This window comes from Sesamum indicum, linkage group LG1 (assembly GCF_026168435.1).
Source record: "Sesamum indicum cultivar Baizhima isolate 11 linkage group LG1, ASM2616843v1, whole genome shotgun sequence".
Classification (NCBI taxonomy): domain Eukaryota; kingdom Viridiplantae; phylum Streptophyta; class Magnoliopsida; order Lamiales; family Pedaliaceae; genus Sesamum; species Sesamum indicum.
Genome location: NC_142657.1, coordinates 14,050,827 through 14,122,657, shown reverse-complemented (window position 1 = coordinate 14,122,657; position 71,831 = coordinate 14,050,827). Strand labels below are relative to the sequence as shown.

Below are 71,831 nucleotides of genomic sequence, written 5' to 3'. Positions count from 1 at the left end.
AGAGAGAGAAAATATTACCATCTATAATTATGATGAGCGAAAATAAAGAATTTGAATGTATTAAATGCTACACATCTCTTATTTCTAATACTTATTACTTTTAAATGCAGCAATCGTTCAACGAAATTCTTTTCTTAAAGAAACACAACTCTCGTGACTGAAGCAGCACACATACACACAGTTGCATGTGTATATGCACACACTAAAAGCCTCCATATAAATTAAGGTCTTTGCCCCCCCCCCCCCCCCCTCTCTTTTAAATTATTTTCTTGTCCGTGTCAACTTCTTCCATGTGAAGATTAAGAATTCATGATGATATTTTCTGGAATATTTCTTGCCCAAAATACTTTAATTGATGGCACAAGTTGCTTAAATTAGAGCAACATGATACAATTTTGTATTAATTCTTAGTGGTAGGAATTTGACAATAATTTAACTGAAAATTATCAATTCAAATAGAGAAAAAAAAATTCTATAGAAATTTTTTTTAAAAAAAAAAAAAAAGAGAAAGAAAGAAGAGCATCGCAACCAACTTCACACGACAAAAACGTTATTGAGTGCATAAAAAGATATCTTGAACAAAGAGTCTTTTCCTTTCCGTTGCATTTTTTTAGGTTAATTACACTTAATTAAACCCATATAAAAAATATGAAATTATATTTTTTTTCAATTTTTTTTAAAATTATACTTATATAATTTCTTTGAAAAATTCATTGTTTACACCTAATTCTTTTTTGTTAGGGTTTGTACAAAAAATATTGATGTTAACAAAAACAATTACATAATTTTTTTTATTTTATCACTCATTTAATATCCCCATATAATATTTTTGTACTTATAAAGACTGTAATAATGTTAACCTTACTCCATATATATATATATTATATTTATCCCTTTAACTACAAAAATATATATTAAAATATTAAATGAGATACAAAATAAAAAATATATATTTTCTTTTAACATCAGCATTTTTTGTTCAAATTCTAATTGAAGGGGCTTAGGTCTAAACGGAGAATTTTTTTAGAGGGGGTGTAAGTGTACTTTTAAATTTTTTTTAAGAAAAAGTATAATTTTATATTTTTAAAAGGGTTTTAAATATAATTAATTTTTTTCCTGACTAACTCATTTACTAATAAAAGTAATCCTCGTAAAAAGAATAAAGTAAAAATATGCTGTAATTTATTTTTTCTTGCATATATCTTAAAGACAAAAGCAGGGTAATTTATTTTGTATTATTTGATATGAACTCATTTGAAAATGGTTCCAAAAAGTTAAAATAGCATCTTAACATTTTGAAAATAAAAAGCATTTAAACCCCCCACCCCAACCCACCCTGTCTTTTATTGTTTTTCATATTTTGATCTGTATATTATCTATTTTTTCTTTATTTATTAATTATATTGTTCAGCTACCATTTATACCAAGGAACGAAGTGTATTAAAGACGGAGAGAAAATAAAAATAAAAGAGTAGTTGAACATTTGAACTCTTATAAATGGTAAATACAGACAATAAAGACAATATTAGTAGCGAAAACATAAAAATTAGTAGGAAATTATTGGAGTGAAGGTGGTCCGAAACAAGGTGTTAAATGTCTTTTAAGTTTGATGAGAAAATTGTCTGACTGGTCAAACGCAAGTGGTAGTAGCCCGTCCGTACGCCATTATGTGGATTTTCTAGGCACCACCTTACGGAGTCTGCGCGTTATTGTAGGCAACACTGTTTAACGAGCAAAAAGCATACGTACAAAAGAGTGACCAACATAAAATTCGCTCTCCTTCTTGTTCCACCTTAAGGATCCATGTATATATCTCTTTCCATTGATTCTAATGTCCAAATTGAAATTACAGTTACTGTCCAATTTAGCATCCTTTTTCATATAAATGGCACCAAGATATACTAGTTCAACGGGAAAATTCTTGTATAAATCAAATTTGGTTGAATCAAACTAATTATAAAGCAAGTATAATATACTTTCATATGATTGGTCAATTTTTTTGAATTCTAAACCAATCACACAGAAAGTATATTGCATTTATCATATAATTTATTAAAATTCGACCAAACTCCAAATGCTTTTACTATTCATGAGGATATAAGAGACCAACTAGTCAATATACAGTTATTTATCGTAGTTGGTCGTCATTTGGATTGTTGTCCAAACATTTTTTCTCAACTTCTTGGCTCTTAGTAATATCTCACTTAGTTTTAATTTTTTATATAATTTTAATATTTTATCAGATTATTGCTCGTTTGTTTAATTATAAGTAGATCCCTTTTTATAATTTTTAAAAGTAGTTCAAAACAAGGTCTAATTAGAGTTAGTTTGATAAATTATATGATTAAAACATATACCCATTAAACTTTATTATTTTAATTAATTAAAGGGAGGATGAAGAGTATATATTATGGGGAACTTGGTAGAAAAGAGTGACGAGTCCTTACACGCCCCGTTTCCTGAATCAAATATAAATACGTTCACTTTTTCAATTCTCAAACACACAGAGACAGTATGAGGAGGGGCAAGGCAACAGGCAACTGGATGTATATATATAGGGGGTCCGGGGGGATGTAGATAGAAACGTGAGAGAAGGAATAATGTATGAATGCAAGCATAATCATAGTGTAGGAGTTTGGTCTCGTGAGAGAAAAACAAGAGTTGAAGCCAAGAATTAAAGCAGCTGAATAATGATATATGGAGAAAAGCAATGGTTTCAAGAATGAGCACCACCACCACCATCATACATATATCTATATTCATCACTCGCAACAGCTCCAGACAAAAGATCCATATCCCACACACACTCTATCATATATATATGTATATATATATATCTCTGCTAACATAACCGCACCAACTCTTCATCCACTCCTCATTCCGTTTTGATCAGCTGCCACAATAACCACGTACAGTACTATCATCACACCCCCCCACACACAAAACATCTCTCACTCTCTTTCTCTCTCTCTCTCTCGATCTCCACATTGTTTGTTTTCCTTATGAGAAGATTAGCAATCTTTACAAAAACCCATCACTTCCCTTACAAAAACAACTACACCTTCCTCTCCCTCTCCTCTTCAAATAAGCCCTCCTCCAGGTGGGCTCACATGTCCACCCCCTCCGTCGTCCGCCGCCACAGGAAAATCATTGTCATTATGGGCCCAACCGGCTGCGGAAAATCCAAACTCTCCGTCGACTTAGCCTCAAGATTCTTCCCTTCATCCGAAATCATTAACTCAGACAAAATCCAAGTCTACCGTGGCCTCGACATCACCACCAACAAAATCTCATTACCCGAACGCAAGAACGTCCGCCACCATCTCCTCGGCGATTTTGATTCATCCGATTCACACCCCGAGTTCACCCCCTCCGACTTCCGCTCTTCTGCTTCCTCCGTCATTTCTCAGATTCTTTCCCGCCGCAGGCTGCCCTTCATTGTCGGCGGCTCAAACTCCTTCATCTATGCTTTGTTGGCCAAGAAATTCAATCCAGAGCTGGACGTGTTCAGCGAGTCAAACGCGGGGGAAGATTCCGTCTTTTGCAAAGAGCTCCGCTACAGCTGCTGTTTTCTCTGGGTGGACGTCTCTCTACCAGTGTTAAACCAGTACTTAGTCAAGCGAGTTGATGACATGCTTGAATCGGGGATGTTGGAGGAGTTAGCCGAGTATTTCGAAAATGGGGGGTCGGATTCAGTGAGTAAATGCGGGTTGAAGAAGGCGATCGGGGTGCCAGAGTTGGAAAGATATTTTCAGACGTATAATAAGAACAACGGAAAGGAATGGAGGATGGATGATGATGATGATGAAGATGAAGAAAAGAGGGTGGCGTACGAGGAGGCAGTAAGGGCCATCAAGGACAACACGTGTCAGCTGGCGAAGAGGCAACTGGGCAAGATCCTACGGCTGAGGGACGGGGCGGGGTGGGACCTGAAGAGGGTTGATTCAACGGCGTCGTTGAGGGCGGCGATGGAGGGTGGGGGGAGGAGGATGGCGGATATTTGGGAAAGACAGGTGGTGGAACCAAGCGTGAAGATTGTGAAGCAGTTCTTGATGGAGTAGGTTTTCCAGCTATTTCCAGCTCCTCTCCTCAACAATCAACATTCCCCCTCCAACATCTCTCTCTCTCTCTCTCTCTTGCTTGTTAGAGTAATATTTTCCTCTTTTTTCGGGGGGTTAATTTAATTTTCTGTTTTCTTCGTGTAAAAGTTTACACAATTGTCTTTGAGGGTGGGTGCGGGGCTCGGCGGCCATTTTTGGGGAATTAGACAGCCTCCCACATCAAAATCCACGAACTAATTTCCCTTTTTCCATCCCGTTCTGCTAACTATAAATACAAGAACAAAGTCAAGAAAAATTTTCTTATTGCTTTTTTCGTTTTTTGAGCTTAACCTCTTTGTAATTTGGCGAGAGATCATAAAAATTTTGGAGCGTGGAAACGGGAGAATGCGGCAATTGTTCTATGTTCTTGTTTCCTTTGGTAAAAATTTGATTTTGCCCAGATGAATATTTGTACCAAAATAAATTATGAATCATTAGATTCACAAATGATGATAATACGTATAATGATATGAATAAAAATCTACATAAACAATATCAACAACTTATAATTGATATAAATACAAATTTATATGAACTACATCACCAAACCCCCGTATATTCTCCCCTTATCATTATTCGGACTCGGACAGTTTTGCTATTAAGGTACAAGGTTTGCCTTTTGATGTTTCGGCGACATAACCCGCAACCATTTTTAAGAAATAAACTAAACTAAACTCTTACACTCGACCCCATATGGCATGTTCATTTCATGCGTACCTCAGCCAAATTATTACGACATTAATAAATATTAAGTGGACTGATGGAATAACTAAAAGTTGAGCAACTTTTCGAAATTTTCTAATTTTCTAAACAAATTCCAAGTTCTCACTGTCACACAGCCAAATATAGCTACATATGCTCTATTTAGCATGATAACTTTTCCGAGTAAACTTGCAAAGGTTCATCAGTTTTCTTAATTAATTATGTTTACTAATTTGAATCAAACATTTTCAAACCCGAAAATTAAAGAAGGGAATTATGTTCTATATATATATATCAAAGAAGGGGAATTACTTGAACTAAGTTTGATCAAGACCTAAACCAATTATATGACAAGTATAATACATTTTTCGTGTGACTGGAGTACAATTAAAAAAAAGTAATTTGATTTGAGTAAGAATTTTTCATCCAAACTTATTGAAATTAAATGAAAAAATATAGAGAAACGTGGCACGGGGGTTCAGTGGTTTCATGCATGTCCTTAGCTGTTCACTTACTGCTTGAGGTAGAATACATAGCTGAGAGGAATGAATAGAGCAGCAAAATGTGGTCCTGAGATCATATGCTATGTAATAATCCTTTTCAAAGTTTCCTTGGCTCTGTTAAATCTGCAGTTTCGGAAGACCCCTTAAATTTTGCTTTCAAAGGCAAAGGCTTTTCTCCTCGTCACATCAAAAGTAACTGCTACAGACCTAGAGTGACAGCAGCTCAATGTGCCCAATTTCTCATTCATTACAATATGCCAGATTGTTGGAATTCTCAAATTTAAATGCGTATTCAAAAAACTAAATAAACGGTACCTTTCTCTTTTACCTTTTTGATAAATAAAAATCAAGAAAAAAGTGAGAGCCACAAAAACTCTCTTTGAGCCTCATCGTAGGATTCCTCGTCCCTGAGAAATACCTGATTTGAATTATAACTAATGCTCAATGGTTAAGCACACCAACTATACATTAATGTAACTAAGATACAAAATAGCCAAAATCAATGTTCGTAAGTGAATACTAATAAAAAAATCAGTATAATTAGAGTATTTATGATCAGTAAATAATTAGGACTTAATCATTAAAGGGTGATCAAATTAATGATACCAATGTGTACTCGAAAATCTTGTCTTTTGATGCACCAATTGCATGGAAGTGGTTTGAGGAAAATGAGTGAAGATTTTGTGGAGGAAAATCCATCACTTTTTCTTATAAATATTCAGACAATTAATCTTGGTTGCACACTTGGATGCACGTTTTGGATTAGTTATAAAATCATATATATATATATATATATATGTAACCCTAATTATTTCACTTTTTCCAGATTAGATTTTCAGAATCCAAAAGTAAGATAGCATTGCAAGATCATGATTTGGATTAACCAAATCTTGCAAAATAGATTATGTAATCAACTATAAACTTGTAACACATACATACTCTAACACGTATTATATATACATGACTTATGAGATCAGGAATTGATTAATAAAGGATCGATGTTCATAACCCCTTGTCGGGCCACCAGAATCTTTCATATATATACGATTTATTTGTATATGATACAGTACTACAACGTACATGCTTTACTTTAATGTAAAATCCTAGAATATCAGGTTAGATAAATTGATTAAATTTCTTACATGATCATGAATTATCAGAACACTTCAAACAGCCCAAAGACAATTTTTTTTTTTTTTTTTTTTTACTGAATGTCTATTCTGGGACGATTGATAGTGATTTTGATTGACACAGCAGGAAATTAAACCTATATGATTAATGGGGAGTGCGCAGAAAATGAGGAGTTATTTAGTCCCAATCATAGGGGTAGGACTTAAAATTGATGTGCATGAATGAGCTCTCCAGCTCATGTATATTAATTGCAGGAGGAATTTATTCTGCTTGTGCTCAAAATGGCCACTCTGCGCTGGCTTTGTTTACGATCAAGAAATGCCAGATGTGAGTTGGATGGCAAATATAGCAGTTTTTATTAACTTTAATAAAGATGTCTCTCTATTCACTTTGTTGAAGTTGTCATTTAACTTAATTACTTGATTTTTTTTTAGTTTACTATGGCCACCTAAAAGATCATCATATTCAGTTGGGGACAATGTTTTATGATCTGATGAAGATAAGTGATCATTTGACGAGTAGAGTTAGATGTCTGATATTTAATGTGATGGATTGTAATAGGTACACTGCAGAATCGTTAGGTTTGTTGTGGTAATTTTCAATTAAAACATTTCAAAATTTAAATCAATTAAATTATTTGCATCGAGTTTGCAGAATTAGCACTCACACTCATAAAGTGCATATATATATATATATATATATATATATGTCTTATGGAGCCCCCAATATTTATAAAAGTAAATATGTGAGAGAGTGTGGAGAGCAACTTGCTCAATAGTCTGGCTTAAGATAAGTTCAAGCTCAATGAATATTCTGTGGGGTTAATTGATCTGACACGTCTGGTCAAGCCTGATCAAACAAAAAGATGCGAACCATTGTTCTGTTTCACAATTTCGAGCATTATGGAAGGACAATTTGGTCCCTATAACTGCTTTTAACTTTTTAACCCCATCAGGTTGGCCCTAAGTTTAGCAAAATCAATTGGATCAAATCGAACAATTCCCCTACTCCGATTATGGACAAAGTGGCTACATTTATTTGGACAGATTTTAAGTGGATATGAATAAAGGCGAGCACTTTCTTTTCCTTTCCTGGATCTTCTTGTCTGAGTATATATGAGGCAAAGGGATGAGTCAGCTTCGTCCTATAAATCCTCACATGGTTAGCTGGCAATCAATTATGGGTTTGGTTTTGCCATATGTAATTATGTAAATATAAAATAAATAAAATAAAATATTGCTGTTATTAAAAATTGAAATATTGGTAACATGTACGGAAAAATTGTGAATAGTGAACCTAACAAAAGGCGCATGCCTCAACCACACATTTAATCTAGTTTGGCTCAACTACGAACATGCTTGTTTAACATATTTTAAACACCCACGAACCCACACCTATCTAAGTTTTATTACTAAACAAATCAAGAAATGATGAGGCACGAATTATAGATCCCAAGAACTCTTAAGACAAAAATATCGAAAACAGAGCATCATATGAGTGCATTCTAAGCATTTTCTCATCAACTAGGTACAATTTTATATACAATAAATGAATATTTCGTGTGGGAAAAATAAATAAATAAATTTGAGGCCAAGGTTGGTTTCGGGGCTTGCAATGAATATATTTCATAATTCTAGTACTGATCTGTTTGTTTAGTGATCGCAAGATTATAATAGTTTTTTTTTTTTTGAATAATATATTGATTCAACAAATACATAAATATAACTAAAAAATAGTAATAAATTATATCAATTTAATCAATATACCAATATGATTAAAAATAATAACAAAGTACAATAACTCAACAATTCAAATAAAGTTAGACAAATACCCACGCGTACGGTGGGACTTAAACCCATGACTTTGAACTTGTTCATAAAAACCCACTCACAATATTTTCTTTAACATTGTAACTAATCCTCTTTAGACATGATTGTAAGAGTTAAAATGTTCGATTTGAATTATAACTGGTATTTATTACAGCCTGATAAAAAAAACATATTACATGTAGATCATAAATCTTTTTTCATGGTTTATTAAAGCATGAAGAAATTAATATAAGCAAGTGTCGTAGAAGAGATGATTATTTTAGAGGGAGGAAGATGAAGATGATTGGGTATGCGGTCATCAAGAGTAGAAAGCACTGCCTCGAGTCTGACTCAGTGCGCGTGCGGGGGGTTGCCTTGTGCGCATGATCCTACAAACACAAAGCCCATGCCATCCTCAAACCCCAATGTATTATATCCATTTATGTATCACAATTTGTTAGGGCAATTGATCGCATTTATAGTTCCAACAACAGAATTATGGTACCATTGTCTTGTATAACATGCATGTTGTGCTTATTACAACATTTGCCGGCACAATGAGAGGGGAATGGACTTGGGATTTTTCAATTGTTCCCACATTTTGATAGTCTTATCATCCCATCAATTGCCTATTATCACCCCTAGGGTTGGTTTTGAATTTTACTAATGTTTTTAAGTTGGCAAAGCTAATAATACGTACCTACTTAATTTTGGATCGAGTGGATCTCTTGATTATTATTAATTTTGGAACAATGACACATCTATTTGTTATCGTGTAAAGATGAATCTGTAAGTAACATCGTTAACGTGCTGTTAATTTTTTCTAGAAAAAATTAAATAAGATATAACAAGTAGAAAATTTTCAAACTTAGCAATAATAAAATAAAATGAGATACAAATACATTTTAATTTATTGAAAGATTAAGCAATTTCAAATATAGCAACTGCGAAATAATTCTGGAGGGAACATTAAACAATTTCGAAGCAGCCGTCAAATGGTAATATTCCAAGAAAAGAAATGTGTGATTTGGGGATGCTTTTCGACACATCCAGCTAGCAACATTTTACTTATGTTTTGATATTAGCGTCTGAGATACATACTTTCCGACAAACACGAACCACGAATACTAAATAAAAGAAAACAGGCCGTGGTCAGTTCTGGAAAGGGTCAGTACAGATGGGCCTCAAAGAATAGAGATGAAAGCAAGAAACAAGTAGGATATGGCAAAGATTGTTCAACAGCCCACCAAAATATTCCAATCCACTTGGCAAGAATACTTCCATTTTGGTTTGCAAATGAATTATTTATGTTGTTACTTGCTTCAACTTTCTTTTCTCTTTTTTTCCCAGCTTTTTTTTTTTTATTTTATTTTAGTAAGTGGCAACTTAAGATGAGTAAAAATGGGGCTGAAACAATCACCTTCTGGAGAATTAATTTCTATAATATTAGCGTATTTGTTTTATTTTATTTGAATTTATTATATAAGCTATAGTCATAATGTTGAATTCTTGATATAAGTCGGTTGACATTTCATTTTCTTTCTTTTCAATATAATATGTAAAGTCTTCATTATCAATCTCTAATAAACCCCACTTTAAAAGTCAACAAATGGAGCTCCATCAAAAGTCATATATATATGTAGAGTTATTCAATTCCGTCGCGCAATAAGTCTAAAGGACGACTATAATATATAATATATCCAAACTGTAGAAACTTAAAAGAAAAATGTCAAAATTTTCGTGAAGAACAACGTCAGGAGTTTGACCCACCAACAAATAATTAATTTTTTAGTTTTTTTTTTGTTGAACCGAATCGTTTGAACACACACCTTAATTGATCACCAAAAGATTTAATCTTGCAGTGTGAAAGCGCTTTCTTAATTACTTACCCTAATTAATTATGTTAGAGAAATAATTACGTGTTAATTAGAGATGAATTGTCGAGTATTTGTTAAAAGAATAAATGATAAAATCCAGGAGTTTAGAGCTCCGCCAGCTGCGCCGTCGCCAACCACCCAAAAGAGCCGCTTAAACCAACAACTATTTTGCCTTCCCCTCGACTGCTTTCCGCTAAACCATAATCTTGCAACACCGCACTCATTCTTTCAACGGTCAGAAATCTTAGGCTATAGTCCCTATTATTATTAAATAAAATTATATTATATTATTTAATGTAATTTACAGCAAGCTTCCATAGAGTTTGATATAATTATAAATACTTCGTTGTTGTATGAAAAATTACAAATATTCCCTAATGTTTGATAAAATTATATAATTCTTGAATGAATGTTTGAAATTGTCAACTTTGTACTTACTGTAGTTTTTTTTACTAAAAAAATTATCCATGTAGTCCGTGCAAAAATTTTAAAATATTTTAAAAGATAAGTAACATTATAATTCATAGTCCACAAGGACATTTAATCAATTTATCACAAAAAATAGATCAAAAACCTAACGACAGAACTAGTTGTTAGGCAGTCGTTAAAATTATAGATATTAATAATTTTTCAAACAATGAGATATATATATAATAATGTAATCCTCAGGGACTTGTTGTAATTTTACTTATAATTTATTAACAAATATATCCATCCATATGTTTTTTGTCTTCTTTCTTGTTCTTCTAATTAATTCATCTTCTTCCCATTTCCAATCTCCATCTCCATCTATATATAAGCATAACACCCTCACTTTCACCCCAACTTTTTCCTTCCATTAACATCAGACTAAAACAAAGGAAAAAGCAACCCTTTTATCAAAACACACATACACACAAATTTGTTCCGAATTTCACTATCATACTTAATTGGAAAGAGAGCCATGAGCCCTTCAAAGTTTCAAGATAGTGAGGTGACGACAAAGGGGGTGATCAACGGTCCACGTCCGTCGCCGTTGAGAATCAACAAAGATTCTCATGCGATCCACAAACCTTCTTCTTCTCCTTCTTCACATCAACCAGTTAACGAGAATTCAGCCCATCTTGCTTCGGGTCCCAAGCAGCAGCAGCAACAGCAGCAGCAGAGTCTGTCAGCCAAACGACAGCCCGTCATCATATACACACACTCTCCAAAAGTCATCCATGCACAGGCACGCGATTTCATGTCCCTGGTGCAGAAACTCACCGGCCTCTCGCGCTCATCGGAGGATGAAAAGACGACGACGACCACCGTGAAATCCGAGTCGTCGGAGTCGACCAAGGACGACAGCGGCTCCTTATCCGAAGAAAAGGACTGTGGGGTTAACAAGAATGTCGTGTACGAGGATAATGAGTCGTCTTCTGTTTTGACGACGGACGACAAGTTTGTCGGGGAAGTTAAGGATTCATCCGCCATTTCTCCGATGTACAAAGTGTCTAATCCCTACTTGGTTGATGCTCCACTCTTCACCCCGAATTCTAACGATCAATTTTTCTGTTCGTCGAGGCCGAATTCTCTGTTTCAATCCCCGAGAATGGCTAATCCGATTTCACCTTCGTTCATGGATTTCATGAAAGGGTTCCCCGATTACTGAGTGGAGGGATACATACGTAATGTGTGGGATTGGAGGTGAAATCATTCCATTTAATTAATTCGTTTTTAGTCTTGATTATATAGGATTTTGGTTTAATTTTAGTTTTGGTTTACCATCATATTGCTTAGGAAGATTGATCGGATAGCGATCGATGAATAAGCACAGATTAAGGTGAATTGTTAGAAAATTGTTTGAGATTTATATTTATTCTTTAGCCATCTAAGGGAGGGTTGATGTCCTTCCAGGTTTGTGCTGTCAATAAATTAAATTTCGTTGACCTTTTCTATTTCAATCTTTTTTAAAATATACTGTTTGTTTGTGTGTTTTCCAGCTATTTCTTGCAGGCTAGTATGAATTCAATATACTCTGCGTCCTAATTAGTATAACATATGAGCATTGGTCAACTAATTGAAAGAGATTAATTATTTTAGTTAATTTAACATCTTTTAAGAAAAGATGAACAAACATCAAACCAGTTTTCAACTCAAATCAAGGCCTGGATAAGAAGCAACTTTCATACGCATTAATAGGTAGAGGACTTTATCCTATTTAAAGCGCATGAATTAAATAAGTAGATATGTGTAGGCTCTATTACCTTAAAATATCCATGTTTTATGTGTAAAGTTTTAATACTCTAAATTAGTCATGATATTGATATAGTAGCTAATATCTTAAAATATTTATTTATTTATTAATTTAAAAAATTATTGAACTTATATTTTTTGATAATAATGCGCATCATCAATAGCGCCGCAATAATTCAAGGAGCTTTTTCAAAGTCCAAAGATTAAAAGGGAATTAGCATTTCAATACTTAAGTCAACGACTAAATTTGACAATAAAATTGGTAAAAACATGAAATAATGATGAAAACAAATAGTATGGAGTGCTTGGACGTAAAAATGGTAGCTAAATTTAGAAATAATTTGACTTGTTAATTAACTCGATGCTGATTTTAACATCAGATTTTTTCTTAGTTATTGGGTCATTTTCTTGTATTGGAGCTTATGGAGTAGAGAAAATGACAAGGAGCTTGTAACCTTGTTGTTTCTAGGAGGAAAAGTGGTGAATGTGAGTGCCATCAGTTACGCCTTTGAGTGCAAAATAAACTCACTTTATAGAGAGATTTAGAGCGCTTCACAATTAGTTGGGCTATATATTACCAGAAACCTCTAGATGTTAGCTTCAAAATGGTGTTATCCATACTTGATTCAGAGTTATCTAAGAGTTATGACCATTTGAATGAGTCTTACCAAGTCAGAAATTTTTTTTAGTGACGTAATCTTCAACATATAGAATCTATGTAATATGTCTCTCCCTTGTCTAGTGTTTCGGCCTCTCCATTAGGCCTTATTCCTGAACATTGCTATGTTAGGATTACTTCGATAAAGAAAGGTTTAATAATACCTCTTTTTTATCGGGTTAGTAGGGCTTGGGCCTCTTGGGATGATAGATGAGAACCCAGTTCTAATAGTCTTCTGGTCCTGCAGAGTGCAAGTAGAAGTTAGAAATTTGAATTGAATTGATAAAGAAGCACACAATTGCCTGACTGAAAGTAAATTAACTGAAAAAGTGGGAATGTGAAGAACTTGAGTAAGTTTAATGTTGGAGGAAAGTTGTACTGACCCTACATGAGAAATTGATTGTGTATGACCATTAGGTAGATAAATTTTTAAGGGAACAACGAGTTTATGATAACTGCACAAACTGTTATGATTTTATAGTAATTTAATCTCTCTTTTGAGCAAAAAATATTCATAATATTGTAAATTTATTGCATATTCAGCTAAAAAGGGATGATATGGGATAAAGATGACAAAAACGAGCCAAAAACGGATATTGAGGACACTAAAAAAGGAAGAGAAGATTTCAAGGCAGTTTTTCGGGATTAACTAAACGTGCCCACGCTTAGTGATTTGGTCAACACGGATGAAGAAAGGAAAGACATGACTTTCGCAAGAGAAAAAAGAAAGGATTTGCTGAATTTCGGAAAGGACTCTTTTAAATACGTAATTGATGGTTTATTAATATTTTTAGAACCAATCATGTGTTTATCTATCCCTATGTCTAGATTTGTAGGAGACTTTTATTATAAATAGGCGGGTTTCTCCATTTGTCAAACACAACTTGGAATTGAAGAGAATACTTTGAATCCAATAAATTACTTCACTTTCATACTCTCTCTTTTAGTTTTAATTTGTTGCCGGAGTTAATGGAATTTAACTTCTTAGTGTGTTCTTTCATTAACATGTCCGGCTAAATTCATTATTTTTTTGTTAAGGTTATGATGATTGTTTGATTCGTAATTTGTTGTGAGATCTAATCTGCTCTTTTTACACTTGTTGAATAAGTATTCATGTTATTCTCCGTGCCTTTATTACAAACATCTGATTTATGAATAATGTGGTCAATTATTCATTATCAAGAAGGTTTGCTTAGCTAATTGAACTTTACAAATCCATGTAATTGTTTGTTTAGTTCAATGCTTAGTAGCAACGTAGCATAATTTATTATGTCAAAATAGTTAGTTATGTTATGGGGAATGCATGATCTAATTTAAATGAATTATCCTCGTAGGAACTTGTTAATTAGAATCAGGCCTTTCTAATTCTAAATGTTATTAATAGATTAAATCTTGTGGATGTTCTCAGGGTTGTCTGTTAATTAGGGATCTAGCCGACGATCGTACCTTGGCTGACGAAATGGTAAGGAAATGTGAGGTCGTTCGGTAGTACCAATGACCATAACTGATTTATTTATTTATACAAGTCTTATATTTGCATTAATGATCAACTCACAGAATCAAGCATGATCCTGATCTTAATCGAAAAAGTCCCCTCTTATATCTTTGCATGGTAATTTTAATTGCTTTCTAGTTCATTTTAGTTTTTAATTATTTCTCTCTACTATCAAATATCCCCCCCCCCAACTATTTTCTTTTTCTTTTAAAGAAATCGACTTAAACCAGTCCTTGTGAATCGACCCTCTCTCACTTTCGCAAGTGTTGTAGGAATTATTTTTTATAGTTTCGGCACCCATCAGTTTAGTATAAGAATGGAACAAATGGAAGTCTGCACATATGTGATTAGTCGCACCACTATCGATTATCCAAGTACTAGAAATAACAGAGGCGGAGATAGTACTGCTACCTGAAAAATTGTCGAGCTGTGCAAAATTGACCTTAAGAGGATCAAGTGGTGTCTCTTCTTGTATGTACTTCTTTATTTCCATTCGTACCAAATCAGCTAAGTTAGGATAGCTCCCTTCAACCAACGTGGAATGTGATTCATCAGATACCTGAGCTCTGAAACCTCTTCCTTTTCCTCCAGTTTTCTTCCTCTGATCAATCATGTTCTTGTACCAATCTTGTACTCCATGTAGTTTAAAGCACGTATCTCTTGTGTGCCTTGGTTTTTGACAATGATCACACACCACGTGCTTCTTATCAAGCACCGGTTTCTTCTTGTAATTTTGTCTCTTAGCTTGAAATCGTAGTGTGTTAGCAGGTGGTCAACCTGCAGTTTTATCGATAAAATCTAGTTTCATTTTTGTTGTAAGAGCTCTCTTAATAGCTTTGCTCTAGGCAAAATAGTTATTCCCAGTGAGTAATGCCTACACCATCACCGTTCCAGGGTGATCTGATGATTGAAGCTGCATAAAATCTGAATCTAGAGCACCACGTGATGTGGCGCTGTGTCCCAAGGAGGTACTATATTCTGCCGTCGCCATAGTAGAAATCTAAGGTACTGTATTCTGCTGTCTCCAGGCAAAATAGTTATTCCCACCCTTCATTCAATGATCGACAGGTCATGGTATGTCACTAATATGTAATAGAGGGTACAAGTGATATTTGCACCCCTTGTCCAACATTAAATATTTTGAGTAGTATAAATAGGCCCTGAATCAATATTATAAGAACGGACTTTTGGCTAAGGGTTCATTTGGTTCAAATTTATTAGAATCCAATGAGTATTCTATTGAATACGATACAATTAGAATATGGAAAAATCAATCATTATAAATATTTATTATATATGAGTCTGGGAATAATGAAACCCATATAATAACAGGCCTATAAATAAAATTAAATGTTAGGTGTATAACCTTCACAATACTAGTCTACATAAAGATCAATGCATACTAATTTCTGAACGGAATGAAATACATATGGTGTATGTGCATGAAAAGAGTATCCAAACGAGATAAACTCTATTAGTACATGTATTAATATGTTGAGTTCTTGAGAGTGAACTTGCTTGTTCCAACTCTATCTTACCTCGTAAAGCCAAATTATGCTTCAACTTGTAGAAATAATACATATATGCCGTGCAATGATTCTCAAATTTCCAAGTACAGTGTTAGGATTTCCCTCTCAAAGGAAGACAAAAAAGCTACCATGCATCTACCCAACTCTATGGCATAATATCCAATTTTGCTACTTTATTCAATTCTTTTATGTATAATAACATCCATTATTTAAAATTAGGCCCTCCCAACCTTCACTAATTATTAATAAAATAAGTACTCCATGTTAAAGGGCCGGGGTTTGAATTGGGGTATGTCTGGACTTCTGTTGGATTAATAATTGACAGGTATTTTATCTTGGGCTAAATCCGCAATCGGTTGAGTGGTACTATAGGGTAAGTATAAACTGAAATATATAAATTAGTAGGGTGTGTTTGTTGGGAAATTGATTCAATGACGCTTTAAGCACTCTTTCCAGATAATTGACAAATAAGATTTCTTATTAATTAACTAGTTGAGACATAATGATTATTGGTGATTTGGTGGTTATTCTCTCAAAAATAAAATATTATCTCACTACCTAAGTCTTTAAATATAGCTTCACGACTTTACTTATATATAATTATTTTCTTAAATGTTGACAGATCAAATATTGAGGGAAGAAGAGACAACTAGCCAACAAACATTTCAATGATTTCCCACCTTACCTGCAAACAACTTCACTTATCGAAACCTCAATTATTGGTCTTAAAATGACATTTTTATTTTTTTTTGTTTTTTGGACAACGAGATTTTATTTGTGTAGTAATATTAAGGCCTCACGATTAAAAAATTATGGACTTGACTTTCACGAATATGAATGCATAGTTTACTTATATAATAGTTTCTTATTTCTTTTCTTTTGAATATGTTCATCGATTCGAAAATATTGATGTATTGAATCAGTGTTTGAATTTAAATATACTAAATAATATAGTAATAGATTGTATTTTACCCAAAATAAAAAAATAAGTCCTCTTTCTGTTGATTCAGAAAAATGTAAGTTATTTAAATTATGGTTATTTGAAAAAACAATTAAAAAGTGTACATGAAAGACAAAGTTGCAGCGTGAAATAGTTGAGGTTTTTAATGTTTTTGTTTTTTTTCCGTAGAATGCATTTCCTTTATTAATTAATTAAATCAGATAAGTCATCCACATGAACCAAAATATTCCTTAAATCACCATCAATAATATTTAATTTCAAGTGCATTAATGTGCCAAATCAAACCGAATCATGAACTCCCTAAATCTCTCCAACACTGCGATAGTGCCAGCCATGAACCATAATCATTTTTATTATATTTAACAACCCGTTTATTTTATGATATAAATTATTTGATTACATGATAATAAAAAAAAAAAACTATATTAATTGTACTATATTTATTATGCTAGGTGGGTTGAGTAAACAGTGGTATCGAATTTTTCAATTAGATGTAAAATAAACATTTATTTAAATGTATTAGGGCGGTTTATAAACTCTAATAATGAAAAGTAAACGAAATTTAAATGTGTATATATCTCCATCATTAATCAGTGGGGTTAGTATTAATAAACTATTTCTAACCCGACAAACAACTCTAATTACTATTTAATTAATTCCTATAATATATTGTTCATAAAAAACGAAAATTAAGTCAATGTGCCCGCTTTTTCGCAAGCTGTCGTGATCAGACAAAGATTAATGATTGAGAATTATCGTTGTGTAAATTGAAGGCAACAGCCAAAAATGTTGTATAAAAAACTCACTTCACACGCACAAAATTGTAATCTTTTTGAGCCGTCGGTGTTACTTGCAGGAACATGAAATTTTGAAGGCTTTCGTGTTTTCACACTCAACCGTGGAAATTGACTTCTCGTTTAACATCAAACTGCGTGGCGTGCTTGTGTTCTTGCAATGTTTTCTCAAGAAATATCGGGACAGAGAAAGAAACACATCACGTATAGGATTATAATTATGGTCGGATTCTTTTCTTTACACGTGAAATTTCATAACAAAGATTATATATGTGAAATATAAAAATATCGAATAATGAGAATTAAATTACGACAACAGTAAAATTATGATAAAATACTAATTTTAATTTTTTTTTACATTTGATACACGAAAATTTTTCCGATCTTGTAATTATTTTAGATGAGTGGTAAGTTTTCGTCATATTCTTGCTTGTACTATTAGCAATTAAATAGATGCTGTAATCCCAATACTTAAAAATAAACACTCTTCCTCGAGATCTGTTTTGCTTACCCGTAAAGATAAACTATATGCTTAAGATTAAAAAAAATAATTAAGCAAATTTTAGGCTTAAAGTTATGAAAATTAAGTCATTGGTGTAGCTTCTTGTGAATTTCGTGTAGTAAAATCTACCCATTTTACCCTTTCTAGATGGGATGGACCTCTCCTCATCACTCGTTTATCACATTGGCCTAAGTACTTGCAATCAATTAATCTTGATTGTCAAACTTTTGAACAGCGACTCTTTCAAGGGTATTTTCTCAACTTCTTCTCAAAATTTTAATGAAGTATTTTGCATTTATTGACAATTTTTCTCTATAATGTTCCCAGAATAAATAATAAAATATTGTGTCCACGTTTTCTTGTAATAATTCAATGGACTAAACTAGTACTTATATTTTAAATTGTTCGCAATTGCATATTTGTGTTTTAATCGATAAAACGATATGCGTTAAACAACGAAATTAAATAATTTAGAATAATTATAAGAAGTACTGAAGTTGATAAATTATGATAAAAATGTTATTGAAATAATAAGTATTTACAGAGATTGGGACAAGAGTGTCCTTCCACTGAATTTCTTACAATGTGATCTTTGGACCACAATTTGCGCTCTCTACTTTCCAGATCATAACAAACCTGGCCTCGTCAACTCAAGACCAGAACGTAGTCGCGTTTGTTTCCAGCTATCCCGTGTTAAACTGATACACGTTTTATCCGGACTCCTCAAATTCCTCCTCCACAATAACGGCGTCAGCGTCCCACCAGGTATCGCCGTCAGACTCTCTCACACTCTCTAACGGCCTCCTCACATTCCTCACATCACCAACTGTTATCACCCTGCTCACGTCATCCCTGACGTAAACCTTGCCAACTCCGCCGGTGGCGAAACCGGCCACTTTCTCCGCCGGAGAGTTCCACTCCGCATATATAGCTGGAACACGACTTGGCATTCTTGTATCATAACCGCCCAAAATTACGCCGTCTCCCTTCCGGTTACACTCCGCCGTCAGAATTACCGTAGAAGATGTGGTCGGCGCAGCCGGAATATTCCAGACGCCGGCTGAAAATTCGCTTGTCTTTCGGTTTTGATCAGAATCCCAGGTTGAAACTACGCTTCTCGGATCATAGTTGAATAGATCTTCATCGAAATCTAGACTCAAACCTAAACTATCCCAAAGCTTAACGACATTTTTACCAGAAGTAAATTCGGACCAAGCGCCGCCGCTCCGCCGCCTCCGCTGCCTCAATTGACCATTCTGCCAATGATTTTTGAAAGAAAGACGCGATCCCTTCACGCAGAAATCTTCATCTACGCGATTTTGACGTCGGGACGACGTCGTGGGGCTGCTTTCTCCTTCTTCTTGTTCGTCATCTGAAGATGCTAAGGAGATGTCATCGTCTTCGCTGAACTCAAAAATCTCATCGTTTAGATGCGAAGAAGGTTTCACAGTATGAAAACGGATGAAAATAAGCTTAATTCTCTTGATTATGCTGCTGAAAGTAGCAAAAATCGCAAAAATCAGAGCACCCCATTTCCAGAAGTTAACAGGAAATGGAAAGAAACGGGAAATCAGTGATGGGTTTTGCAGGCATTTCATTCCTGCCTCGAAATCGCTTATCATATTTATCTCCGGAATTTCCATCTCGATATCAATGAACCCTCTTCCTACTAGTTAATCTTCTCAGATTCTTGGTTTACACAGATGTGATCTGAGGTTGAGAGCTACTGTTTGTGTGTGTGTGTAATGATCTTGACAGAAAGAAAAGGTAAGAAATTGGTGTTGGTGAACTGTGTAATTTGGTGACAATAATGACAGAGAAATGGAAAATGGGAGGGGGAGAGGTTTTGGGAGATGGAATAAGGTGATATATATATAATAACTAAAGGTGGAGAGGTTGGAAAAGACTGGATATATAAAAAAGAAATAAAATTGGGGATAGTTTATGTTAATTTGGTCGGAGATGATTGGGTTAGAGGATAAAGATTGCTGACCACGTGGAAAATGACCAATTTTATCCATCCAGTCATTATATGATTTTGGAGAAAAATAGGAGCAATACCAGTCTTATACACTAAAACAGGCATCACTGTTTCTCACAAAATGGAATTAGTGCGCATCTATAATGGAATTATTCTTTGTGATATTGACGTCAATGGCTCTCCGTCTTAATTCTTTTTCAACAAAAGATAAGATAAGTTTTTTTTTTAAATAATTAAAGTATATGTAATGTTATGTACCAAAACAATGCAATATGTAATTTGTTTTTATTTAAAATAAATTGATCATTTTCAATAATAATCGGTCGTTCTTGAGCATCATTTGCTATTTTAGTTGGCCAAAAAATAATTATTTCATGCATCATACTAGACAAACATGTCAAAAGAAAGAATAAGCTACAATAGAAACTTTTGAAGTTTATTATAATCACGAATGTTCTCTTGAAATTGACTATCATCTAACAAATACTCCATTACGATAAATTCTTTCAAGAGATATCTATTAGACAATTTTAATTCATAATATATTTATAATTTAAATAATAATAATATAATTATAATATTTATAACAAATATCATGCAAGGCATGTAATATTAATATATAATACCAACTACTTCTTATTCGTGAGTATTGGAAATAACCATACAATCTTTGCCACGTGGGAAAGAGCAGAAAAGGTCTAATGGTAGACAAAAGGATTGGGATGTGGAGCAGCCTAGTCAGGAGATTCCAACCAGCAGAGGCAGAGGCAGAGGCAGAGCTAGCTCACTCCTGACTCAGCAATTTTATGACAATTCCGAATTTGTGGTTGGTTTTCATCCTTCACACCCTCTCACCACTCACATTTCACCACGTTGCAAGTGTCCATTGCTTGTGCTTGTGGGACACCATCACCTATTTTCTTGCAACTCTTATAACTTTATTTTACTTTTTTCTTTCTTTTTATTTTCTGGGATCTTCCGAGACAATAATGATTTTGTTGGGTGTGATGAATTATTGTCATCACTGCAAAGTAATGCAGGAGACTTCATGGTTTTGTACTAAAAAATTATGGAAAACTAATATTAAATTAATTTTATTTGTTAATTAATTTGATACAAAAAAATTGTATAATTATTAAGTTACTTTTTTATGGTGTTTACTCATTTCAAACTCCTATTGTGTCATTTGCGTGGAGGGCTTACCCTTATTTCATTTCAATTATAGAGTGTCTATATGGATTACGTGTTGGAAGTTTAATTTGATTGAAGAATACAATAAATTTTACAGTTTTATTCGTTTTTAATTAGCATGTAAAATGTAATTAATTAAGAGGGATTTAATTTAATAATAAATTTCTTCCTTGTCTACACCATATATATAGGCAGGCTGAATACAGCTCTTATATAGTAATAATGATTCGGGTCCATTCTGCAACAATAATTTTGATATGACACCGCCAAAAAAAACATTATGTGTGTATAATATATGGAAGAAAATTTTTGACATCATTTATGCATCCTAGTACATTATTCCAGTGGTTATGAGTTCTCATTAATAAAATCGAATTCATGGATTTGAGTCCGATTGGTATTTGTCTCAATTAAAATAAATTTATTAATGTTATTATAATGGATATACTTATCTCGCTCCATATTAATTTATTGTAATATCAATTTATTTTCATGTGAGTTTATTAACCCACTCGATGTACTTTTCAATAAAATAAAATAAAATATCCATACCTCTTTTAAATGAATGTTCGGAATTCACCCAAAAGATATATAATGTTATTAGGAAAAAATGCAATTTACCCTCTTTTGATATAAAAATTGAGCAATAAATCCTATGAAAAACAAAATAGTAAATTATCCCCTGTGTTTTGAAAAAAAAAAGCAAATTATTCCCCGATTTAAATCATTGCTAGGGGTTAATTTCCTTCATTAATTTTTTGAAACACAAAGGGATAATTTGCTAATTCTTTTTTCACAGGGAGATATTTTGCTTATTGTACATAACACAGGGAGTAAATTGCATTTAATCCAATGTTATTAAGTACTCATAGTAGATGAGTTTTTTTTTTAAAAAAATATATATATCGTACCATTTAGCTGAAAAAAATTAAGAAAAAAAGCAAACTTTAGCTTAGAACATTATAATTAAATGAAAAAGAATAAATTTTAAAGGGGACAAATATATATTTCTAACTTTGGAAGTTGAATAGGAAAATATGACCGAAGTGAATGTCAAAGTCTTCACAAGCATCCTATATTAATCAACCATGCATGCATATATCCTCTGACTTGATGAATTGATTTCTGCTTAGGCCTTTTATATTATACTTTTCAAAGACCTGAATTCGTTGTTCAAGAAAAGTCCATCGTTACTAATAAATTCATATTGTTTTTGTTTGACGTATAATTAAATTCAAAGCTTTAAATTTAATTAGATTTTTTTCTCCGTCAACTTGTGTATGTGAATTTATTTCAAATCCCATTGCATCGATCTTTTATTCCAATTAACATAAACGTGTTATATGTATAAAAAATTATGTTATCTAATTTTTTTAGAATAAAAATTTTATACACATCACGTGTATATTTAATTAAAATAAAAGATACAACAAAATTTAAAATAGAAAATACAATCCAATCATATCCACGCCGACTTATGTAAGGAACTAATCAACCTTTGAATTTGATCATATTCAGGCCATCCATGCATGTGCTGGGATTAACTCACACACCAATTACCCGGAAATTAATTAATTATAATTAATGCATATATATCATATTAGGACGTCCCAGAATTTTGACGCAATTAAACCCCATACCTTCCACTACTTCAATTCAAATGCAGATATTTGAATTACAATGTAATTAATTATATAGCTTCTTTTAAGAATTTAAAAAAAAAAGAAAATTCCATGAATTTTAGTGGACATATATATATATATATATATATATATAGCTATGGATGATATTGTGTAGGCGGTGGGGGGGGGGGGGGGGGCGTCAGTGTTTGAATGACATATGGTTGTCGTTTGGACGCGGGGTTGCTTTTAAATATGAGTCGCCCAATCCAAGGATCAAATTAATTAATTAATTACCTAAAGAATTAAATAGACCTAACAATCTATCTCATAAATGATTAATTGTAGTTGGGGTTCTCATCTTTTTTCTAATTAACGATGTAAGCATGCAATGAATGGAATAAAAACTAAATCAAAATGTGGTCCGACTCTTAAATAAATAAAACTAGATTAGGGTTTGTTTAACTTTATGTCCTCTACTTTAATTAATACAGTCATATTATATAAAAATGTAGTTTTGCTCTCTCGTCAGTATAATGTTATAATGCGTGGTTACAGATACGTCATATAAAAAATTTTAAAAAATTAGGACACAAAATGGTATAGGTATAATTATATATAGTATATATTTTTTTATTATATATTTTTAAATTTTCATAAAATTAAAAAATATGTAATATAAAAAAAGATTAAGATAAAACATAAAATAAGCATGTCTTATATCTAAATTTTTAATCAAAATACATGGCTTCAGAATTATACATAATTAATTTATTCTAAGAAATACGTAATGAAAAATTTGTGATCATTCAAATTAGTAAAATCATCACAACGTCCTTGTCTTATAATCAATTTGTAAAATCATTCAAATTAGTAAAATCATAGTGCAAGGTGGTAAAATGGAATTCACCAATTAAAATTGTCAGGTCATTGCAAATATATTATATCAACAAATATTTTTCTTTTTGTTTTATTTAAAGAAAAAGAAATATTTTTATTTCCCCACGTCCTTGTCTTGATCTTCACATACCTAATTTTGTCTTTTACGACCGACCAATTATATGGGCGGTAAGTGATCATAAGAAAAAGAAACCTATATATATAGCTACTTTGTATGTTCTCCAGCTTACGAACATCTTAATTAAGATTATCTTGTCTGGAAACTTCTGTATGATTTCAGTTCTTTCCATGGACTAGTAAAATTCTTTTTTTTTTCTTTTTTCTAAATTTATTTATAAGATTCAGTTCTCTCCCACTTTATTCAATATATCCAAACTCAAATTTTAATATAATATATTAATATTTTTAACCACGGAATATATTAAAAAAAACAACAAAACTCCTATTAAAAATAAATTATATATTCACGCAGGAATGAAGACAAGTCCATCGAGCTCTAGCGGCCGAAATGGCTTGGCTTCGGCTTGTGTCTATTAGCCTATCAAATTTTAAGTCTAAAATTGTCTTGCCTAATAATAAAATTATAATCAAAGTTTACATTAATGTGTTTTAAAAATAAGTTTTTTAACATTTTCATTTTTAATCTCTCTCTACTGATTAGAACCACAAAATTTCTACTTGACTAAGAAGAAAAATTTGTTATCTTGTAATTTTTTCAATACCCGATAATATTTCTTACCAAAATTCTTGCTTGTAAATTTCAATCCATCCTCGTCCTCAGAATAATAAGTTGTGAGAATTAATTGTACTAATATTATTGTATTTATTTAATTAGTAATGATTATTATAATAATTTAATTGTGAATTAAATATTTTTATTTACCATCTAATTAATTAAAATTTGATAGGATTAAAGCAAATTTCCCACCTCACCACTGTATTCATATTGGTAAAGGTCCAAGACACAACTATTTAGTTTCGATTCTTTTACTACACAATGCTTTGTTATTCGGAAAAACTAAAGAGAAATATTTACGTGGACGATATTTTACATAGGCAGTTCGAATGTTCTGTGCAACACTTGCTAGAGAGCTGTGGATATTATGTGTATGCAAGGGTGGCCACTTAGAGGCGTTCGTGGCCATGAGTGCCCCTCCAACTACGTGCACACAAATCTACCCCTCATAGGATTTAGTACAATTACTGTTAATGAAAGAAGAAAGACGAAGAAGACAAGAGCCGGAAAAGCAAAATATTCTATATTGGAAAAACAAACTTAAACAGTATAAATAAAGGGAAACTAAACATAGTTTGGTAATGAGAAATGATCTATACAATTACTGTTGATTTGATGTAGAATAAGAATGTGTATTTGCTTTGCATTCAAGATGTAGTGAGTAAAAAATGTGTGGTTCAAACGGAGATAAAATTTTAATTTGGATTGAATTACGGGACTATGCATAGTACAATAATCTTTTTGAGAAAAATCTAACCCTCTTACCATGATGCTTTGAGGTCACTCAGAAATTCTATTGGTTTGACCACTTTTACGAGCATTTCTTTAAAGTTTTTTATTTTCAGCAAAATTTAATCATCTTTTATATATTTTTTTTCGAATTTTGAGGTTTTAAGTTATCCCTAGTGTCAGGACATTTTGTGGTCGAGTTTTATAATTTTTGAATTGTCCAAAATATAGCCTATTATAAGCCTGTTGGATCAGGTTAGAAATATTTTTTTATTATTACCTACAAGTCCTATTATGAGAATTCATTCAAAAGTAAAATACTCTTTCTTACCAACATTGACTTTTTTTTTTTTTAGTATTGAAAACGATTTTTTCAGTTATTCTTTTAAATTTTATTGCTTTCGCTCCGTAATGATTTTAGAAAATTAAGCTCATTAGAGAATGAAGCTAAATTATAGGATTTATTTAACTTACTCTCCAAATAGCAATGGATCAGTCCATCTGAATCCACGACATGATATTAGAGCCCACCTAATATAACTATCTATGAAGATTCTCAAACGAGATTTCCAACGAACTGGGTTACCAAATTACAAGTAGCTAGCTCCAAGTTGGTAATTGGAAACATGTTAACTTTGGTTACGATTGCTTGTCATTTCATTTTATCTTATCTCAGTAAGAAAAATAGTTTAATTGAAATGATAATTTTTGTTTTTTTTTTATGCTGATGGTGAGACAAAATTATAACAATGATAGTTGATTGATGTGTAAATATTATATATATATATATATAACACGATTATAGTTGATATGATATGTTTTAAGCAGTAAAAGTGTTTGTTGAAATGTTTTCATACAATTAACAATTGTTGTGAGATTTGATTACCCCTGAGATTCATGAAGAATACAAGTGTTGTCATGTTTTGGTTTTCTTTTAGATATGGGGGGAGGGGGATGGCGTTCTACATTAATTGCATAAAAATTGGCCAAACTGCATAGTACCTCCCAGTATTTAGACTTAGCAAGAAACTCCTTTATGTTTTAGAAATTGGTAAAAAAATTCGTTATGTTTTCTTAAATATATCTCAATTGCTCGTCTCCATTAAATATGACTAACGATATTAATTTTTTGATAAAATAACTATTATGCCCTTACATCTTACATCTTACACATTATTCATTATTTTAATAACCGTTGGATCTTTATTGATTAGATGAGAGCCGTCAGATTTAACCAACTAATTTTAAGTGTTAGATTTTATATTTATAAAAAAAATTAAGAGTTTAGATTTGATAATTTTAAATATATATTGTAAAAAATAAAATTATACCTTCCACTCGTCCCCCACCTCCACTCCGACTAATTGTGCCCCAACATAATTGCCACCGAATTTGGGGGATTTGCGGTTGCCCAGATCTGTGCTGGGCGACTATGAGCTACCCAAATTGGGAGCGAAGGCAACGTCGCCTAGCGCAGATCTTGGCGAGAGTGGTCGCCTCCATAGCAATTTTTCTTTTTAATTTTTAAATTTAAAAGTTAAAAATGACTAAAATTTGAAATGAATTAAATTTAAATAATTTATTTAAATATCTTCAAAACTTTAAAAATAATAAAAAGGTATCAGATTTTTATTTTCAATACTTATAACATTAATTTAAATTTAAATATAATTTATTTAATATATAATTTAAATTGGTTAATAATGTATAATTTTTATAATTAATTAATATTCATATTTCTTAATATTTTTAAATTTTGTATTGTGATTCTAATTTAATTTTTTCATTTAAATTTATAAAATATTAAAATTTTATATACTCTTTTTTGGATTTTTAAATAAATATATTTAAATAAAAATTTTTAATTTTTTAGAGAGATGAAAATGCCAAAAAAAAAGTACTCAAAACTAGCTAAAAAGAAGTAAGAAAATGCTAAAAAACTATTATATAGTCATAATAGGGTCATTTTAGTCATAAAGACAACAAAAAATCATGCAAGGACGCCAAAAAGTCCCCAAATCGCACCACCCGCGCGTGCAGTGCAACTTCCATCAATCTCATTATGTTGAGAAGATAATTAAAAAATTTGGTTATTAAAACAGTAGAATTGCTAAGACGCCTTATTATTCTTTTGTAGCTCTATTAAAAAATATAAGTAGTGTTCCGATTGCACAACTAAGGTATTCCCAAATTATTGGGAGTTTGAAGTATCTGGCAAATGGTATGAGACCAGATATATCCTATCTGTCTCAAAACTGGCTAGATACACTAGTTGTCCTGATAGAACCCATTGAGGAGCTTTGGATAGGGTATTAAGGTACCTGAAGAGCATGGTGTACTGACCATATATTATGGCAGATCCCCTGCTATTCTCGAGGGATATAGTGATGCTAATTGGATAGCCAAAAACTTCGGTAGCAACGGGTGTTTAGGATATGTTTTTACCATAGGTGGGGGCGTAGTCTCTTGGAAGTCTGGAAACAAGACTTTGATAACCAGTCTACTTTTAAAGTCGAGTTATGTGCATTGCATACGCCTGGTACCAGATGGAATGGCTATGTGGGTTGTTATAACAACTTCTCATTGTAAGCTAGCCTCTTGTACCTATTGTTGTATATTGTGATAGTCAAATCACAATTGCAAAGGTTCGGAATCGTAAATACAACCAAAAGACCAAAAAACACATCCAAGTTAGACTAAAGTCTATAAGGGCAATAGTGTCAGACTGAGTAATAGGCATTGACTTTGTGGGAACAAAGGACAATGTGGTTGATTTTTTGACGAAATGATTGGATCTGCCACAAGTATATAAATCCAAATTGGGAATGGGAAGATCTATCAGTGATATAATTTTGTAGCAATCCAACCTTCTAAGTGAAGATCCCACAAAGAAAGTTCAATATTGTATTAACAAGTCGTACGGTATGTCAGAGCATAAACTGATACTTTGTATCTAAAAGTCTGTATTTATAATTTTAGAATATGTTGATAAAGTACAATAAGTGTTTAACTCTGAATAAGGTAAGTCTTTTAAACAAGATGCTAGAAGTGTATCTCTGGAGAAGCCCAACTACGTGAATGCAGTTGTTTGGCCACAACTAAGAAATTGGGTTATTCCTGAAAGCATTCATGAACATGATCATGTCACATGACCTAAGTGTCAACCCTAAAATCAATACAAAACCGGTGGCTTATTGTTACTGATAGACGATGTCACACTCATAAGCTTAAATTCAAGACTTAGTTCCATTTGACCTGGTGATTGTTGATATTAGATAACTCAGACAACGGTTCAAATCAAACGGTACCATTGTTGAAAGCAAGTTAAAGAAACTTGAGTTCAAATCTTTAGATTTGTGGGGATTGTTGTAATTTTTAAATTATATGAAGAAATCCATAGATTTGTTTGAGAAGCAAAAGAAAAAGTGGTTTGTCTCATATAGGAAAATGATGGAAAAAGTAAAGGAATTGATAAGTATATAAAGTGTTGTGAGGATGAGTATGGTATACTCATACTTCTTAGTCCCACATAGGAAGTTCAATAAACTCTTTATATTAAGTTCAAATTCATATTTGTGTTTGAAGTATTATGGAGATTTTTCAACATGGGGTTGCACTACACATGCGTGCCTCCCCCAACCTGTCCAGACTTCAGATCCAGACAAGGATGTGAGGGCGAATATCTCAGTCTCAAAATATATCTTTTTGTATCAGAAACATTTGAGTTTAACCGAATATGAAAATTTTCAATCAAAATGCTTTAAAAGCATTTAAAAGTCTTGATTGGCCATTTTGTAACCGCCGGCAGTTTCAACCCTTCCCGATTGTTTTCTGACGATTGCAAGAGCACATTCATGTCCTGTTTAATGCCGAGGTTAATGATGTTGGGTGAGGAGTGCCTATAAAGGCCGCAACTCCTTCATTCTCAACACACCAACACCGAACACCGAGCATTCCGAGTACACCACTCGAGCTCTCTAAGTTCTCTCGTCTCTCTGTGTTTGCTCTCAAATCATAGTTTTTGAGCTTAAGTTTCCATAAAACGACTACTAAGTATTTTTCAAGGTGTTCGTCAGTGTAGTGGTGTACTGAACAAACACAAACCCTCTTATCTTAAGAGAAATAACATTGTACCTGAAACATTTGACACAGGGTGTTTAATTTCTTCAAGACAAGCATTTTTACTGCAATTCGGTTAAGTGTTGATATTTAGTTGAGATGGCGTCTCCGACCAGACCTAGCCTTCTGTGTCGTCAAATCCTGATGAACGTTTCACTAGTCTGATTGTTGAACTACAACAACAACTACGAGACATTCTTGATGAAACGGAGGAATTATGGAACGATGTATTAAAACAAGCCTATTACCACCATGGGGTTAAACGAAGGGCTGACGAGTTGGATCGGAAGAACTCAATTCTCCGACAAGAGATAGAAGCTCTGATGGCGGAACACGAGGTTGAGCCAGAACAACTTTAACGAGAAAACTAGCAACTTCGTACGATGTAGATGTCCTCAGAGAGCATATAGATCAGCTAGCTGAAATGATACCAAACGAACTGGAGGAGGATCTTGAAGAAGACCTTATGAAACATCTGGATGACGATGGCGAACTGACTGATGGTAGTGTCATTGAATGATTGGTATATCTGGTGCTGCGTTGCCGGTATACAACTCAGGTCATGCACTTTACTGCTTTACTTATTCAGTATATTAATAATCGTTTCATTGAATCAAATATATTTATATATATATATATATATATATTTATACATATATGTTCAATGAACGTGACTAATTCTCAAGTTAGATTTATCTAGTCAATTTCAATACAAAAATTAGCATTGTAGTTAAAGTTCTTCAACAAAAGTCAGCAAAAAATAACACAAAAAATTATTATTATCGAGTTTGATAATCAAATATAAAATTTGAAAGTCTTGTCCAAATAAAGAGAAAACATATTGGTTGAAGTTTATTCAAATTTTTTCTTTGGTATATTTGTTAATTATTTATTTAATAAGGTCATTGCAATAGAAAGATAACAGAAAATTGACATTTGAATACTAATTGAGTCATTTCAAATTATTCAATTATTAAAATAACATCAATAACGAAACTCATGTATCAAAATATAATAACTTTTACTCTTTTATTTGTTAATATTATGATTAACATGATTAGATAAAGCAAGTATTTTAATTCTTTGCATCTTATCCTTATCGTAATCACATTATATTAAAATATCACACTTCCTTTTTCTTAAAAAAAATAAAAAACAAATACGTGTCATTCTTACATGTAGTTGAAGATAATGCTACTAATCAGTTATAAATGAATGAAAAGTTCGGCAAGTTGTGTTCTAGTAAAATATCCATATATATATATATGTTATATTGTACATGAGTTCACACATTCATTTCCACATCTATCCATCTACTCTAAGAATCAATCAGTCAAACACCATTTTGAATAATTATAGCAGAGGACATATAACAATAAATTAAAACACTCGTTAGCTATAATTCGTCATAACTTTATGAGAGAGAGCCAAAACTTACCAACCCTATATAGGAGAGCAGCGCCCCTCACTCGCCACCACTGTAGTTTCAGCTGCCTGTCCTGAAGTACTCAGCTTGCACTTTCTGTTTAATTAATTAGGTAACCTAGACATATAGTCATCGGGCAATTCGAGGAACAAAAGCCTATGTTTATATATTTTTGTATACACTGAAATTTCATGCATGGATGAATTAATATTAGTTACATCTGCATTACTGTTAAACTTTTACATATAGATTGCACGCACGTAAACAAATCGCTTTTAATTTCACCCATACAACATAACAAATTTTTATAGTAATTAACTAAATAATGTAGGATAATTAAATCAATCATGATGTGTGTATTGAGAATTGGAATTAACCTGATAGGACCGAAGTTCTCTTGGCAGCATTGGGATAATTAGCTACACACTTTAATTCATGCAGTGGGATTTCTTTTCTTTCTTTTTTTTTTTAAACAATATTAAAATTTGAATTTGATTCTGGTCAAGATTATTGATGATCTAACAATTATACATGTTAGCAGGGTTCCATTTGAGATCCTCGAGCTGGATGAAGGGATTGACTCACAACACAAGTTGTTAGTTTTGTTAAGGTGACCTTCAACTAAAACTTTCTTATACTTAAATTAGATTTTGTTTGAAGTTCAATGGAGCTGCATAGCTCGATCTCAAAGTAATTAATACATACCTTTTTAAATGGAGCAATTGCTAGAGAGCCAATTGTCAGAGCTCGTGAGAAGCCACGTATCACTTTGAGAGTCCTTGGATGGTGAAGGCTTTCATGGTTATCATTTCGGGGTTCCAGATTGATCGAGTTGGGTACGACCTGCTCAATGAAAATTACACATATCTTTGCCCTATTTGATAATTTTGTGATTATGGAGGAATAACATTATCAGATATATTTTTTGATTAACTCGCATTAGAATTAATATAATAGAGAGAATATTTTTTTTTTAAATAGCAATAAATTATAGTATCTTGTAGTATAGAAGATGTACATATCATTTATAGGTGTGTGACTTCCATAATTACTGTAATAGTAGTGTAGCTTCTTCTTTTTCTAGAAGTCACACCAATGCGAAAGAAACACGAATGAGGTCGTATTTTCATTAATGGTAAAAGATGGAGATCCACAGAATTCTTACATTTATATGATATTTTGGAATTGAGTCTTAGGTGGGTCTCTATGTTAGTTATATAATAGTTTGTAGTTTATGGTTTTTATTACTTTATTTATTTTAAAATTATTGATATATTCAATAATGTTTTACATATTTTCAATGATGTACAAGGAGTCTGTCTACTTACATAATAATTTTATAGTTTATTATTTATTATCCGTTTATTTATTTTGAAATATTTGATAGTTTCAATATTTAATGTATTATATAATGTAAATTCATCATTTTTATAAAAAAAGATATAATTTCAGATGATAAATCCGTCGGATATCCAAACCCCAAAAAAGAAAGAACAACTAATATTAGTGGGCCCTTGGATGCGATGAAACATCTATAAAATAGATGTTCCAACTTAAAAGAATCTATACCAAAGAGATCTATTTCATTACAAACTTCATCATCGTGCAAGCTTAATTTTAAAACACATCGGGAAAATGTCAGCGTCACTGTCCTTCGCCTGCCTCCCAAACACCATTCCCACATCACCTTCACTTAGCAATCCCAACAATCCTCAGCCAAAGTCTATTGCCATTTCCAGGCCACGTCTCCACGTCAATCGTGCCCAATTATCAACAGTTATTCATCCTGTCCAGGAATCGAAAGCTGACAGGTTCCTGCATATATCAACTTATAATATATGATTAAACACTCAATAACTATTCATTAATTCTTACCAAAACATGGAATTTTATTTTATATATTGTTTGTTGTGTGCTGTATGTAGGTGGCTACATGAAATTGAACTCAGTGTACGGGACTACGAGATCGATCAGTTCGGGGTTGTTAACAATGCAGTTTATGCTAATTACTGCCAACATGGTGATATTATTCATATGTTTCAATCAATATTTTCTTCCCCAAATTCTTCATTTTTGCTCAATCTGTTCAAGAGTTTTGTTCCCACACATAATTATACTAATTAGTATGACGTTGTTGTGTCGTGTCGTGTGTGTTTAATTCGGACAGCGCGTCATGAAATGATGAGAGAATGTAGCAGCGCAGATCCGAATGTGATTTCCGGCAGTGGGTACTCATTGGCTACAACAGAGTTATCATTTAAATTTATTGCGGCTTTGAGGGTAAGGTTTTCGAATATGTTAAGCTTTATTGAAAAACTCTAACTCAAATAGAATTTGATTAAACTTAAACCAATTATATAACAAGTGTAATATATTTGTATTGTGATTGATTATAATTTATGAAAAATAATCAATCATATGATAAGTATATTAAATTTACTTTGAATAAAAGTTTTCGAACTCGACCCGTTAATATGTATCTAGTCATGAACTACAAATGGTATGATCAGTATGAAATTATATTTCTTTCACGTACCTACTTCGATTTATAATTTTAAGATTGCAATATTTAAGCATTTGTTGCAAACTTCTATGTTTTCGTTTCTCTCGCATAAGGCAGAATATATGGGAAGTAGATTTTGGACGTAAAAGAATACATTGAATTTTCTATTCTAGATCTTATGGTATTTTTTTTTATTTGGGTAAATTACAAATAGTTTATTTGAGATTTGGTATAATTACGAATACTATCTTATTGTTTGAAAAATTATAAATGTCCTCTAAATGCTTGATAAAATTATATAATCCTTGGATGAAGGTTTGAAATTGTTTACTTTGTCCTTTTTTGTATTTTTTTTCTTTTTAATAAATAAATTATAAAATTATAATGTTTTTTGATGAGGTGGATAGAAATATCTGAAAAATGGTAAAAAAAAAAAAGAAATTATCCACTTAGTCTAATTTCTTTTAAAAGAATAAGTTATAATTTAAAAGTCTACAAGGGTATTTTGGTCAATTTACTATAAAATATAGATGAAAATTTAAGGAAGACTAACGAGTTGAGCTAATTAATTGTTAGAATATCGTTAATATCAGGAAGATATATTGGTAATTTCTCAAACAACAAGGTGTATTTATAATTATACCAAATTTTGAGAAAGTTGATTGTAATTTATACGTACAAATTTTTTTTTTAAATAAAATAAATGATGTCATCTTTATAAATATAGCATGTATAAAGATGCATTATACAATAGGAACTTTTGCAAATATATGTCGGAATTAACTTCATTGCTTCTATAATATAATAGTTGATTGATTGTTGATAGTTAATACTTATAAATTAATTTATAATTTATTCCTAATTGATCTTATGATATAATAATTATATCGAACATTTTTAATGACCAAAAAAAGAAAAAAGAAAAAAGATAAATTCCTACCTAGTCATGCATGCCTCGTCTCTCATAGTTCTTTTTTATTGTTAATAGGGTGGAGACAGATTTTTGGTGAAGAACAGGATACCTGGTTGGTCCAAGACTCGATTATTCATTGTGCAATCCATCGTCAAGCTTCCAAATAAAGAGGTTCATTATTTACAACCTTGAAATCCAATTTGAATTTCGCAAGGAAAAAATAATAAGAGCAAAATTAGATTGACAAAACTGGATTTTTGGATAAATTTTATAATACACGTACCTACGATATCTGCAAACTTAAAATATTATAATATTAATTTATCATATTTTTAAAACAATAATCTTATATCACTTAATAAGAAATTTGGATCTTCATCACAATATTTGGATGGATAGTATGATTATTGAAGAAAAAATGATAAGTTTCAGAAAATAAGAAACGATTTCAAATTTGTCTTTGGATGTACTACTTTTTAGAGAGAGAGAGAGAGAGATCCTTTAAATTGGATATTAGGGGGTATGTGAGAAATGAATAAAAAAGCAAAAAGTACATAAATCTCTTTGAGTAAGTCCTTCTAAAATATGAGGCGGTAGCTCAATGCAGTTTACATTATCTTTTTGAAAAAAATAATTCCGACTTATTTCTTAACAAATTAATTTAATTCGAGTTATTTAATCATATATGTTAATATAATTAATAAATTTTTAGAATATCTATATAATATTTTAAATAAAATTTAATCAAATGGGTTTTAAATATGATTAACTCTTGGATATTCTACAGCCAATTCTGGAGGCGAGAGCTACCACAGTTTGGCTTGATAAGAATTATCGCCCAATGCGTATTCCTCCTGAGATGCTGGCTGAGATCAGTGAGTTGTGTTACCCCAGATCCAATTGATCCATCACCACCACTTACTCTCCTGTCATTCCTTAAATTCACAGATTAAATAAATGTACCAACTCATGTGGTCTATGAAGTTTATATGAGATGCAAAATAATGTTGTAAGGAATAAATTGTAGTCTTTGCAGTTCGAAGAAATCAAGAAAATGTATTATGGGTTAATTATATGCTTTTTGTTGTTCAGTTATTATAAGTCGCAATGACTGGCTTTACTATAACATGCAACATTATATATACGTATGTGTGCATTCAAACTTCAAAGTGTCTGTAAGGTGTAAAAATGACCGGTTACAAACAAAATAGATAAGCCGCAAAAATGGGTGAATGAACTACATTGCCTAGTGAAGGGAGTAATATGCTTCTTTATTAAAAGGTTGGGGAGGCTTTTTGCCCTTTTATATTTTTAGGGGTTATTTTTGCCCTTTTCCAATGTTCAGGGGGATAATTTGCATTTATCTCTTTTCATAGTGGATAAACTAAGTTTTTGCATAATTTTTGTTTAATTATGACCAGTAATAATTATTTACGACGATTTTATTTCATAACAAATAAAATTATACACCTTAAATAAATAAATTGATCGATTTTAATAAAGTAAAATCAACTTTAAATTTGCATGAAAAATAATTTATTGATAAAGTCAAATCATGATTAAAGGGATGATATATTCATGAATTGACCTTTTTCCCTTTTATATCTTTATGCAATTTAATAGTATCTTTTTTGTATTTTCGACTTTTTCCTGACATGTTTCATAATAATTTTCATAACTTTCTTCTATTTTCAAAAAATATTTTAACTTATTCAATTAATATATATTTTTAAAAAATAATAATTTTTAAAAATAAAATTAGTTATACGCCGCATATACTAGTATCAGTTAATAACGATTTAATAGCTTCCAATGATCTCTAATTGCAACAATGCAGAATAGCGTCTTTGCTTCCAGTCAGGAATGACAACTTGGACCACTGATCCTGAAGGAGTGATTTTAATGTTTTGTTATAAGAAATCACTTCCTAAATATATGCATTGATTAAATCGTCCTCCTAAAAAATAATCATAAAAAAAGTTAATTTTATCTAGACCATCTAAAAAATATGAAATTACATTTTATATTTGTATAGGAGGCTAGGTATAATTAACCCTAAAAGAAGTGTTGAATATTTAGGCAAGTAATAAATATATATCCAATCACAAAAATACAATAATCTTGATAGATCTCGAAAGTACAATGATATCGAAGGATCTCGAAAATACAGAGTTATACGTAGCATTCCACACAACAGCGACTTATACAGAAGAGAAACGACATCAGGATTACAATATGCTTATTCATTAAAATCATCAAATTTCCTCTCGACATATATAGAAGCATGCATCCCCACCCCGCACGCTTGGAGTCTGTCCCCGGATGCCTGGAGACTACGTATTTCACTCCTTTTTCCTCACTACTAAAACAGGGCATTTGGCATTGTGCACGCAATAATTGCTCACACTTCCAAGAAAAGCCCTATTGAAAAACAGGGAAAGATGGATGCTCATTTCATCAGTACGTACTATGATCCACGGACAAAGCCTGTATAATGAAAAAGAGAAATAAAAGCAAGTGACGGTATTTAAAGTAACCTCTGTAAAGCTTTGCGACCATGACTGCCGAGCACAAGTAATTGTATGTCGAGATTTTCCACAGCTTTGCATATTGCCTCCTTAGGGTCTCCGACTTCTGTACATGTTTCAGCAGCTACCTGATATATATATTTTTTATTAGAAGATATAAACTGAACAACATTGGGAGAAAGGAAAGATCAAAACAGGTCGAACTTACCCCATATTCACTGCAGATTTCCTTTGCTTTCTCTAACAAAGCCTCGGCAACTCTTTTATGGTTTTCTTGAATAGATCTAACTAATTCAGCAGCTGCAAATATTAAACAAAAGTTGTCATGAGAATATTCCTGATCAGGTTAGTTTGACAAGGAAAGAAGAGATGATTGACGGGGAATTAATCAAGGAGATGCGATACATACGTGCAGCACCATAAGATGAAGCGTAAAGATAACCGAGGTCGACAACAGGTTGAGCGGTGAAGATGAAAAGGTTGGAGGTTTCAATGGTGTCTCGAAGATTCTGGAGGGTCCACTTCAGAGCATAGTGACTGCACTCACTTTCGTCGATTGCCACCATCACCTTCTTCTTTCCATCCATTTTCTTGGTGTTCTTCAGAGGGTTTACTCCGTTTCAATCAGAAATAGTGATACTGTGTGATCGCGTGGTGGATTTCTAGTCGGGTGATTAAGATAAGCACAAAATAGAGAAGAGAGAGAGAGAGAGAGAGTGAAGCGGTTTAACTATTATGGAGATGTCCCTAGAAAGCCCCAGGTGTGTCAATGTTAGACCTGCTGCGTCAATGTTTTTTATTATGATATTAATCAAGTCTTTTTGAAGTAGCAGTAGTATTTCATATGATAACGATAGAGTTGGTACATATAGACTTTTATGCCCAAAATGTCATCACATCATTAATTACAATATTCATCAAAATATGATATCGGGGGACTAATATTACTTCTTATTTTTGACTCAATGTAGCATTTTGTGCTAAAAGATTGGCTGCTTTGTTGATCTCTCGGTAGCAAAACTTGCTCTTTCCGTGTTGAAATCTAGTGAAGATCGTTTGACAATCGTGAAAAAGATGCATCAAAATTTTGTTCCGATGGACTAGATCTCTATCAAAACAGTTTAGAAGAAACATCCAACAGTTTCAATTAATAGGTTCAAGATTTGAACAGTTTGTATGTATACCCGCCCATAATGCAGTATTATGCTATTGTTTATTGCTTCTTTATGCAAAATTTCCAGACTCTTCAACCTGGGTGATATAGAATGTGTATTACTTGACAACCTATGGAGCTCTAAAGTGCTTGCATTTATCAAAGGCTTGTGATAATTAATGCCACAGAAAAAGCCATAATGACAGAACACAAGATCTTGAAATATCTCTTTCTACCACTCAATTAGTATTAATACAGTAAAACCTCTATAAATTAATAAACTTTCTAAAATAATAAAATCTTTCAGTCCCGACTTGGGCCTTGTAAAAAATCATCAAATTCGATAAGATAATAAGATAACAATTTTTCGAAGAATTCCTTCATAAATATTAGGTCCTATTAAAACTCTAAATTAATAATGTATAAATATTACAATTATAAATATTATGGTAATTTGCTAAAATATAAAGTTTGTAATGCTTTACGCATTTGATCATTCATGGATGATTTTGGATGCCTTTTAGATGAGAAGACATGGTTGGTGTTATGAATTATTTTATTTTCATATTGAGATTTATATAGTATATATTTTATTAATCATGCATGAATATATTTAATTGGTCATAATAGTTATTTAAATGCAACAAATTAATGTAAATATGTATATTTAAGTAATTCTAATGAATTGATACATGCGTCGATGAATATAATAGTTAATTGTATACAATGAATTGATATTATACATGAATATATTTGATTAGTTACAAAAAATTGGTCGATGCATGAATATAATCAATGAAACATATATGAATTCATTTATTTTCAATATATATGTACTAAATTTGTTAAATTTAAAAAGTCTCTCTTTTAATTAATAAAATATTAATTTACCGATAAATTAATATCTTTCTAAATTAATAAAATTTTATGGTCCCAAAATTATTAATTTATAGAGGTTTTACTGTATTTATGAGAGAGGAAAGCAGGCGACCGGGTCCGGACGGTGAGGGAGAAGAGGTGGAGGCGGCTCGAGACACACTAATTTGTTGAGCCAAGTACGAGCCACTGCTGTTCACACTCACGGGCAGCACGCGAAGCACTTCCACCACCGGATGTATTTATTTCCTAAGCCATCCACACGTACTCGACAGCTATAGACCTCCAATTTGGGCCTTGATCAATATGGGCCTTGATCAATATGGGCCTTCTCTTCCACGGAATGTGAACCGCACGGATCGCCCTGTCCGGGACCGCTGCGCTACAATGAGCAGTCCTTAGTGGACATATATGAACTGACTGGAAACTGCGTGGACGTGGTACTGACGAGTCATTTTCTTCTTATAACATTAGGTGTGATCTATAATGTATGGATATAGGCACGATATGGTACAAACACAACTATACAAAATATATCTTTTTTATTGTATATACTCTCAATCTCTCATAAAATTAAAATATAGCAATATGAAAAATATTAAGATAAAATATAAAATTAGTAGATATGTCTTACATTTAAATTCCTAACTAAACGTGCCATAAAAAATATACTTAATCAATTTATTTTAAAATGTATACAATAATCTTTTTTATATATTCAAATTAATTAAATCATCATGATCATCTCTCAATTTTTTAGTATTTTAGCCAAAATTTTTAGTTTCAGAGGAATTAATTAATTTTTTTTTATTAGTATTACATAATTGATATGATTCAACATATGGAAGGTATATTAGGGGGAGATCCACAGCTAATTTCAATTCATTCGGAGAATAAAAACGTGATCAAGGGATTGACTTAGAAGATTTGAATATCACATTGCATGATGTAAACAATCCATGTATTTTTCCCTTTTCTTGTATTTCCATGACCACTATAAAAGGTAATCTGTGTACTGGTTTCAAGGTAAGAGAATAATAAAATTGTATCCTATTCACTTTTTCAAGGGAGAAGAAAAACCAAAAGAGAGAGAGAGGAGGTGGTGAGAGGAGAGAAAGAGGGGGAAAAAACAGAGGAAAGAGAAGAAAACAAGAGGGAGATGCGGTGGAAAAAAGAGGAAATTTTTAACTTTGGTGAAGAGTTTGATTTTATGTTGCTGGTCAAGGGTTCGAATTTCTCAACCAACTGAGTTTGCTCCTCTATAAATAGCTTCAGTCTCTTATGCATTTTTCATACAAAAAAATTTGAGCCGCCCCTTCTGTGTGCTCCTCTTACATTTTCTCTCTTCCTCTTTTGAGTGTTCCTCTGTTCGTTACTTCAAACTAGGGTAAATTACATTTTTGGTCCTATAAGTGGATCTTTTTTCAATTTTAGTCCCCCACACTAGCCAATTCGCACATTGAGTTTAATATGTGCTTTTTTTGTCAATTTGAAGACCAATTGAGGGATTTTCGTCTAGTTGATAATGGCAGCTGCTCTCTCCGTCAGTTGTTGTTAAGTGTGGAGAGAAATGTAGACATTTGGAGGGAAAATCAGCAACTTGGTGAGAAAAGCTATTACATCTTTTTCATTTTTCTCTTGCACTTAGTAGAAAAATATCACAGAATATGACTGATAACAGAGAAGTTTTTTTGTCACTGTGGAAGGTTTGCGATTTTGAAGAACCTCATTGACCAACAACAACCCAGGTAGGAGGTTTCTGGGTGTACAAAAAAAAGAAGTGGGTGTGGTTTCTTTCTTTGGGAAGACCCGTCAAGTGTGCAAGGGCAAATGTTATTATACCCGGATTGCTTCAAAAATTGAATAAAATGGACAATAAAATTGCATAGATGCAACAAAGACAAATTATTTTAGTTTATTTTTTGGTTGTATCTTGTCTTATAGTGTTGTTTAAGTATTATTTTTGTTGAATCTTCCTCAATATTTTTTTGGAGTATATGATCCAATTTTTCACATATTAGGCGATATTAGGGTGCTAATTTTAGGATATGTAATTTGTATTTTGTATTCTATCATCCTGTTGTTTTGTAATTGACAATATGTAATTTTATAGGCGATGTTATGTTATGGTTAATATTCCATCTTCAAGCAAAACCTAAGTAATGAATTGAAAAAATCCTGTAAAAGAAGGCTATCCAAAGTGAAGTATAAAATCATGGTTCTCAATTCTTTTTGGCATATGTACTTAGCACCTGTATGTCTCAAAAACACATAAAAGTATTAAGTTACAAATAGTCATACAATCTAGAGAAAATGTATGAATGAACTAGAAATAAGAAAAGCCACTACTGCCTCCATAGACGGAAAAAGAAAAATAAAGAACATATAGATGCAAGAGCAGAAAATAAATACCTTGTTTTGTTCAACACAAAAATAATCCAAAAGAAGTTCCACACCAAAAAATCTCAATTTGTCATTAAAGATGGAACAATGCCCTGTTTTATTCAACAATACAAAATAATCCATTGGTCGGCTCCAACACATAACAAAAACAATACCAAAAGTATTGTTACAATAGCTTGAGAACATAATAAAAACAATACCAAAAGTACCATTGTTTTGCTCCAACACATAACAAAAAAATATAACCAAAAGTATTGATCCACTGCTAGCACATCACTTTTTCTTGCTCTTTAGGTATACAACTAAAGCCAAGTTGCTCATGTTAACATATTTTTTGCCATCTTTGTCCAAGGTGGGAACCAAACCTTTGAAACTCGATCTAGTTTGTGGTTGAGAAGGAACAGCTGGATGATTTGTACTAAAGGGAACATGAGCTCTTATGGTGACTCCTGAAATTGGTCCTGTAATAGGAGCACTTTGCAGAACTTGTATTCCTTCGCTTGCTTGTGGTACCTTTTAGAAATTGATGTCCTCTTACTTTTTTGCTTGATTTGTATTATGAACTAATCTTTTTTCTAGCATGCAACAAAGCAAGTATTAGTGTACTAAAGTTCTGAAAAATTGAAATAAGGAAAAGTAATTGCCACTTACTGTCAATTTCTGTAAGGTTTGGGAATCCTCAGTCGTTGGTGGAAGTTGAGAGCTTTCATGCATGGGCTGATCATGATAAACCTATATATTTATGAAAAGATGAACAAGCTAAGATCATATATTTATGAAAAATGAGAGCTTTCAAAGTAGAAAACATTAGCAAGTACTGGGGTGTTTGCCGGTTCAACACTGCCATCATATGCTTGAATCGCACAAAAAAAAAATGGTTCAACACTTAAATTTTTAAAAAATGTAAAGGAAGTTCGAAGTAGATTGCACTTACAGGTTCATTTTCAGAATCCTGAGTCAGAGGTGGATCTTGAAGACCTTGAAGGATTAACTGATCTCCTAAAACCTACAAATATACAAAGCAACAACAAGCATCTGTAACATTCAATAGGTTTATAATAAAACAATAAGAAGCTGAAAATTTTTAAATTGAAAACTCACCACTGGTCCTGTTGGAAGTGGTTGATTCTTCCTCTTACAGAAGTTTTTGTTGTGTCCCGTCTCTTTGTAGTGGCTACATATAATGATCCATTGTTGTCTCTGCATCTTAACTGTAGTGATCTTCCTTGGCCTCTTTTTTTGTGCTTTCGAACATGTTCATCAAGCTGCAATCTCCTTGCTTTTGAAGGTCTGCCAACACTTCTTCCAGAATTGGGAGGAATAAGTGGTTCCAACTGACTTTCTTTTCCATAAATTTGGCCCATTGACTAGATATATAGCATGCTTATACACTTTTTTGAATGTTTAAACCAAATAACACTTATCAACATAATCTTTCAGGGTCCTTCACTAGACTACAAATTGTAGACATTGCGCGCTTGCAAGGGATACCACATAAATCTCATTTTCTACATGAGCAAGAATGTTTCCCAAGATTCATACTATATTTGGAACCATTATAGTATGAGATTTCATAGTGCAAGTCTGTTAACTTAATAAGTATGCAATCACCAGCCTTTCCTATATTCTTTTCACAATCTTCTTTATCTTGGGACATTTTTCCATATCATTTCTTATATGCCCTATCTCTATTTTCTTGTAATCTAGTCATCAACAACGCCCTTATTTCTTCTAACATTGTCAAGATAATTTTTTTTCCTTGCACTCAGAATGGTAGCACTGATGATTCACATAAATTGTTAAAAAGAATGTCACACTTTGAGACAGTACCAAAAGTGTGACATGCTCCACTGGGAAGGATGTTTGCCAGAAAACAAAGCAAGCACATGTTTGTCAATTTTTCCCATTTCTTTCATTCTTTTTTCAAAAAGTGGCACTGTACTGGCTAATGCACATTTCCACAATGTTTTTTTATAAACAAGCCCTCTTCATGTTCCAATGCAAGTGTCTAACACAAAATCTATTTTCATATGCTAGAAACACACTATCAAAGGCTTGAAGCAATCCCTTTTGCTTGTCTGATATGAAAGTGTATTCATGCTCTCTGGTTATGCTTAGATCAACTTTTAACGGCAACAAGAATCATTCCCAATTATCTTTATTCTCCTTGTTTACCACTGCATATGCAATAGGAAATTAGTTGTTGTTGGGGTCTATCCCAACTGCTGTTAACAGCACCCCTCCAAATGGATTCTTTAAATGACATCCATCTACACCAATCAATGGCATACACTCTGACTTAAATCCCTGTTTTAAAGCCTCTAAACATACATAAAATTTTTCAAAAGTTTTTGCACCAGCAGCATCCATGTCATTGTTTACTTTTAAAATTAGTGTGGATCTTGGATTGCTTCTTCTAAATTCATCTCTTTAATCCCATAACATCCCATATTGTTCTTCTGCCTTACCCTCAATGTTTTCAATTGCCTTCTGTTTAGCTCTGTAAGCTCGAGATTTAGACACATTGATTCTGATATCTTTTATTACATCAGTTTTGAAGCCTTTGACATTTCTCTTAGAGTTTGATCTGAATTAACTTTCTAATTTTTCTGACAACCATGTAGATTTCAAATTTTTTACAGTAAATGACACTCCACATTTGTGCTTAGGATAGTACTCTCTTATCTGAAATATACATTCTTTTGAAAGTTTCAGGGCATGAATTCTCCAATCACATCCTTCAGCACCACATTTAGCATATATTCTCCTACCATCATTTTTTGCAATTCTAAGTGTCCTTTTAGTTTTTATTGCATGGGAATGGACAACCAATCTAGACTCAGTTTTGTTAGAAAATATTATTTCAAGTTCAAATTTTGGGTCATATGTATCAACATTGTTGAGAATAGGAAATTTAGACCCCTGCTCAGTATCAAACCCTCCCACCATCAAAATCTTCATCACTAGATCCTTTGATCCCCTCAACCGCACCATCAGCTTCACATCCCCCATCCTTATCATTGTTTCCAGTCCACTCAACATCCATATTTGTGTTTTCATTGGATAATTCATCATCATTTTCTTCTTCACTCTCCCCCATTTCATATTCACTGTCACTAAAGTCTTCAAAATCTTCAGAGTCAGTTTGATTTGTATCATTCTCATTAATATTAATCTTCTCATTAGTTTCAAACTTAACACTGGAAGACCTAATTTCAGCCCCTAAATCATCTATCCTTACATCTAAGTACACATCAACCACCTTGTCAATATAATGATCCAAACAAATAGATACTAAATCATCTGCAGAACATAAAAGTTGAAATCCATGTTCACCCAACTTGTAGTACATGTTATACCCATTTACATACCCCAACTTCAAACACAAATCATCCAAATAACTTGGACAAATACAATTTATGTCTACATAATCATAAACAACGATGGACCCCCTTTTAGAATCAACAGGACTAGGATTACTACAGAATTATCCACCAAGATGTAATTTCAAATCAACAACTGGAGACAAATAATTTGAAATAATTAAAACTAATAAATATCATGCTCAGATAGTATAAGTTCAATATATATACACAGAGCTAAAAAAGTAGCCAAAAGTATTAATTGCCAAATTTTTTGAAATATATACACATATATACAGTGAGGGACCAACTCACTGTAGCCATGTGAAAGTGTTATATTTTTTGTGGCCCAATGACCCAACAAATTGGTAACCCCACTTGGAGACCCACCTAGAATCGACCCACTTGGAGGCCCTACACCCGACACAACGCAGGTGACTAACTATATATTCTTAACCCTAACCAAATCCCACTATTCTTCTTCCCTCTCTCTCTCTCTCTCTCTCTCTCTCTCTCTCTCTCTCTCTCTCTCTCTCTCTCTCTCTCTCTTCCATAGCTGCTACTTTCTTTCTTCCACCGCCGTAATGGTGGTGGTTTTTCTAAACGAAGATAATAGCTTTAGGAAAACCACCCTTGCCTTCCTTTTCTACCGAATATTCACCCCTATAAATAGGGGATAAACCCTCGGCCATTAGATATAAGAAACCGAGCAAAAATTATGTTTTCTTCTCTTTCTCCTTCTCCTAAAGTTCTTCGTGTAGATCTTTGTGATCTGAAAAAGTTTATGGTGAGGAGCAACTGTGGGTCAATTTTGTGGGTACGATGTCTAGTGATCGTGTTCCCTTTTTATTGGATTTGGCTTATACCTGAACCATTTTCATACAAACTTTGTTATTCATTTATCCTTTATCTTACTGTTATTATTATTTTAGATCTGTAATATTGGCCTTTAATATTTAATAAGTTTCATACTCCAACCTCTGTAATAGTTTCATACTCCAATCTTTGTAAAAGAAGATACCACTAGGGGTTTTTAAACTCCCTACAGAAAGCAACAATAAAGGCTCAATTTTTTAACCAAACAACAACATAAAAAGCCAAAACATCCAACACATTGTCAAAGAATCTTTTTAGCAAAACAAAAAACGGTACATCTCGGGTCAAGAATCAGAATAAATAATAGAAAAAAGCAGCACTCTTCTACTATTTAAGGTGGAAAAGCAACAACCTGAGTTCAAATGTGCATACATACCGTAATCTGGAGAAGGGTTTTCGTTTTCTTTGGGATCGCATAGAGCTATTTCAGTTACCCAATCACCAAATCCTTGCCTTCAACAATGGTTGACACTTCACACTTCACAAAATTTCAAAATGTTGGGGTATTTTTCGCTAGGATAGCAAAAAATTTGAGGGACTCTCTTAGTTTCTAAGGTGGAGTGAAGATCAAAGTAAGAATCTTAGAAATTTTTAGTGTGAAGGAAGCGCAACAGCGTAAGTCAAACGAAAGGGAAAAAATTTGGGTTTTTACTGAGGTAATTTTTTTCTTTTTACTTCTATTTGCTGCCAAAACAAACATTGGAGTTACGTTTTTCACACGTGCAGATCGCGTGACTAACGACCTGATGGAGAGAGCAGCTGTCGTTATCAATTGGACGAATCCCCCATTGGTCCTCAAATTGGAAAAAAAGCCACATATGCAACTCAATGTGCTAATTGGCCAAAGCATGGGACCAAAATTAGAGAGAGGTCCACTTATGGGACCACAAATGTAATTTACCCTTCCAAGCTCTCTACCACGAATGAGCGTGTAAGAGAGTTATAGCTTTGTTAATCTTGCGGAGCGAACCGTTTATACTATTTGCAGCACGGTAATACCAAAATTTCGCTTTCAAGGCAGTGATTTTGTCTACGGCACAGCCTTTAATATTCAAACAAAGGTAAGAGAAGAGAGGAGAGGACGAGAAAAGAGAAGAAAAAGAAGAGAAGCGAAGAGAAGAGATGAGAGGATGAGGGATTTTGGTGTTTGCTTCTGTTACTATCAAGATCAATAAATTTCCACAGCTGATAAGGTAAGTTTTGTTCATCGTCTTGATCAAATTTGTGTAGGAGTTGGGTGTGAATTGAAATTGAGGAAGATGCACTAATAAAGATGGAAGGAACGCTAGGAGAGGGTCTATTTTCAAATAGTCTCTGTACATCGTTATTATCTTAAGATATACCAGTCCAAATTTAGTAAATTCTGCTTCTATGAAAATCTTAGGGTGTTTAATAAAACTTTATAGTTTTGAGTCAGAGCTGAATCTGTCGTTTTGATGGGTAAAAATAAGAAAATATTTTACTACTCTGTTTCTATGGGAAATCCAATATAGTATATTTAAGATCTTGTAACTGAAGTTATACTGGTTCAATATACATAATTCTTTTGTAAATAGAACTGAACACATAGGAGTTTATATTTTTAAAAATGGTGATTTTTGGAAGAGTATATGAACTTTGGGAGAATTTTAAAGCAGTGGATTTGAATTTGTTGTAGTCTGGACCAGGCTGTAATAAAATTTAAACAACTAATTATTTATAAATCCAATTGGTATGATTCTTATAATGAATCAAACTAGAGAAACAAGAGAATATGTGATGTTAAAATTGCATCTTCATAAATTTTATTTCTGTCTTAGAAAAATTTATAAGTTGAAACAGATATCCTGTCAAGAAAAAATCAAGTGAATGACAAAGATAAATTTTAATAGAATTAATTCCAATAATTTTAAATACCAATAATAAACCATTGAAAATCTAATTATGTCTAGTTTATTAGATTACAACAGTATTTAATGATTATAAATAAAGTTGTGATTTAATTAATGAGAAATACGCATACGGTGAGGAATACAGATTCAGGGGCAGTAAAAGTAACATTTAAAAATATAAGCACTAGTTTTAATACATTAACATATATACGATGGAAAGATAATCGAATCTACTTTATGTAGAAGGAATCGGAAGAAAAATTCGAATTTCATAGAAGGAGATGTTCAGAAATTAGTGAGAAGTCTACGAATACGATCAAATGGTTTATGAAAAATTACAATATTAACGATTCCTTGATTATATATTTTATAATTCATTATAGGACACGAGAATAACATTCAAGATGCAACACATTATTCTACTATTTAAATAGTTGAGAAAGTGAGGTATGTATATATAGTTAATTGTATCTCTATATATATATGTATCTACTCATCTATCTGTGAACTTGATCAGAAATCGTCATGTACTTAACTGAATTATACGGTTGTCTCATGAAATAGCTGTTATATATTTTATCTATGGTTGTGTGATACATATGGTGAATAAAGTTGAATTGTAGAGACGATTATAACATGCTTCTAATTGATTGATCTCGTTGTTGAATGAAATTGAATGATTGAGTTGTTGTAAATGATTGTGACACATTTTTATTTGATGAATAACTGGATTAAATTATGAAGTAGTCATTGTACAGATGATTCACTGAGATTAGTGTCGAACGAAGTTAAATCATAAAGTTATTAAAACGTGAATGGATTATTGACATGAAAAGATGGCTTACCTAATCTGGGGCATAGTCTATAGTGTACGATGATGTGATGTGATTGATGACGAGTTGTATGCTATCATGATGATGGAATATATGATATGAGAAAAATAAATATATTGCTAGGTACCATGTCGCTAAGGGTACTGGGGTATTCCGGGTAGTAGGGAATATCCTGTGTTGTTAGCTACACACTGGGGTGGTGTGGGAGTGTCATGTTCGGTGTGATGTCCTATGTCGGGATTATTACACACTTGGCCAGTATGGGAATATCACATACGATTGATACTCTGTGTTGTTGATTGTATGATATTAGTTTAGATGATGAGAGCCGACAAAATATTGAATATGATACAATTAGGCTAAGCAGGGCCCGAAGAAGATAATTAACAATTAAGAGAATTAAATGTTAATGATGTATGAATCATGTTCTGGATTATGTTTGATTCTGATATTGATTTTGCTTGACTATTGGTATTATTATTTCGTGATTTCATGAAATTCTGTGACAAGTATTTATTGACTGGTGTTTTTAAAATTGCAACTTCATGACGATAAAAAGAATATTGGTTGATTGTGATCATAGAATAAAATTGGATGTTATACATGCCTATATGTGTGTGTATATATATAAACTAATTAGTCACTACTTACTGAGTTGACAACTTATAAAATTTTCCATATTTTTTTTTTTCAGGAAATAGATCTAAGGCAGTTGTCAGCTGTATAGGTGGTTCATTAGTACTATCTTAAGTCGGGAGCTCTAACATCATAGAGACAATAATGTTATACCAAAAATATTGATATAGTAGTTTATTCATTTGAGGTTTATATAAATATTGATTAAAGATGAGTTATCTTATTGGGATAAATATGAGTTTGTTGGGATAATTGGATATGAATACTGAAGGGGTGTCACAATTTTCATATACATATATTTTATTTGATATATTACCTACTTGAAATAAACATATACTGTCCCAAAAAAGAAGAGTAACCTATAATTAATCACAAGTTGAATTTTCGATTTATAGATCATATTAGATATGCATCCATATTTTGTAGAGTTTTGTTGTCTCCCAAAGTTCTGGTTGAGATTACTCCTTTTGGATGAGACCTCTTCTGATACAGTGTTTGTAGTCAACCCTTTAACATGCAATATGTATCAATTATGTGATACTTAACGCTATAAATTTCAAAGGATCACAATTTATAGATTTATTTAATTAAACTGTAAGATTATTTAGGAAATTAAATGAAAAGGGCAGGTATCGACGTCTTTCATGAAATTGCACGAAAGTGCCATCAACTGGAACTTTTCTCCCCAAAACACCATTTGCTGACTTCGCTTATCGTCAATGGTGGAATACGCATCGGACGATAGTTCTTATCAAGCCAAACTGTTGTAGCACTTCCCTCCATAATTGGCTGAAACAATTGAAAAAATTCACGAGACTTATCAATATATATAAAGAAAAATGCAATTTACCCCTTTGTGATATGAAAAATAATAAAAAAAATTCTATGAAAAATAAAACAGTAAATTACCCTATGTATTTTAGAAAATGAAGCAAATTTTCTTTATTTTCTAAAACACGGGGAATAATTTGTTAATTTTTTTTTTACATAGGGTTTTTACTTATTTCACATGTTATTGGGGTACATTGCATTTGAAGTTGGATTACAGCTGGTCAAAAAATTTAAAGAACCTCTTCATTTGGAAGCTTGACGATCGAATGTTCAAGGAATAAACGAGTCTTAGACCATCCAGATATCTTGATATTCATAAAAAATCTGTCTCCACTCTGTCAAAAATGGGTGTAGCAATTATGGTTGAGGTCTCAATAATCCAAAAACGAGGTCCGGATTTCGAGATTGTATGAATTATTATTTTTCTGTTTCATTAGTTAGGTGCATAAAGGAAATACAATTTACTACTTATACTAACTATTACTGCTAAATACATAATTAATTATTGACCAGATGTAAGAGGAAACCTTACCTTTAAAGGTGCAACAAATTTAAATGAGACACCACACAAAGCTATTGAGTAACCACTGCGGGTAATCTTATCAAAACTAGAGCTGGTGCATGCCTTCAAAAATTCGTTAAACCCTGTTCAAATCACGTCTCGTTCATCAAATTCTTTTTATATAGCGATCATTATATTAATATATATGATTCAAAATGTTGAAATATTGAGAATTAATTGAATAAATCAATAGTTTCATATCAAAGCATATTGAAATTAAATAAGAAATAACAAACAGAAACTATATATTGTAACAGTGGATAAATAATTTAACATGCGAAATTAAATTCTCACCATGTTGACAATAATTTGGATAAACCGCATTATTCACAACCCCGAACTGATCCAACTCGTAGTCCCTTACACTGAGTTCAATTTGATATACACACCTATATATATATATATATATAACAAAATCCAAATTTATGGTAAGACAAAAATTAAATAATTATGATTATTCATGTATGTTCAGTCAACTAGCACCTATCTGCATTTGGTTCCTGCAGGAGTGGATGAATATTAGCCGATAATTGGGCACGTTTCGGTTGGAAGCGCTGCTTGGCAACGACCAAAGATTTGCGCTGAGGATTGCTGAGATAATGAATATTTCTAAGTGAAGGTGTTGTGAGAAGGTTACTATTTGAAAGGCATGCTGACATTGGCATTTCTTCGATCACTTTCTCTGCAAATGGAGCTAGATGATATGATGAAGTTGTGTAATTTTGAGTAATTCGACATTTATTTATAAAATAGGCTTTTTGGTTAAACACATTTTACACATTAAATGAATTGTCAACTAAGCCGCAAAAAGGGGTTAATTAACTACAATTTACTCCTTGTATTAACGGAAAAATGAAAAAAAAAAAACATGTCAAAAAATAAAATACAATTCACGCCCTTGTTATTTAAAAATCGATGCAATTGACGGAGGGATGTAAATTGTATAATTTTTTAAATTAAAAGAGGGGACTTTTTAAACGACTCCTGTTTAATTGCTTTTTATATAATTAAGTATACAAAACATAACATGTACATATGCGTGTATAAATGAGTACATACACACATAATATTAACTACAAATTCTAAGATGCATGTCTTGTTCAAATCGCATTACGTACTCCCAGGAAAGCGCTTGTACATGGAATTAATGATTTTTAAATATGAAGCACTACTTACAGCTCTTCGTCTATGAACCAACCGTTTTATTTTCTATACACCTTACCTAACTTTTAATTGAACCTAATATCGAGACAGTAGCCTATTAGAATTAATGGTACGTCCTACCTATATATGTAGAATGGTCAATGGCTTGAATGTAATTTTTGTTCCTGTATTTGTTTGTATTGTACTGTTTTAATCTTTTATCTTTGTAGGTAATAAATAAGTTCTGTCATTTTTTAATTTTTTACAATTTGATCCTTCAATTATCGTAGTTTGCAAATATTGTCTGAAAAGAGCATGTGGCATGTACGTGCCTTCTTGATTTAGGACTTTTGTTCCATTGGTCAAATTCTACCAGTATGAAAGTAAATTTTTTATTTTGTATTTTTTATATTTTCACTTTACACTCGATTCAAGTGAGAGGAAAAAAGAAGTGAAAGGGGGAGGGAAGTGAAAAGGCAAGGGGAGGGAAAGAATAATAGTTTTCTTCAAATTGTTTGGCATGATTGGAAGAGAAGATAATCTCAAATACTTCTCTTTGTTTGGTACGAAGAAAATAGATTGAGAGTAAAAAATTAATTTTTGTAATTTTGCTGATTAATCCTTTCTTTTTATTTTGTATCAGAATATAAACAAGTTATATTATACTAAATAATTTTTAGTATATAAAAAAATTAAAAATCTTATTAATAAAAATACTCATAAAACAGAACAAGAATAGTTTTTTAATAAAAAATATTCATCAAACTAGAACAAGAATATTTTTTATTAATAAAAGTATTCATCAAAATGAGCATTATTTATTTATTCTAAACTATTCAATTTAAATAAAATATAAATTACTACCGACGCCCTCAAATAAAGAAATTAAATTGAAACGTTAGCATTTTTATTGGTGATTTATTTCCTTTTTAAAGATTAAATTCATGTGTTTTCAGCAGGAATGATTAAAAATATAAAAAAAAATTATGTGTATCGGTCATAGAGTAAATAAACATAAAATATATACTTTTTTGTCTTTTTGGTTTTATACGTTTACTTTTCTGCCCAATTTTGGATGGAAAAAAAATTTGACTCCAAAAGGGTTTCATATATATCGAGTTTTACTTCACCTCCATCTATTCTTTCTTACCAAACACCAACATATTCTTATACATATATTTTTTCCCACTTCTTGAGAGGAGTTCATTTTATTATAATTTTGAGTGCTATTTTGCTATCTTTTATGGCTAAAATGCTTTTGATCAAGTGTCATAATGCAACATTAGCTTATAATGGATTGATGAAATGAAGAAAAGACAAAGAAGCCAAAATAATGAGTTAGGCATGCCCACACGTAAACATGCGGGAATGTGATTGAAAAAGAAAAGTCTAAGACATGAATGTTGGAAGGATTTGAAATTGATTGGGATACCTTAGGATGGTTGGGAACTATCTTTGGTGGAAGTATCTCTTTAGGACGCACAAAATATTTTTCTAGTCCTATAAAATAAGGAAAAAATTATTTTTGGTACCACAATTATGGTAGGTGATGTTTTTAGTCCCACAAAATTCAAAATCACGCCTTTTTAGTCCAAAAAAATGTGATTTTGCGATTTTTTTAGTTCCAAACAACGCCTTTTTAGTCCTAAAATCACAACGCACGTTTTTGGGACTTAAAATGTGTGATTATGAGTTTTATGGACTAAAAGCGACATATGCCATAGTTGTGGTACCAAAAGAATTCTGTCATTGTTTTATGGACTAAAAAAATACTTTGCCCCTTTAGAATATTAGTTTTAATTCCTTAAGTATTTTAGCTTAATTAGAAATCTATTTGTTTTAGTTTTAATAGGATTAGATAACTAGTAAATATAAATGTTGATGTAGTTCATCATATGAACATCTTTGGATCTTAGATACTTGGATCTCTCTTCTCTAAAAATTCTAGTGTTTAATGAATTTTCTCTCTTTTCTTCTTATGTGTTCCTTCGTGAACATGTCTCGCTAATTTTTGTAATTTCGGTTAAAAATTCGGTGATTGTTTAATTCCAATGAGTTGTGAGATCTAATTTATGCTTTATACTTTCATTTATATTGGTATTTGTATTATTCTCTAGGATTTTATTACGAATAATCTGAATTATAAATGATAGAGCCCATTGTTCATTCTTAAGAATATTTGCTTCGTAATTATCTTAAAAATTTAAAAGAAGGGGCACTTCTTCCTAGGACCATAAAAAAGCTTCATGAATCATGGTGCTATATGAAACGTTACTTCATATTCTTCCTCATGGGGCCAAGTCGAAGTTGTATTCACAATTTAAAAAATAAAAAATAAAAAATCACATGCAATTTCTTTTAACTTATGCAAATCACTTTTTCCATCTCCCTATTTTTGAATACACACTCTCCACTAGTTAAAATCATATCATTCAACTTTCAACTTAACAGAGAAGAAGAGTTTGCTCCCTCTTATGTTATAATTCTTTACTAAATTTCTATTACTTTTATCTTTATTAATTTATGTATTTTAATTTTCAACCAATTTGTTCTTTTATTAGTTTTGTAATTATTTTTAATTTATTGGATAAAGTGAGTTTTACTTTCTACATATTATTTTATTCAAGTCTTTCAAGACAAATAAAAAACTTATATATAAAAATTGATTGTAAAATGTATGATTACATAAATGTATGTTTTAATTTTTAAAAAATGGATAAATCTGATTAATTTGCAATGATTATTAAATTTTGAGATGAAATTGCAAAACTAATCCCACAGTGTAGAGCAATTTCAAACTTGACTTATGCTTTATGGAATTTTAAATTTAACCCCATGTTTCTTTAAAAGTTGCCAAAAACAACGCCAACACTACCGAATGTTAAAACTAATGATAGAGAACCCATGCGAAAGTCGCGCGTACGGATAAAAAAATTAATCGATGATTAGTTTTAACATCGTCATTTAGTGGGAGGAGACTTTTTTTTTGGCAATATTTTCACCTCTTTTTATAATTTTTGACGAAACATGGGATAAAATTTTAAAATCTCGTAACACATGAAATCAAATTTGAACTTATCCTAATGTTTTAGAATAATTTATGCTTTTACTAAATTTTAATAGGGCTAAGCTAAGTTTCAAACATCGGCAATACCTTTATTATCATCAACATGATCGCCACCACCACCAACCCCCTAAACACATAGGAATTACCGCTACTATCTCCAATTATCTCTCAAAGTAGGGAAATGTTTGGCCGAATAGCTTCAGCCACTTTTAATTAATTATATTACTGAATAACCGTTTCACATAAATGCTTAAATATTTTAAAGTCAGAATTATTTAATATTTAGTAATGCTTTCTATATGTATGGATGTATAGGTTTCATTGATTTTTCAAAAGGTTCAATTGTATTTTTAATCATATTAACTATAGTGATTTGTATTTTGATCTTATAACTTATTAAAATAGCAATTTAATCCTATATTATACTTTAAATTTTAGCGATTTCTTGACAAAATTGACTGGAATATTAAAAGTTAAAAATTGGCTGGAATTTTATCCTAAAATCACGAAAACTAAAAATGTATAAGACTAAATTTACCTGAGTAAATTGGGTACCAAAATGTCAAAAAAATTATAATTACGAAATTAAAAATATATTTAAACCTTATTAAAAATAAGTACTTTTTCCCCCTAGATAAAAGATATAGTGAAATCTGAACCAAATAATTTTGGTTTGTTCTTATGCATTGTGGATCTAGAATTAAAATTAATAAAGAATAAAGATGTCTTCAAAATTATTATCTTTAACAGATATTATAACAATAGATCCGCATCTAGACCAGTTTATAAAACTTATCGAAACACCCTCTATCTTCTACTTTCCTCTGCATACAATCTTTTTGACAATTAAAGTTTTGGTTCGAGCAGTGTTTCAGGTAGCAGCTGTCGTATATCCGCTGGACTGTTTTGCTTTCTTTACATTAAAAACATCATCATGTGATGAAAAAATTCTAACTCGGGCGGAACCAATTATATAACAAGTGTAATCGATTGCTACACAGTTTGGAAAAAATGATAAATCTTTTGTCAAGTGTATTACATTTGTAATTAGTTTAGTTCGGCCAGACTTAATTTGAATAAGAATTTTGTCCCGTGATAATTCTGTGGGTTAATATACAATACTCCAATTAGTAGACATATATACTACTAGATTCAGCTAGATATTGGCAAACACTACGGCTCAACAGCTTTGCTATTTCTACACGGTTGGAGGTTATTTAATGCCAAACCGAGTGATTCAACACAATTTAAACACGTACATGTTATTCTTGCCTATTCCCGTACAGGAATAGAATCATTTTAAAGTTGAGTTCACATGAAGAAGATGGAGCTGCCTAACAAGCAGATAATATTGAAAAATTACGTACAAGGTTGGCCGAAGGAGAGCGATTTTGAACTGAAAATGGGAGTGGCCAGTACAGAAATTCCAGAGGGATCAAGGGGAGTGTTTGTCAAAAATATTTACTTGGCCTGCGACCCTTATATGTGTCATCTCATGCGTTCCCAAAGAAAATCTCTTTTCATACTAAATTCTATCGTCCCTGGAACTGTAAGATTATGTATATTAATTCCGCTTAGTTATAATGTTTTCTAAAAATTGTAAGGGAATTATTTTAGCTTGAATCAGGTTTAGCCATAGTACAACAACTGATCACATGGCAAATGAATCTATGTATTACTACTTTATAGTATAGGAAGAGCGACCGATTACATGACAAGTGTATTAATACTTAACATACGACTGGTTGGTTGTGGCCAGAGGTGTTCGAGCTAAATTTAGGTTACTTGTATGTTAGGTGATCAAGGGATGTGGAGTGGCAAAGGTGATCAAGTCCGCATATCCGGAGCTGAAAGAGGGAGATTACGTTTGGGGAATAATCGGATGGGAGGAATTCAGCCTGGTTCTTAATCCTGAAATGATATTAAACAAAATACAAAACAAAGATGTCCCTCTATCATATTATGCAGGCATTTTAGGTACTGTGCATTTTCATTTTAATTCAGCAGTATTTTCACTTAGTTGAGTTGGATGGAGTTTAATTTACCGCATTTAATATGAATTGATGCTTCATTTGTATTCAAGATCGATATCGTATTGCATGAAGATATTATTATTAACAGGTGTTTGATATGGTACGATGATGAAACAACAGAAACACGTACGACCTGGGACACGTACGATTGATGTATATTTGTCCTTGTATTAGTTAGCCTGTAATAAATAAGCATGTGATGCAATATGAGCAGGAATGCCAGGGCTTGCTGCGTATGCGGGCTTCCACGAGATATGTCGCCCCAAGCAAGGAGAAGTTGTTTATGTTTCTTCTGCAGCAGGTGGAGTTGGTCATCTGGTGGGACAATTCGCTAAAATCATGGGTTGCTATGTTGTTGGAAGTGCTAGCACCCAACAAAAGGTATAAACCTTAGTTACACCAATAATTTTCCTTAGATATTGTTACTTCTGTTCCTACTGTAACGTTTGCAACTTAACATGTTAAATTTTCCCTAATCTCGACATATTTTATAATGATATTGTCTGAATCTGTTCTCTTGATTGAATGACAGGTTAATCTGCTAAAGACAAAACTTGGTTTTGATGACGCTTTCAATTATAAAGAAGGGCATGATTTGGGCGCCCAATTAAGAAAGTTTGTTCCATAATTCTCTTTACCCCAAATTTCTCGATCACTCTTTTTTTTTATGACGCTTTCAACTATAAAGAAGGGCATGATTTGGGCGCCCAAATAAGAGAGTTTGTTCCATAATTGTCTTTACCCCAAATTTCTCGATCACTCTTTTTATTTTATTTTTTTTCTCTAAGTATCTAAAAAAAAAGCTCAAGTTTTTAAATAAACTTATTTTTCCAAAACTATCACATTAAATTAAGGATATCCCAACTTTTTAGATCAATATATAATATAAAAGTACCCTATTTTTTACCTTTCCAAATCTTACATAAAATTCGGCATGACCAGATCAATTAAAAGTGTAGACCCCGTTAAGTGGGACGAAAAATATAATTTTGCTTTTCTCTTAAAAAAAAAAAAAAACAACCTCTTTTTAAGTATAATATCTTGGATTCAAGGCTTCTTTATTTGTTGATAAAGGCACTTTCCGAAGGGCATCGACATTTACTTTGACAATGTTGGCGGGGAAATGCTGGACGAGGTGCTGCTTCACATGAACATCCATGGAAGAGTTGCACTCTCCGGGATGATTTCTCAATACAATTTGAGTAAACCACAAGGGATTCACAATCTCTTTAGCCTAATAGAAAACCGCCTGACAATGAGAGGTTTTGTCGAACGAGATTATGTGCACATGCATCCTCAGTACGGTGAATGGGCAGCTCAGAAATTGCAGGAGAAGAAGCTGATCTACCTCCAAGATATGGCTATTGGTTTAGAGAATGCAGCTTCTGCTTTTGTTGGGATTTATCATGGCCGCAATATAGGGAAACAGATTATTCGAGTAGCTGTCGACGACTGATCATTTCGTCTTTCTAGCACCCAAAAATACAATAAATAAATATGTAGTAGATGGGGAAAATTTACAACCTGAATTAGTATCTACACGAGTTATGAATTATTAAATAATATATAATTATGATATTAAGTGTGATCTAATGACTGATAAATTATATGGATACAAATACATTGAATGAATGTCCATGGACATGGAGGAATAAATGAATAAACTGTGTTTGGTTTACAATTTTCCACATGTTTTAAGAAAAGGCACTTTAAAAATCAAAAGAAACATATATATTCTAATTTTTTGTAATACTTTTCCCTAAGTTTTTCACCTTACCTCATATTGTTGGGATTTTCATCCCAAAGTGATGAGTCTGATCATTATACAACTACATACAACAATATCAACAATAATACAAAATAAAGCGAAAACATAAAGGATCGGAACATAATCAAAAAGGCTCAGGGAGCCAAATTGGGGAGGCAAAGCATATAGCTTCATCACTGAGAACCCACCACCAGTTGCACCAAGAAACCATGGCCACCGAGGCATAGACCCACTTCTCATAAACTCTCGGTTTCCTTCATTAGTTTCTCATTCTTAGCTCTCATATTTTTGGTCCAAAATAGGGTGATTTATACTGATGAAGTGATGACGATTTGGGCGGTGGTGAAGGTTTCCAAGGCATTGAGAATGGTAAAGAACAAGAGAAGAGAGAAGAGAGACAATCGGCTTTTTGAGAGAAAGGGAGAAGACAACCGCTTTTATTTGAGATCGGATTGGGTCAGGTCCTTGGGCTATCAGGTGGTGGGTAGGGTCTACCAATAAAAATTGGTCTTGGGTCAAAAAATCCAATATATATTTTCATCTTACCTCATATATTTCCCAAATGGCTTCAATATTTTTTTAGTCTGTAATATTAGTATTTTATTCTTTATTTTTCTAAGGTTGCAAATAGATTTTTAATTTTTTTATATTTTCTAATTTTGGTCTTTTCGGTATCGAAATTTGTAAAATTTGTCGGAATAAATTATGTGTGTCCCACACCATTCATTTAAATTGGATTTTTGTCTAAATTGGTTCACTTTTCCAAAATTCAGCATATGGACAAAATAAAAAATAAAAAAAATGATGTAACATATGATTTATTCCGGCCACTTTTTTAAACTTTAGCACCTGAAGGACCAAAATTGCGAAATTTCAAAAAGTTACAGGACTCTTTTGCAACTCCAAGAAAAATTAGAATAAAGATACCAAAATTACAAGAGATACGTGATTTATTTCGACAATTTTTGCAAAATTCGACACTAAAAAGACTAAAATTAAATTTTTTAAAAAATTATAGAATTATTTATACAATTCTAAAAAGATAAAAAATAAAAATATCAAACTATCAAAATTCACGGATCAAAAATATATTTAAACCTTCCCCAAAATATATGTTAAAAGAACTCCAAATCATATATCTAGTATTAGCATAGAACTAGTAGCCTAGTACTATATGCATTGTTATATATTTATATCGATCTTTCAATTGTTAAATAACTTGATGTGATAATACTAACCAATTAAAATTACTTTTTCGTAAATAACTTTTTACGAAATTAATGGTCTCCAATTTTTTTTATTACAAATTGATGCCGCACTCTGTATTTCATCTTATATATATATATATATATATATATATACTCATAATATAATCTTTCAATTGTTAAAGTAATTTGATGTGATAACACTAACCAATTAAAATGACTCTTTTGTAAATAACTTTTCACGAAATTAATGGATTCCAATTTCTTTTATTACAAGTTGATGTGGCACTCCGTATTTCATCTGATATATACTCATAATATACATAAAATCCATATAAACAATAAATCTGAAATTCGATCTTGAAAGACCTATAGTTCATTTTAAATTGTCAATTAACGTTATTCGTCATGTCACTAAGTTGGGAAACTTGATGGGCCAATTAAAACTCCAGTTGGGAAAGCGAATACTCAAGAAACAAGAGATTAGAAAAGTAGCCCACTCATTTTACAGATCTATACCTATCGAAATCTGAATATTAGTTGTAAAAGCTTTTTAAGAAAAGTTGTTTTCTGGCCCTATTACTCTAACCCTTCATCATGCATTGCCGACACATATTTCTTTTGCAATAAAAATTTATCATTTTGATTTTTTTGTAATGAATTCAGAATACTAAACATTAAAATTATTTTTTTCTTGAATAGGAATTTCGCAAATTAGTAGCACATTTTTCCATTTTATTCCCAAAAAAGAAAAAGAAGCTAGTAATTGGAAGTGGGCTTATCCATAACTCTATCCGCGGGACCTGAAATGGTTCATTATTAAGGTTACTTTAATGCATGTCATTTTCTAACCCTCTGCAGCCTTAATCCAATAGGGGGTTTATGGCCCTTAATAATTTATTCTCACTGCATATGAAAATGATCTTACACCCCATGATTGTCACAAACCACTATATCTGTGTTAAAAACGTCACAAAATCTGTTAAGCCATACATCCTAGTATTTGGACACTACAAATTATATAGATTCTTTCACTTTTAATCATTTAACATAATGCAATGTATCAACTGCACGCTGCTGATGATCAAGAGCATTATTGTCATACATATTCATCGCGCATCTGGCGTGCACGTGTGAGTGGGTGTGTCTGTATTCGTATCTATACCAAAACAACGTCGCAATTATGACCAAGAATCCTTCGAATACATATATAGATAGCTATGTATTAACGTAGAAGCTGAAATTATATTGTCAATCAGGTCAGAGATCTCTTCTCTTTTTTTTCTTTTTTCTGGTGGAATAAATTAGGAGTAGGATGATGATATTATTGTGTGTGTGTATATATATATAAGATATATATATGTCTATAGAAAAACATCAATTATAGTTAATTAGAATTAAAACATTAATGAAGATCAAAGAGGCCAAGATGTTTGGAAATGGGACAATCCTCCATAACCTTCTTCCACAAGTTTCTCCATCCCTTGTGCAGCTTCATACCCACTGCTTCCCTGTTGTAAAACCCATTTATTTAATTAATTAATTAATTAATTCCTTAGTATATATACATGATTATTGAACCCAATTATGGCTTAAATAAATCAAGAAAAGGGAATTATCAGGAAGCTTTTTAATAATTGCTCAAAAATTAATTAGGGAAAATGTGTTTGATTAGAATCAATGCATATGATCGTAAGTCTAATATGACTGAGTTAAAAATGTGTTGATTTTAACCTGTATTGTCTCCATGGCTTCTGCCTCCGACGAATTGAAATCATAGAATAAACTTGCTGCAGACAGTTTCATGGACAGAAACTAATTTTGAAAGAAAAGTTAGTCAGAAAACCAATTAAAATCTTGAAGGACAAGAAAAAGGAAACTTATTGTCGATTACTGACACATTTAAGCGGAATTCTGAGTGTGTAATTAGCTTACATCGATTTGGTTTTGCAAAGACCGTACGTAGTTGATAATCACATCCAACATTACAGCCATTCCCATTGTCTGGACAATTAAGTTCAATTGTTTCATGTTATTACATAAATTAGAAAAAGAAAACATTATAAGTACTATGTATATATGTATGACGAAGAATATCAAGAAAATCATTACCTTATAACACCCTGGAACTAGATCTTGCAAGCACCTCAGCTTTTCATTTATTTTCTCCCTTCGTAGCTAGTTCCAAAGCAAGAACATTATTATATAATTTTAACTTTAAAACAATTGTTTTTTTTCTTCCTGAAGAATAATAGATTAAAAATGCCCCATAAAATTGCTAATTTTATTAATCTCAGACATATTATTTGATTTATGATTGCATGGATGCTGTTCTTGAAGAAATACAACTTTTAAATTAATTATTAGAAAAAGAAAAAGATGTACCCTCTCAGCCAAACTGTGGCTATCAGTAGCTTGCCCTCTCTTTGCTCTGACATGAACAACATCTCTAAGCTTCTCTGTCTCTCTTTCACCCACTCTTTTTCTCTTCTTCCCACCATAATTCTGTCATTAAAAGAACAGTAAAGCAACTAATGTAATAGCAACATCTTTGTCCAGATCATAAACTAAAAGGGCCTGTTGAAAATGAAGAAATACCTGCCCTTGATGCTTTTTACTACCCTTGCCAGGAACACCAGTCCCGGAAACTGAAGGAGATGAATTCACATGGAATTCGGGCTCTTGCATCATGTTCATGGTGCTGCATCCATGTCCGGCAGATGAGAAGAAATGAGCTACAGGATCAAAAATCGGAATGTGGGGCCCGATAGATCTTGGAATTTCATCACTGAAAGCCATAGGCAGCTGATTGTGATGATGATGATGATGATCAGAGAATCCCTCACTGCATAAAGGCATGATGCCGTGAACAGTTGAGTTGAAACCCTCCATTGAAGCAAAGTTGGTGAATAGTTCCATGTTTGAATTCATTGGTGAGAGAACAGATTTAGGGTTCTGGTGGCCTACATTGAATTCTTCCATGAAATGGAAACTAGTACTGCTACTTTATCTGATAGCTTCACAATACAGATCATGAGGTCAATATATAAGTTTTTGGTGCTTATGAAATGTAGCTATCAGGTTTTCCATATCAAGATTCTAGCATTTGGCTTTTGGCCCATATAACTATTGGGTATAAATCATATACTTATTATTATTATTTTATTATTATTGATTGACAAATGGAAAATGGTTTTTGTGGATATGATTTCTTGGTGGGTCCGCATTAAGTTTTCATAAATGTAGTACGTGGGACCATTAACTGCTTGTTGTTTGATTAAGTACGGTTCTACATTATAATGATGTAAACTGATTCTTGATAATTGTGCATTGGGTTTTTGGAAATGATGATGAATTAATTTTAGGGGTAATTTTTTTCATAGGGTTAGGTGCATTCCTAAGTATGTTATTATCAGTGTATGGATTGTGATGTAGGAATATTTTTTATATTTTTTAGAAAATTTTCAAGGTATAGAACGAGATTTATAAAAGGTCAGGATAATGGCAAGCATTTAAAGAAAAGGCATTGGAGAACCTATAATATAGAGGTATTTGAAGGTCATCAAAGACCTTTGGACACAAAGAACAGAATGCTAGAAAAACATTATCAATGCCACCCACACTACTTTGTTTGCACAGTTTTGGTCCCTTCGAGCACTTTCTGTCTTTATTAGCTACGCATGTAAGGTTCATTGCCCTCAGTTTGATCAAGACTAGATTCAAAGGAGTCCATAAAATCGTATAATCCACCAACACATATAAATGTGGCTCTCCACCTCCAGAACTAGGTTCAGCACTCTATCTTTCATAGATACTCACTAAATATTTCTGAGATTCTTACTGATTTGACCATCGGAGAGCCGAAATCCCTTTCGGCTTGACTCTAACGTATTTCTCTCTTGCAAATTTCATCAAAATCCACAGGATCCAGTTGAATACTCGCTCCTAAGACTGTCGGAGCCCTTCCCCGCACCAATAAACACCTAGGATATTTCTAGGATACAACATATTGACATTTACTATTTTTTATTTTTGAAATGAAACTGCCATTACTACAAGCAAAATGGTCAGTTACAGGTATGAGGATGAAGCACAGCATCAGAGTTGATTCTAGCAAGGTGATGAGCATGCAGCAGAGCGAGTACTCAGGCTACTGTTGACATGAACAAACTTGTAATAAATGAAATTATGGGCAGTTTCTTTAGTATCCTATATCAATGGTGAAATAAGGATATTTATGACAAGTTATCAGAGATCTTTAGAGGCAACAGCCACCTTTATTTGCATGATTATCTTGCAAAAGGGCTCTATTAGCTAGGAGACCTCCCAAAATTGCTATTTCAAGTTCTCCTCTTTCGTGTTTGATCAACCAAACTAAGTATTCAAGGTCTCAAACGAGAATCTTTGTACAACCTATAGGAATCTTTTTTATCACTATCAAGTACTAATATATATACGGTCCACTACACATCATAAATCATATTTTGAATCAAGGGTGGACGTGAACTCTTGTAATTAGACCGACACCTATAAATATTGACTCTCCCCAATCAAGTACAACTTTTGTTACCCCTAATATTGCATCTTCTCTTTGAGAACTTAAATCCGAATATTAACTTAAGCGTCGGAGAGCCTTTATCGCAAATCCCTTCTAACTTGGCCTTAACTTGCATAGTCTTGTTTCGCAGGATCTGCAGCATTGAAGAGAGATTACCTATATATTTGGAGTAACAAAAACCCCATACACTCCACTCAAAAACCTTAGATTCGGACCGTTGTTTTTCTGGAAAGAAAGAAATAACAATATGTATGAGAACAATTGATATTTAATAGCCATATGATGTCATATAACTTCTTTCAAGTGAAACTGATAAATAGTATATAGAGGTTGGAAACCAATTATATACATCAATAAATTAAAAAAAAAATGAAAAATTGCTTCAAAGAGTTGTTGAATTATTAACATACAAGGAATAAGATAACAACTTATCCTATGTAATCAGTATGCGTACGTTAAGGGTTCTTGTCCAAACTTAATTGTCACTATCATATTATTGATCATTTCGACTATGACTGATGATTAATTATCATGTTCAAACATGTGCACTATGATCTTACAATTGGTATAAAACCATTTAAAAGGTAGCAAATTAAATCCACGTATGGCCTAAAAAAAATCTATACGAGTCTTCAAATAAGATATCTGATTTCTGCCCGTCAAAGGACATCCTAAACATTCCATATATAGAGCACTTCGTACCAGACAGGAGAATAAACAGGAGTTCATGTCAATAACACTTCCCTTAGAATTGGTACGAAGATACATATAATCATCATCCCGCAATTACTTCTCAATCTTCTCATAATATGATGCAGTTTGAGGTATTCGTACTTGTATTATAATTGTTTAGCTGATTTCCTCCTACACGTATGTGTGGGGCAAAATATTTTTTTTACCTATAAAATAAAGGCATAATTTGTTAACCACAATTATGACAGATGACACTTTTAATCCTATAAAACTCAAAATCTGTTGAAGTATATTTAATTAAAAGGTGAAGGAAGCAAAATGGGAGCCATTGTAGAGCAAAAAACTCTGTTTTTTCTGTATATATTACCCATTCAATCTTTGGTGAAGAAATACAAAGGGTATATATACATAATGAGGCATAACCTCCTCTAACAAACTAACAAATGTTATTACGGAAAACACAAAAATGGTTAAAAATTATCATGTATCTAATAAAACTGTAACAGAATTGTTGGTGACCCCACGATGTGCGACCTCACAATGAGTAGAGGGTACTGCGACCTCAAGACCAGTGACCTAATGTTGGACTTCACTATGAGTGGTTGGTGAGGCAACGACCTCACGATATGGGACCTCTAGGAGATGTGGTCCAGAGGTCGAACTCTCAACAAAATCACGCCTTTTTAGTGCCAAAAAGTGTGATTGTGGTACTTTTTAATCCCCAAACCACAAGATCTTTTTAGTCCCGAAACCACAATGCACGTGGCTTTTTCGAACTAAAAATGCGTATTATGAGTTTTATGAGACTAAAAAGGATACATATTATAATTATGGTACCAAAAAAAATTCTATCCTTATTTTATGAAACTAAAAAAATATTTTACACTATATATGTGCTTATGTTGAAGTTTGCATCATGTATGAGACGTGATATGTATTAAAACCTAATTCGGATTTAATTGTGGTATCAGCGTACAACTAGTCAAACATGGAGTAGAATAAAAAAAAAAAAAACAGACTTCTCCTCATTCTCGAAGAAATTTAGCACCCAATAATTAGCTCCCCTTATTGCTAATCTGTACCCTATATGCTCTTTAGTACGACATTACACTGTATGCCAATCAGTCATATAAATTCCAACCTAATACAACTACGTACGGACCATATATTGTCTTTGTCACTTTGTTATGAAATGGACATGACTCTAAATACTTTGATGTAGTGAAAAATGTAATCGATTTTATAGGACTACAGAAAATAAAAAATGCTTAATTAAAGAATATACATATATATATCACCTCCTATTAAAGAAAAATAGTTGTTATAAACACTGTGATTTTTTAAAATCAAGTCGAGGGTCATATTTATTTCGATAATGACAATTATGTTTTCATAATTCAATCCATAAGTTACTCCAAAACCGATAAATTTCTTGAAACATTATCTTACCAAACTATCCCACAAATCAATCTAGGACACTACAAACAGCCATCGAAATTTTCTCATCACCCTACGGCCTACACATATATAGATCTCCATGCATTAATGTTGGTTCCTACTTTTGTCATCCCCTTTACTTCATTCCCATGCACGACTTTCATTTCCGCAGTTGTTTAAGCAGGCAAGCATGCAAGAATATGGTTTTCAAAGCTCGATACCTAAACTTGGATGAAATGCATGGGAAGTCCCAACTCAACTTTTTCCATTTCCGGGAAAGATTTCTTCTCCAACAGTCGCATTCATATGCCCACTTAAGGGGCGGGCGGGTTGGCCTGCCTGTATCTGTATGGGCCACAAGTTCCATAAACCTAGGAAAAAGATAAGAGTTAGAGTCTCAAATCTAATCATTAATAACGAAATCATATCTCCAGCAGAGATCGGACAGCTCTATATTCTTCTGCATGCCCTCTTTGCCATCCGTCCATATATATATTGTACTCTTTTTTTTCTATGCCTGTCCTAAATCGGGATCTATTTCTTTTTATTTTTCTAAGTGGAACCACCCTAGGGATATGGGTACTTGTGCTTTCTTGCATTCAAAATTGGTAGGATTTTCAAGGAATATGGATATGTCTTATATATGTATTATCAGCATACTTTCTTACACAATAGGATTTTAAACTCGTTGTCTGTATTTTCTTATGACCTCGAACAGATTATATATATATATATATATATATATATACTTAATTAGTATATTTGATTTTTGAATCATTGTATGTACATGTATAATATAATTTATAAGTCAATAACTTTTTTAGTATAAATTTAAAAATTATTGAGTAGAGTTCTTTTTCTATTTTTAGATAATAAATAATAGAAAAAAGTTGTAATCATATGTCAAATTTCTTAAAATTGGCTCTTGCCATGATGAATGAAGAAAGAAATTATTTTCTTCAAATTGACTCTTGCCATGATGAAGAAAGTTCTTTTCTTCTATGAGTGTTAATGCCTAGAACCACAACCATCGATTAGGGTTCATGCATGGGCCCCACATAAACACGTAAAATCAAAATGGTTATGGTACTAACTAAACAAGCAAATTGATTATCTCTAATATAGTCAAGCATCATATATTAGTTACAAATAATGATTTTCAGTGATTTATAAATCTGAAGTCTGATCGCCTTAGTGAAACGTCTTAATAGGACAAAATCATTCAGCCCCTACTATGGGAATGAAGTCAAAACAAATAATATTTTGTTATGTGCCTAGGCTTAGACCTTCTCCCTTGTGAGTTGCCTTTTTAGAACAAAATCATGAGACTCATACGAAATTAGAACGAACAATACCTCATCAAACAGACAACTTATTGATCAAGTTATAAGTCACACCATTTGGCGTCGTCTGTGGAAATGAGGTCATGTGTCCCTCCCAAAACCCTCGTCTAATGGGCTAATGATGTAGGCAAGCATCCCACATTAACCTACAAGCGATAAGTTTGAGTGATTGATATGCCCTAAAGCCTGCTCTCCCTAGCGAGACATCTTAATAGGACAAAATCGTGCAGCCAAATCGAACAATACCTTGCTACAGGACTGGTTGAGCTAAGACCTCCGTCGTGAAGTGTCTTCCCAAGACAAAATCGTGCAACTCAATGAAGCCAGAATATATAATACCTTACGCAATAAGACACCGATTAAATTGCAAGACAAATCAACTTCGAAGAAAATCATTTTATATAGTCTGAATGATCAATGAAATAGAAATTGCCCTAGAAGCAAAACTAACGTATTGACAATTACACCCTCATGACCACAAGCATAGCTATAAATCATTTAGTCTAATAATTCATGGCTTTTTGGGGTCATATAACTATGTTTATCTTTGATGATGATGATGATACAATATACCTTTTGTAGTTGAGCACACTGTCATCATCCTTCATCTTTTGCTAAACTATTCTTACCTTATCACATGCTTTAAAGTTGACATTTACTTTCGAGATTAAGATTAGGCACAATAATTGATATAGGAGAAATTATAATGAATCTTGAATTGGATCATATGCAGTTTATGTATGCTTCTGGATTCCGTTCATTTGTACATCAATCTTCTCAAATATAAAAGCAACTGTAGATTGAAAATAATCAATTGACAGTCCAGCAGTTTGAACTTCAATATCTTTTTTTTCAGATGTTTTACGTTCAAATTTTGGATGTTCGCGTAATGGGTGCGTGTGTAGGTCGGAAAAACACCATAAACCTGGGAAATTTTTGAAATTTTAGTTTGCTTCATTTCAATTTGAAATATACTCTTTTTTTTTTTTTTTAACTTTGATTTGATTGGATTTAGTTTGTTAAACTAAAAAGATCCCTTAATTGCTTCAATAGAGTAATAGTCTGCTGCTATCACCAATTTTATAGCACAAAATCGTGAAAATAATTTTAAATATAACAGCACAAATAAATTATAATTTGATATTTTCCTCATTGTACGAAAAATAATAGTTACATAAAAAAAAAACGGGGCCCGAAAATTTTGTCTTGTAATGTAAAGAAAACAGAAAAAAAAATATTTATGAAAAAATAGTAAGCATTATGGCAAGAATTTTACCTAAGTTTTCAAATGTAAAAATTGAATCACAAAATATTGTTGCTAGCTTGAATAAGATATAACTAAAATGTGGGTGACTTCTCTAATTGAAATTGTGATGGCCCAACACCCAGATCCAAAGTTCGTAATGAAATTGTTTGCCTGAAAAATTTTGAGCTTTCTTCCATGTGATGTCATATCATTCATTCAGTGAAACTGAAACACCCAAATAATTTGTAAGGTTTAGGTCAAGTTAAAATAAAAAATTAAAAGAAAAATATCAGTTGCCCTTCTCAAATTTTGGGTTCAAAAATTAGAATTACTTTCACTACAGATTCGATTTAATTTCTTCACTTCGTACTAGATGTTGTACTTTGCAATTGCAGATGAGAATCACATCTTTAGGACAATCCGATAAGGTATCAGTTTTGCACTTAGATGATATATACCACCACCACTCACAAGTAGTGCTCATCTTATAATCTAACAAAAATCGTCTTGAGACTTTATTTGTTAATTCAATGACAATTTTCTATAACCAACGCACGATAATGTTTTCTTATTTACATAGAAACGATGATGGTAAGAAATTAACATATTTAATGTCATAATTGATGTGGGCCTAAGCTAAGTTCACGCGTTCAATTATTTCCTCATCAACAGCTACAAAATTGCATCTCTTCATTGCAGCTACAATATTTCACGATTTCAACCTTGAAGCATGCTTTATTTGAAATCATCTTAATACCACTTAGGTCAATAATCCAAGTTCGATGAGAATTGAAGCAACAATTATTATTCAAGCAATTATTGGGACGAATCAAGAATGGATAAATTACAGCTAGCTCTAAGGCCACATGAAAAGCATCAAAGTTGGATGTTGCATCCAAAAATGGGTAAAGGACAAAACATGAATGTGTAAGGGTAGAACCCTTACTCAAACAAGAAAATACTTTCCTTCCAACTCCAACTCCTCCTCCCACTTCAATAATTGATTCTCATTCTTCAGTCTTATCTCTTCTTGTATTGATTTCACATCCTTCACTTTTTCCCCCTCAAGGCCTTTGTTTTTTCAGTTAAAGTTACAACCATGGGCATGGCTGGTGCTGGGGGTTGCCTTTCACATCCGCAACTTATGCTCTATGTATTATAGGGTCACCTTTTTGTAGCACGATGTGGGTATCTACTTGAGAGTTGAGGCTCTCCTTGTTTCACAACTTAGGAAATATCAAAACTATTATATAAGTATTTAAAGAAATAAAAGAAACCTGAGAGTTGCATCCACACTCGCCAAATCCATTTTTTAAATTCGAAAAATAAATATTCAATCCATACACTTTTGAATTTTTTTTACTAATTTATACGGTACTTTTCTCATCAGTTTTTAATCAATATCGAATGAAGTACCGTGAAATCTCTTTTGGATTTCTGACTATAGTGAAAATGAAAATTATAATATCAAAATCACTCTCTTTCTAGAAAATAATTGGAATTGATAAGTGGATAGTTACATATATATCTATATAAAGTAGTGCAAAGTGTTAGACAGTGTTTGTTTTGTGTAATTTAGTTCTGTGTAGTTGATATTTAAGTTTGGAAATCTTTTTTCTCGATTTCAATTTTGGTTACTGCAATAACTAAAAGTAAGTGCATAAAAAATAAAGATTCTTGTGGTGAGCCCTATTTTAGTTAATTTGTGTGAAATTGAAGCTCTATTATTGTAAGGTCATGGGATTAAGAAAAAACATCAATACTTCAAGGTCTTGGTGGTTGTTTGTCTACGTACAGAGTGGTATATTACTATTTAATATTGATAATTGATATATACCACATTTTAGTAGCACTACGCAAGTTGAATTTTTTTTTAAAATTTATAACATAGGAGTTACCACTTCAATATTAAAATTAGTAAGGGAATCAATAAAATAAATAAAAGAACACAAGGAGAAACGTGAGATTTAGTGAAATAAATTATATGATTCCAAGTCCAAGATGAAGTACTGTTGAAAATGGTGCCGGAAAGTGTAGAAAAATAACTTATTTGGACTCTTGTTTTTTTTGTTAACTTTTTATGTATAGTATATATACAACACACTTATGTATATAAATATAATATAAAACAGATATGGTTTGATAATGAATAGTGATTTTTGTCTCCCAAATTTCAGCATCAAACCTACACCATTTATTTTGAAATATTTTAAATTATCTTTAAAAATAAATCCAAACATACACAGATTATCTTCAACACATACTTATTTATCTCTATTTTTCTCTTTCTCTATCTCCAAAATATAAAACAAAATACTCAGAAAATAAAATCAAGCACAATGCTATTTTTTATAGATGGTACTTACCCAGTTGTTGGATATGTCATCTAAGAGTAGGAGTGTGCAATTTTTGGTCAACTGACCGATTCGAAATTCAGTTTCTACCTAATACCAAACCAAAAATTCGATTCGGTATTTGGTTAATTTTTTTAAAAAAATTGGTGTTTGGTTTAGTATTGATTTTTGTTCCGGTTAACTGACCCGAATCGAATATCGAATTTTAAAATATATATAAATATAATAAAAAATAATATATAATTGTTATATACTTAATACCTGTATTTGCAACACAAAATAATAATTTTATTGTTAAAACTTAATATTATGTTATTGATTAATAAATTAATATTATATTTTTTAATTTTTATTTTTATTAGTTCGGTACAGAAACCATCGAAGCAAAATAAGTTCCCTTTACCCAATCGAACTGAATATTTCGATTTAGTATTCAGTATGCTATTTCGGCATATCGAAATTTTGATTAATCGAATTAAACATCTGTGTCCAGGAGACATGTCACCGAAAAGAGGTCTTGCCAAGTCATCCTAAAATTTAGGAATGTTAGTTACTTGCATCTTTAATCAATCGGATCCAATCTGCTGGCACCCTTTTGGGGTGACGTGGCCCAGAATGTGTAGAATGCAGCTAAGATGGCAGTGGCTAAGGTGGATGGC

General features: G+C 32.2%; 8 protein-coding genes across 10 annotated transcripts; 4 read left to right on the top strand and 4 right to left on the bottom strand.

Moving 5' to 3' along the window:
- The first annotated feature begins 2,507 nt into the window (after window positions 1–2,507).
- LOC105160874 (adenylate isopentenyltransferase) lies at window positions 2,508–4,308 on the top strand. Its single transcript, XM_011078378.3, has one exon. It carries the CDS (start codon window positions 3,003–3,005, stop codon window positions 4,059–4,061), a length of 1,059 nt encoding a protein of 352 aa, XP_011076680.1. The 5' UTR covers window positions 2,508–3,002; the 3' UTR covers window positions 4,062–4,308.
- A 6,486-nt stretch (window positions 4,309–10,794) lies between these two features.
- PDE337 (VQ motif-containing protein) lies at window positions 10,795–12,040 on the top strand. The gene has a single exon (XM_011078365.3). The coding sequence runs from the start codon at window positions 11,065–11,067 to the stop codon at window positions 11,752–11,754; it is 690 nt and encodes a 229-aa protein (XP_011076667.1). The 5' UTR covers window positions 10,795–11,064; the 3' UTR covers window positions 11,755–12,040.
- A 6,734-nt stretch (window positions 12,041–18,774) lies between these two features.
- LOC105160853 (uncharacterized) lies at window positions 18,775–20,151 on the bottom strand. Its single transcript, XM_011078354.3, has one exon. The coding sequence runs from the start codon at window positions 19,918–19,920 to the stop codon at window positions 18,988–18,990; it is 933 nt and encodes a 310-aa protein (XP_011076656.1). The 5' UTR covers window positions 19,921–20,151; the 3' UTR covers window positions 18,775–18,987.
- A 12,380-nt stretch (window positions 20,152–32,531) lies between these two features.
- LOC105160842 (acyl-acyl carrier protein thioesterase TE3, chloroplastic) lies at window positions 32,532–35,489 on the top strand. Its single transcript, XM_011078343.3, has 5 exons — window positions 32,532–32,789; window positions 32,904–32,998; window positions 33,146–33,258; window positions 34,470–34,565; window positions 35,182–35,489. The coding sequence occupies exons 1-5, from the start codon at window positions 32,614–32,616 to the stop codon at window positions 35,296–35,298; spliced, it is 597 nt and encodes a 198-aa protein (XP_011076645.1). The 5' UTR covers window positions 32,532–32,613; the 3' UTR covers window positions 35,299–35,489.
- Window positions 35,490–36,491: 1,002 nt separating this feature from the next.
- Window positions 36,492–37,703, bottom strand: LOC105160830 (Adenine nucleotide alpha hydrolases-like superfamily protein). Its single transcript, XM_011078332.3, has 4 exons — window positions 37,332–37,703; window positions 37,131–37,222; window positions 36,932–37,050; window positions 36,492–36,815 (listed from the first exon to the last, which is right to left on the bottom strand). The coding sequence occupies exons 1-4, from the start codon at window positions 37,507–37,509 to the stop codon at window positions 36,737–36,739; spliced, it is 468 nt and encodes a 155-aa protein (XP_011076634.1). The 5' UTR covers window positions 37,510–37,703; the 3' UTR covers window positions 36,492–36,736.
- An 11,783-nt stretch (window positions 37,704–49,486) lies between these two features.
- Window positions 49,487–51,037, bottom strand: LOC105160824 (acyl-acyl carrier protein thioesterase ATL4, chloroplastic). Of its 2 annotated transcripts, XM_011078321.3 has the most exons (5): window positions 50,809–51,037; window positions 50,620–50,714; window positions 50,296–50,408; window positions 50,003–50,098; window positions 49,487–49,721 (listed from the first exon to the last, which is right to left on the bottom strand). In XM_011078321.3, the coding sequence occupies exons 1-5, from the start codon at window positions 50,988–50,990 to the stop codon at window positions 49,599–49,601; spliced, it is 609 nt and encodes a 202-aa protein (XP_011076623.1). In that variant the 5' UTR covers window positions 50,991–51,037; the 3' UTR covers window positions 49,487–49,598. The 2 variants fall into 2 exon arrangements, with proteins under 2 accessions (XP_011076623.1, XP_020552994.1); XM_020697335.2 differs by lacking the exon at window positions 50,003–50,098.
- Window positions 51,038–55,795: 4,758 nt separating this feature from the next.
- On the top strand, window positions 55,796–58,156 carry LOC105162094 (2-alkenal reductase (NADP(+)-dependent)). 2 transcript variants are annotated; one of them, XM_088877504.1, is made up of 5 exons: window positions 55,796–56,084; window positions 56,332–56,512; window positions 56,792–56,949; window positions 57,101–57,183; window positions 57,643–58,156. In XM_088877504.1, the coding sequence occupies exons 1-5, from the start codon at window positions 55,851–55,853 to the stop codon at window positions 58,022–58,024; spliced, it is 1,038 nt and encodes a 345-aa protein (XP_088733630.1). In that variant the 5' UTR covers window positions 55,796–55,850; the 3' UTR covers window positions 58,025–58,156. The 2 variants fall into 2 exon arrangements, with proteins under 2 accessions (XP_088733630.1, XP_088733628.1); XM_088877502.1 differs by having other exon boundaries at window positions 55,799–56,084; window positions 56,783–56,949.
- A 2,618-nt stretch (window positions 58,157–60,774) lies between these two features.
- CES (basic helix-loop-helix (bHLH) DNA-binding superfamily protein) lies at window positions 60,775–62,627 on the bottom strand. The gene is made up of 6 exons (XM_011080016.3): window positions 62,140–62,627; window positions 61,927–62,046; window positions 61,654–61,719; window positions 61,477–61,545; window positions 61,276–61,356; window positions 60,775–61,052 (listed from the first exon to the last, which is right to left on the bottom strand). The coding sequence occupies exons 1-6, from the start codon at window positions 62,521–62,523 to the stop codon at window positions 60,957–60,959; spliced, it is 816 nt and encodes a 271-aa protein (XP_011078318.2). The 5' UTR covers window positions 62,524–62,627; the 3' UTR covers window positions 60,775–60,956.
- Window positions 62,628–71,831: the final 9,204 nt, after the last annotated feature.

Excerpts from the sequence above, each read along its gene's own strand:
- CES (XM_011080016.3), bottom strand. The coding sequence starts at position 62,523 with ATGGAAGAATTCAATGTAGGCCACCAGAACCCTAAATCTGTTCTCTCA. Across the intron at positions 62,047-62,139 it reads GTAAAAAGCATCAAGGGCAG|AATTATGGTGGGAAGAAGAG; the intron begins GTATTTCTTCAT and ends TTTTAATGACAG. Across the intron at positions 61,720-61,926 it reads GCCACAGTTTGGCTGAGAGG|CTACGAAGGGAGAAAATAAA; the intron begins GTACATCTTTTT and ends CTTTGGAACTAG.
- LOC105160830 (XM_011078332.3), bottom strand. The coding sequence starts at position 37,509 with ATGGATGGAAAGAAGAAGGTGATGGTGGCAATCGACGAAAGTGAGTGC. Across the intron at positions 37,223-37,331 it reads TTCATCTTATGGTGCTGCAC|CTGCTGAATTAGTTAGATCT; the intron begins GTATGTATCGCA and ends TAATATTTGCAG. Across the intron at positions 37,051-37,130 it reads AAATCTGCAGTGAATATGGG|GTAGCTGCTGAAACATGTAC; the intron begins GTAAGTTCGACC and ends TATATATATCAG.
- LOC105160853 (XM_011078354.3), bottom strand. The coding sequence starts at position 19,920 with ATGGAAATTCCGGAGATAAATATGATAAGCGATTTCGAGGCAGGAATG.
- PDE337 (XM_011078365.3), top strand. The coding sequence starts at position 11,065 with ATGAGCCCTTCAAAGTTTCAAGATAGTGAGGTGACGACAAAGGGGGTG.
- LOC105160824 (XM_011078321.3), bottom strand. The coding sequence starts at position 50,990 with ATGCCAATGTCAGCATGCCTTTCAAATAGTAACCTTCTCACAACACCT. Across the intron at positions 50,409-50,619 it reads TCCAAATTATTGTCAACATG|GGTTTAACGAATTTTTGAAG; the intron begins GTGAGAATTTAA and ends TGATTTGAACAG. Across the intron at positions 50,099-50,295 it reads AATTTGTTGCACCTTTAAAG|AGTGGAGACAGATTTTTTAT; the intron begins GTAAGGTTTCCT and ends CATTTTTGACAG.
- LOC105160874 (XM_011078378.3), top strand. The coding sequence starts at position 3,003 with ATGAGAAGATTAGCAATCTTTACAAAAACCCATCACTTCCCTTACAAA.
- LOC105160842 (XM_011078343.3), top strand. The coding sequence starts at position 32,614 with ATGTCAGCGTCACTGTCCTTCGCCTGCCTCCCAAACACCATTCCCACA. Across the intron at positions 32,999-33,145 it reads TGCTAATTACTGCCAACATG|CGCGTCATGAAATGATGAGA; the intron begins GTGATATTATTC and ends TAATTCGGACAG. Across the intron at positions 33,259-34,469 it reads AATTTATTGCGGCTTTGAGG|GGTGGAGACAGATTTTTGGT; the intron begins GTAAGGTTTTCG and ends TATTGTTAATAG.
- LOC105162094 (XM_088877502.1), top strand. The coding sequence starts at position 55,851 with ATGAAGAAGATGGAGCTGCCTAACAAGCAGATAATATTGAAAAATTAC. Across the intron at positions 56,513-56,782 it reads ATATTATGCAGGCATTTTAG|GAATGCCAGGGCTTGCTGCG; the intron begins GTACTGTGCATT and ends CAATATGAGCAG. Across the intron at positions 56,950-57,100 it reads GTGCTAGCACCCAACAAAAG|GTTAATCTGCTAAAGACAAA; the intron begins GTATAAACCTTA and ends ATTGAATGACAG.